The 65,184-nt window shown below is 31.8% G+C and overlaps 2 protein-coding genes across 2 annotated transcripts in view; both read left to right on the forward strand.

The window, feature by feature from the left end:
* Positions 1-252: 252 nt before the first annotated feature.
* LOC140049044 (potassium channel subfamily K member 13-like) lies at positions 253-39,259 on the forward strand. Its single transcript, XM_072093855.1, has 2 exons — positions 253-1,153; positions 33,074-39,259. The coding sequence occupies exons 1-2, from the start codon at positions 802-804 to the stop codon at positions 33,694-33,696; spliced, it is 975 nt and encodes a 324-aa protein (XP_071949956.1). The 5' UTR covers positions 253-801; the 3' UTR covers positions 33,697-39,259.
* A 9,538-nt stretch (positions 39,260-48,797) lies between these two features.
* Positions 48,798-65,184, forward strand: part of LOC140050352 (serine/threonine-protein kinase PAK 3-like) — a 22,443-nt gene continuing 6,056 nt past the window's right edge. Inside the window, exons 1-11 of the mRNA XM_072095507.1 lie at positions 48,798-48,877; positions 52,619-52,836; positions 56,830-56,918; positions 58,594-58,753; positions 59,209-59,270; positions 59,590-59,815; positions 62,109-62,221; positions 64,017-64,154; positions 64,277-64,369; positions 64,664-64,763; positions 65,055-65,184. The exon at positions 65,055-65,184 is cut by the window's right edge and continues 67 nt beyond it. Coding sequence (XP_071951608.1) covers positions 52,644-52,836; positions 56,830-56,918; positions 58,594-58,753; positions 59,209-59,270; positions 59,590-59,815; positions 62,109-62,221; positions 64,017-64,154; positions 64,277-64,369; positions 64,664-64,763; positions 65,055-65,184 — 1,304 coding nt within the window. The 5' untranslated portion in view covers positions 48,798-48,877; positions 52,619-52,643. The remainder of the gene's footprint in view (positions 48,878-52,618; positions 52,837-56,829; positions 56,919-58,593; positions 58,754-59,208; positions 59,271-59,589; positions 59,816-62,108; positions 62,222-64,016; positions 64,155-64,276; positions 64,370-64,663; positions 64,764-65,054) is intronic.

Here is a 65,184-nt window from a genome sequence, read left to right on the forward strand (position 1 = left end):
GTTGGTTAGCAGTGCGATGGATATTGGGTTTATCGTACGTTATCAGAACGAATACAATGCTTGATAATAATTCGTACAAAACGTCGTCGTTCGCTTTTACCCAGCGCTACAACATCATAATGTGGGTCATCGTTGATGACGTATTGTTGTAATTACGAAGTGAGAATTGTGTGTATTTACGAACGCAAAGCACTATGCCTTTATCTCGATCACCATCAATACATATTCAGTCTTACGCATTATCATAATTACTTCGTCTTCGTACTAAGCGTAGTCAACAACTGCAGCCTACTATGCACCAGAATTTCATTCTGCACGGCGGCCGTTGATGAATACTAACCGTCTTTTTGGAAAAGGATAACCCATTGGAGCAGATGAGTTATCACTTCGCATAAATACTATGAGTAAATTAGCTACGTAGTGATGACACTTTGTGATAATAATATTAGCTGGTCGTCTGCGATGGTTACAAGGATTCTTTTTGTTATAACATGCCGCTGCATGGGAGTGGGTCTATCACACGTGATGTGAAAGCTTAGCGACAACACTACACACCAACCAAGTACGGCTGTATGTCCTTTTTGTGTGATGAGGAAACCATATAGGAAAGATGCTCATATTTACGAACTCGAATATTATTATTGATCGAATAATTTAGCGTGACCTTGTACAAATTTTTTTTTTAATTTTTAAAAGAGTCGTCGCCACTGGTTTTGTTTTGTTTCCTTAAACTCTGCAGGAAGAGAGGGACCATAGACGTTCATACACGCATCTTACGTGTGTATCCTTCTATCTCTCTCAATGTCGGAAAATCGGCGCGCCCCTTTTATAGGCTGCCACAGTCAGCAGTCTGAAGACACAGCTAGATTTGTTCTATTAGCGTTTTGTATATTATGCTACTGGTTATTAGGAGCGACTGTCTTCCATATTTTAGAAAGCGATTGTGAAAAAAACGAGCGATTAAACTATACCGATACTATTGATAGGTTTTTGGAGAAGTACGTTGCTACGGGGTTGGTAAATGAAACGGAACTAGAAAGACTCTTACAGAAGAACGAATACGCTAGTAAAAAAGGACTTGTTGATTCTAAACGCCCAAGATGGGATTTTCCGGGATCATTTTATTTTGTAGGAACGGTCGTAACAACAATAGGTATGTTAATTTTTATTCTTTCATTGTGTGTTGTAAAGTGAAGTGTGGTGTTCCGTTTCCGTCGTGGCCGCCGCACAGGTAGTACATTGCAAATCACAATGGTAAAATATGTCTGTAGACACAATGTATCGTTTATATGAGATTAAATTTTCACTTTGTCCTGAATTTGTCTTTGTCTATTACATGAGTACTTGTACTGCCATCCACTTGATTATCTATTGAATCAGAGGCATATCGTACTTATAAAATAAGATTTAACGATAATCATCTCTATAGTGTTGAGATTGATTTTTATTTTTTGTGCCTAAAAAGTGTTTTAATTTATAAAATAAAATGAGAATATTGTCTGTACAACTAAATATTACATAAAATATCAGCACAGTACACCTTGCACTTTTAACCAATCAAATGCCTTAAGTCGTTATACCTGATACATTATTCATGAGGGTCAGTTCATTATATTGGGAGAGTGTAATCAATTTTTTTGATGTGCGAATATCCAAATCCATCTCTCTTTCTCTTTTTCCTCTGGCTCTGAAATTTCGAAGAAGAAAGTTAAAAATGTAAGATAAGATAGATAAGTAGTTTTTTTAAATAAAGTTTGTATCTTATTAGACCTTAGAAACTCAGTATTTACTTTGATAAAGTCATAAACATAGGCAGCATGGATGGATCTCACTGGGCATGGGCTTGGTGGCTAGTCTATGTATGGCCTAGGTGTGGGGTACCGCTGTAAGGCGTAGGTAGGCCTAGAGTAGTAGTAGTTATAAGCCTAGTTTAAAGATGGTAATTGTCTATCCTTGTGTTGTTTTGTAGAGGCCCAGAAAACTACTACCTGTACCACACTAACTAGCTTAACTAGTTTATAGTAAAATTTGACTGGAGGCTTTACCATGAAGCCATGCCATGTATTCTAGTACTGTAGAAGATAGATAGTAGAGGAGTATATGAATTACTAATAGGCTATCTTGTTTTAGGATGCTTAGATAATATTCACTATATTTTTTTTTATTGATAAGCTATATCTAAGGTAGCCTAATAACAATTCAATATATGTGTGATGAATATGACAATTTACAGAAGGTTGCAGATTCTTCTGAATCGCTTAATAATAGTAATACTAACATATAATTGAAAGCACAGAATCTCACGTCTCCGTGATGTATATAATATTTGAATATCAACTTAACCCATAAAAATCACTATTAATGACGCTTATTAATAACTAACAAGAAGTTATTTACCCTAAATTGAACCAGCAGTCAGCACATAGAACTGGAATAAATCCTCAAGAAATACTTATCCAACCGGAGTTATACAATTCAGAAAAGGCAACGTCTGCCGAGTCACGCACCATAAAGCGTATATTCATAATTCTAACACGTGTATTTAACATTATACAACGGCAATAAAAGAAAACGGAAATAACGAAAACGGCTATAAACAAAGTCTATAGAGAATTTCCAATCTTCGAAATGAAACTTATAATGTACAGCACACTGTGTTTGCATGCTCAGAATATCTTCGCTATCAATGTTTAATTAGATTTATAAACTCATATCTTGTTTATAATCTTTTCCAGAGATCTAGTATTTTAAAGGCCTTACTTTATTGTCCATTATAAAGCTTGGAATTGATTTCATTCAAGTTGAAAATTTAGATAAAACATGAGATATATACTTTTAACAAGACTCCTATATTGTTAGTGTTTGTATACCTTCATAAACATACAGTGTTTAATATTAGTATTTTTATAGCACACCGGATTGTATTCTTGCAATTTTATTGGTTAATTACACATCATGTGTCATTTGGAATTAATATAAAATTGATATCTGATGGTGATAATGAATGGTATAATGCACGTTTAGCTTTCTGTAAACATTTTGAGATTTTTTGACGTTGTTGACTGATCGCATTCGGAAATAAAATTTGTTGTCCGCGTCACCTAAAAGTACTGTTCTACTCTCCGCGTATAAAGCTTGTGAAATGCCTATTTTACTGGCTTAACTTCCCAGCTAGCATTCATCAATGATTTACCATGGAGAAACTGAATAAAGTAAGTGTAAATAGTTTTTTATTGGTTGAATGGAGAGAATATTTCATGAGTTGAAAAATTTACTGCTCTGTTTTTCAACTCATGAAATATTCTCACTATCCAACTCATAAACATTCATTATTTGTATCTAACCAAAACCAAAACTATCATCATTTCAATGTCATTATCACTATTTTCTTTTACCGTACACTATTTCATTTACAGATTTATCACCATCTGGTGAACAATGATGGTTACCATACGGTATATTTAAAATTGATTATTATTTCTATCGAATGGAAATTACAATCACTGTTAGAATAAAAAACAAACTAGATATTTGAATATGAAGTGTTATTATGGAATATACTCCATATGGTATGGCTGCTGTCTGCAGCTAGACTGTATGGAAATATTGTTATCCAGTATTTCATTTTAATATATTAAATTAAATTTGTATCATCGCCATCATTTCAGGTTATAGCCTCTGCTAAATCTAACCTTCCTCAAGTTCTCATATATTTCTTGATGTCATGTCTCCACCTCTATGTGTGCTCACTAGCTTAAACCTAGGCCCCAGAGCATAAACTGTGGCTTACATCACTGCTATGTCATTCACTATGATGTAACTGGATCATTTGTTCTGACACACACATATCATACAGTGCAATGAATACCTTTTATTTACATAGTTATAAGTTATAATACAGTATTGTTTTCTTTTTGTGGTACTACTAATACTGTATGGTTATCAGTATGTTAAAGAAGCCATGGGATTATTTCATATATTCAGCTAGCATCAAATTATTCTTCAACAATACTTGATACAATATATACTTAAGTCAAAAATGATTGATGTATTTCCTTAAACGTTTTTTTTATTTCTAATTTTTATAGAGAAATATTAAAAAAGAGATAATAATTAAAATGTCAAAATAATGTGTAGGTGTGCGAGTATAAAGTCTGTGAACTGTCAGTGTCAACATTGACTCGTGAAATGATGAATAGTTAGCTTGTTTGCCTTTGCGACCGATTTACCCCAGGCCCAAGACTAGCTTAGCAGTGGGAGGATTTGTAGGATGATAACCCCAGAAAAAATGACTTTAATATCGAATATGTCAAAGATAAAATTCAGTAAAAAGACAATTTTGGTAGAGAAATAATGTTTATTTTACCTCTTACAAATTGGACAATTTAGATATAATATGAATGTACATTATTTACCTGTGTAAACACACATCCTAACAATTTGGATAGAGAATTAATGTATACTTACCTGTGTAAATACATCTTAAAAATAAAGATTATTTACATTTACCTATGTAAACACACATCCTAAAAATTTAGATAGAGAATTAATGTATATTTTACCTGTGTAAACACACATCTTAACAATTTGGATAGAGAATTAATGATGTATATTTTACATGTGTGAACACACATCTTTAAGACTTAGATAGAGATACATTTTACCTGTGTGATACCTGTGTGATCACACATCTTACAATTTGGATAGAGAATTAATGTACATTTTATCTGTGTGAACACACATTTTACAATTTGGATAGAAAATGAATGTACATTTTATCTGTGTGAACACACATCTTACAATTTTGATAGAGAATTAATGTACATTTTACCTGTGTGAACACACATCCTACAAATTTTATAGAGAATTAATGTACATTTTACCTGTGTGAACACACATCTTACAATTTAAATAGAACATGAATGTACATTTTATCTGTGTGAAAACACTTCTCAATTGGATACTATTTACATGTGAACACACATCCTAAAAATTTGGTTCAGTAGTTTTAGAAAATCAGACCTAAAAAATGTTCAATGTTTAGTAAATAAGGCGTGCAGAATAACTGAACAGATCATTAGTTTGTAACGTCAAAATTTATGATAAGGTCATTGCCATAATGAAAGATGAGAGTCATCCACTCTATAGTGATTTTCAATGGTTGAGATCTGGAAGGCGTTTGAGGGCTACACGTTGTAGAACAAAACGCTTCCTTAATTCTTTTGTTCCGTACTCAATTAGACATTTTAATAATCGTTGTTAAGTCGTTGAATTTTGTTGCTATGTAATTTTATTGTATTAACCTTTTAGCTTTGAGCAATTGTATGTCACATGAATTTCCGTATGGACAAATAAAATGAACTATGAACTATGGATAGAGAATTGATATACATTTTACTGTGTGAAAACACTAATTATTGTGATTGTTAGTTTAAGGTCAGTGACAAATTAAATCTTGAGACATGCACTTGTGCACTTTAAAAACCATACTCATAACGTTGGTTGTAAATTATTTCAATTTATCTAGTGTAAACACATCATAATATGATGATTAATTACAGATCTAAAAATTCTATTTCGCTTGTGTGAATACACATTATAATTTTGACCTATAGATCAGTCCATTTGACCTTTGTGGACACTATGCTGGACAGTAAATTTAATAATTTTCTATTGTTATATTATTGATAATTACTATAGACCTGAACTGAATAAATTATTACAATTACTTGGCCTGTGTAAACACACATCATATTGATAAATATGATTTTCCATTTTAAGATTTGTCCTTTATGTGAATGCAATTATACATCAATAATAGTATTACTAGTATTATGGTTGATGTTAATTAAATGTTTTGACCTTTATGGCTCGTTGAATGACAATGCTCCTTTTTATGTACTCCGTGTGAAAACATGTTATTGAAGGCAATTTGGCAAATAAGTATGTTTATTCACCACTGTTTACATTAGGTTCAGTTACTGTTGTGAACATATGGTAATCTTGACCATGTGAACATACGTCTACTTACTGTAGTTTAATGTTGTTAATGGTCAGAAATTATTGATGTTACGGACGCATGCTGTATTTTGATTGTTTGAGCACAATTTGCAAAATAATTGAGCATAGAATGCATTGATTATACATCTAAAAAGCCAAGAAAATTATACTAAAAATTGGTGCAGAATTGGGACCGTGGTCCAGATTGCCTCCAAAATTTAACGGAGTGGTCCTTGACCACATCTATCTGTATTTTCATTTTGGTAAAGATCTTGTAATTACTTTTTGAGTAATCCTACAAACAAACAGACAAACAAACACACATGATCGACTACTGGCAGATGTAAATAAATCAACAGGTGGCACAGAACAAATTCTAAACCACCTGGTGATATGCTGAAAATTAATCAATTTAGAAAAGATGAAGAAATCTGTGAGAATAGAAAAAGTCGTCCCAACCAAGATTCAAACTCAGAACCTACTGCTCAATATGCAGATGTCTAAACCATTAGACCACTGGGGCTTTCATGATATTGTTCAAATTTGATTGGATAGCAAAGGATAAGTATTAATATTATTTTCATTGTGTGAATGTTGACTTTAATGTGAACACAACTTGAAAGGTCTAGTCACTAAATCTATCCATACTTGATAAATCTTTTGATTTGACCCAAGTTAACTCACTCAGTAAATCAATATACCTTTGCTGTGTACTGTAATAAACCTATTCATTTCAATTGTGTGAACACATATTATCGAACTGTCAACACTTAACTATAATGTGAACACACTTATAGCTATCACCAGTTTGTCCTTAGTTAATAAATCTATCGATTTGACCATTCGCACAGTAATGGCTGTTAAATTTCTGAAGCACCAAACTAGGTTGCGATAAAAGCCTATTCATTTAAATTAAAATACATAATTGAACCGATTAATTTCGATTTTGTGGACACATCAAACTGTCGAATCTTATCTACAGTATTAATGTGAACACACTTTAAGGTAATGCTGAAAACACTGTTTTTACTTAATAGATATACAGTATATAAATTTCACCAGATTCAGCTTTAGTAGTATGAAGCAAAATTTAATAGACTGTTTTTTAAATCACAAAAATAGAGGCTGAATCAAAATCTTTAGTTTATACAATATATCAAACATAAATTCAATACTCTGTATTAAATGTATTTAAATATTTTGTGAATAGACTTAAAGCCGTTTTACTCTGTTCGTACATAAATCTTTTGATACAAACTTTAGTTTATAGAATATTCAACAAATGAACTGTTTATTTTTTACTAGTATTCATATATTGTCCTTTTTGTTCCCTTGACCAAAAAAATTGGATTGAAAAAAAACTTTACTCAATAAACCATAATAATATAAACAAACTGTGGCCGTATTCACCATTCACACTTAGGGTAAGGGAAACACATTCCTATCTAAGTGAATACAATTTAAGGGAAATACTTAAATATTTATTGAGTTAAGTGAAATACTTAATATTTAAGGGAAATATCTCACCTAAGTGTGTGAGTGGTGAATACTTGTCTAGAAGTTTGTTTTTTTCTTTATAAGCAAAAACATTTCATTCAGTTTAAACAAATTAAAACTACAAAATCGCCTGGTATTGAAAGTTGAATTTGTGGTCTAATTTGCATATTTAAAAAAACATCAATTTTTTTCACATCAATTTGATAGTGTAGACAGAGCTTAACATGAATATATTTCAAGTTTATAGCTGGTATACTCTGTCCATATTTTACCATTGTGGAAGGTTCTATGGAGATAATAATCTGCCTAGTGTTATGGAAATGTATGTTAATCGAATGTAACAGAAAAGAATTGCAATTATGAACGATAATACTCATCCACTCCGTACATCCTTCGTGTTTAGTCGTACTGGGTGTAGACTAAGAGTACCATCAAGGTTACGGACAGCACGGTACCGACTGTCATTTGTCCCACAATGCATATTTAAATATATAAGACGACAAACACAAATAATTGTATTTTCGAACACCTGGGACACCTGATAGCATTTATCCTTATCTGTACATATTTTACAGTACTGTATATTTTAATTTGTGTTTTAACATTTTACTGATTGTATTCTATTTTTAAATTAAGTTGCCATGAGAAGAACCAATTTCAAATCTTTCGTTAATGAACTATTTGACAATATAGTTATCTTGTATCTTGTATGGAGAGTCAAAGGCTATTGAAGAAATTGATATTGATTTCTGTAAAGTTTATTAACTACAACGCCAATGCTTCATCACTCTCTCAGGGTAGTGGCTTTTGTTACAATTAATTAAATAATAATTAACAATAGAAATTGTGCTATCTTATATGAAGAATGCAAATTTTGATTTTATTTAGTTAAACAGGTCAAAAGTCTAGATAATTATTTCTATAATGCATGGCTGCTTCTTTTATAGAAATTATAACGATCCTCTCATGGATATCGAATAGATGTCATAGTCATTAATATTGAGTGTATACTGATTTATTTATTTATTTTATTTTTATTTTATTCATTTCGGCAATAAACATAAAATAATTATTACAAAAAAAACATAGAAATATATATATGAAATACAAGACACGAGGCCGAGGAAAGACAAAAGCATTAAACAAAACGCTGTCATTTGCATATTTAAAAAAACATCACTGATAATATAGATTATAATTATTTTCTTATTAAACGATACAATATCAAAATGGAAGTATTTCTTCTTTCTTCTTCTTTACAAAATTTAACTATCTCCCAGAAAGTTTTTTTTTAACTGTAAATAAGTGCATCAGTAATACTATTGCACACCATGTGACCCACAATCATCCAATAAAATTACAGAAAGAAATCTATTTAGGTGATAATACCAGAACATCTACATAGGCCTATGAATGTTCTACAATAAATATGATGAAAGAAATATGATGATTGAAAATTCTTCGGTATTTCATTTGGATTATCATTACTAATTATTCGCGATAGAGATTTGCTAAGCTGTAAGCCGTTGAATCAAAACCAAAATTGTCGGAGATGTATCCAGGCAACACGGAACATTGATTCTTACGAGTTGAAAGAGTCACTGATAAAAACGAGCGGAACTCGTACCAACAGTGCTCTAACTCGATGCAGGTGGCTGTCCACAAAGAAATTGTATTTCTCATGAGAGTCTTTTATTGTGTTTTCTTTCCGTAGATATTTCCTTAATGTGTCGAAATCAAAAGCACTTATGTATAATTAATTATTTCAGAGGAAACCTTTTCGGAAAGCTGTTTGTCTGAATATGACATGATAATTTTCTTTGAACCTTTTAACTGTGTAAACAAGTTTAAGATGTATGGACAGATTTGAAGTATATTCAATAAAACTGAATGATTACGAGTGTTTGGATTGTCATGTTATTTCGTTGATTATTAACACTACTCGCCGGTAGCTATTTTGTCTCTAGTTAGATTATAAATATTGATTTTGATTTGTAGAGTGGGTTTTGCCGAATACAAACCAGCTGTTTTGAATTTGAAAAGTAAATACGAGCATTATTAATTATATATACCCAGTCTCTCTGTCTAGTGATATCATATTTGCCCAATTCATTTCTGAATATGTATTTCATATAATCATTAAAGAATCCAGACATCTCTGATGTTGACACAAATTAGAAATCTGATAAAAAAAAATTTTTTTTAAAGAGAAAAATGTTTAAAACATTTAAAAAAAATATATTAATAAACATGTGGAAATGAAAGAAATATGACCAAACCATGTGCGTCTATTTATACTCATATAGAAAGATAGATAAAGAATACTATAACTTTCAAAACATATTTACTGTACTTTAATCAAAGGGCAGCATTCATAAAGTTTAAATAAACTTTCAATGAAAACAAGTTTGATTGATATACTGGCATTTTGATATGAAATGCTTCAATTTGCTGGCGGCAGCACTGCCAGCCAATTTAAGAGAGAACATCCGTAATGTTATTTTTGTATCTAATTTGTCTATTGTTAATTGAATTTATAATCGTTTAAGCTAATACACTATAGTATATATTCATATTTCCATTTTAATGAGTAAACTAAAGTAATTGATAGTGAGTACAGAAGTAATATCTGGTATTATGTGACTTTCCAAGAACCAAATGTGAAATTATATTTACCAGATGAACTAATAAAAAAAATGAATAAATTATTCCTAAAGTCTTTATACAGTATATTCAGCTAACTCGTCCTGGTGACGAGTTTTTTTTGATTTAGTTAGATAACAGTATATCAATATTTTGTGCCTACCTTACCAGGATAAATTGACAATAGCCTCTCTCTATGAGGAGAGGATATGTTTATGAAAAGAAGAAATTTAGTTCAACACTCCTATTGGATAATGGAACTGTCCATGATTTTAATGAAAAATTTATACCTTTTTAGGTTAACCTCTTTATATTTTATTGATAATGAAAGCTAATTGTGACTTTCAACAAGCTGTATTTATTATACTGTTTCGTCGTCTATATATAATTTTCCACCTATTTTTTAGTAAAGCGCAAAGTATTATTCCATGTTTGATTACATTTTGTGTTCATTTTGAGAAATGAATTTATTTAAAGTTGAAAGCTTGAGAGTTATTCTTTCAGTAAAACGTACAAAGACGAGAGATGTTGACAAGATAGCATTGTAAATGTCAAAGGCGATCTTGTTTATCGTTTTGGTCAGAGCAAGAGACCTAAGGATTATCGTCTTTTACGGTATAAATGCTAATCCGTAGTAACGTGCTCAAAAGATCACGATAAAATATCAGAAACTTCAGTATAGATTTGAATTCTTGTTGTTCAGTTGTGAGATTAAATTTTTAACCAGATTGCATTTAAAAAATGTAATTTTATTTCACTACTATAATAATATGTATCCTTGCAATAGTTCTATTTCACTTTCAAAGTTCTATTTTATAGTTTTTTTAATGGTTCTATTTAATGGTTCTATTTAATGGTTCTATTTAATGGTTCTATAATGGTTCTATTTAATTATTCTATTACATATAAGGTTTTTGTAAACATTTTTAGAATTTTGTTCAACATGAGGCTGCTGGCTATTCAAGTGCTATTGCACGGCTAAAATTGGAGTAGTCAATAAAATATTCTAACTCATAATCATTCATCATTGTATAATTACACTGACCAACACATGGAATGAATAGTATTCCTTTGAATTACGCATTTAAAAATTAATATTATACTTATATGTAATTACAATAATTATTAAGTAATAGTGGCTATTATTAGTAAGGTTAAAAAAACATGTATTTGTTGATGAATAAAGCAAAGTTTTGTATTTGGAATTGCTACTAAAATAACTGCACGTAAAAAACTAATTTCATTCTGTGACCTTTTTATTATACATTTTATTGATGTGTATAATTTATTTTACCATTTATATATAATGAAATGGTAGAAGAAAAAGGTACAACCAACCTTATATAATCTATTTCTTTTCATACATACGTATTTATACTATTAGAAATTTGCTTTACATTATAATTTATACTGTGCTTGATTACATGAAAATATTCCCATATCTACATATTTTCTTAAAAAGTATGTCTTTTTGCTTGTGTGGATGATCAATGATTTTATATTACATGTATGCTTAATATTATTAATATATGTTGAAGTCCTGCTAATAATTAGCGTACTATGTGCTATACATTAACTTGTGGTATAGCTTCGGAAGTTGTATTGAGGTTGTTTTTTTTATTCTTGAGGTTTGAAATCTCTTCATATCCTATGCATTAAGCTACTTCAAACTCGTTATTCCTGACTAATTTTCTAAATCATATTTTGACAGTTCATAATCTCCTTCTAAATTCTGTCTTATAGTGCTAATTTAAAAATTCTTTTGATTTATAAAATATTCCTAAAAGCTTTGAGTAGTGCAAGGAGGTTTAAAAAATATTATATCTCTGTAAAATATTTATTGTAGCCCATTTTCAAATTTTAAGAATTTAATCCACACTTTCAAAACAAAACTATAAAACTAAATATTTCACTTATAAAAGCCTAATTTTTCTAATAAATATGGTACTTTAAAATATTGTTATTAAAGATACATTGTCCTGAAAAAAATAGTTTTTTTGTTGAATGTGCCATTTTGATGTTCCATTAAAAATATTCACTTAGACCATAAATTGGATGGAAAAAAAGTTATTTACCGTACCTGAAAAACTGTAATTTAAAGCAAAAAATAGTCAAATTTGCTGCCAGCCAATGGGTTTTGATTGTTTTATAATTAAAACCTTTTTTTTCCCATTTTTTTCTGCGGAATTGATTAACTTTATTAAAACTACAAAATGGCCTATTTAAAATCTGATTTAGTTTTTCATGATTTGGGGGGACAATATATCTTTTTTTTTTATATTTTTCCTTTTTGGTTTTGCCACATCATATTTTTTCCATTAATAATTTCTGGCATGACATACTGTAACATCTTATGTAAAATATAAACCATAAACAACTTGTCAACATCTTCATGTTCTAGGATTCTATTAAATCATTTCTTTCTCTCTGGAATACTTTTTTAGCGGCAGCTCTAGTAATTTTCTACATTCTAGATCTATTTAACGTTTGATAACCGTCCTCATTTTATTTTTCTATCTGCATTAATTCTAAGTTGGCTTATTTTCTTCTTTGTGGTTATTATGATCAAATCTTTAGTATTTAATTTGTTTCTATTTAATCAATTTCAAATATCGAAAGGATTTTTAACTTCTTCCATATTTGGAATCAAAATGTTTGTTTGTCAAATTTTTCAATCTATTATGACATTCGTAAGACTGGAGTTCTAAAGTGGTAATCTTTTCTTCTTTTTCTTTAGATTACTAATCCATATAATATTTTCAATCTATAGTGTACTTGACTGAATCAAGATCAAACATGTAGTAAACTGCTCTGTCTACACTATCAAACTAGTTTGACAAAAAATGTGTGATGTGCCCAAATATGGTAGTGATATATCCAAATATGATGATATGACATCATCATCGTGTCCATATATGGGCACATCACATTTTTTGTCCATAGAGTTTGGATGTAATTGAACTGAATGTTCAATACATTTAGAAATTTACGAAATTGCAAGTAATTTTTTTGTGGGATTCGAACCCATGACTTTTAAAGTGCTATTGTCATGGTGTTTCCATCTATATAAGCTTGCCTTCAGAATCTTTTATCACCATCTCTCTTTACCATTTCTAAACCGGAAAGTATAAAAAATGGCTTACAGATCACAATTTTCTATAAAATGCTAGTCTTCTTTTCCAATTACTAATAATTATGAAAAATATACATACACATATACACACATATAATTATATACATACACATATATGTCTTTAGTGAAAACAGGTTTTTTTTTCAAAATTCGTACAATCTGTTTTCCACAAATTACTTAACATACCTTTCTCTTAAATCAATCAGAAGTGGCTTAACCATAACATCTATCATTAGTCTATAGTTATGATCAATGTGCTAAAATTAATCATGATCAGTGTACCGTGACGTCCCTGCGAGATTGTATATTACCAAAGTGAAAGTCACAGTGTAATAAAACCAATGGGCTTTGATGCAGAGCATTTCTACAGCATTACAACCATGTGTTAATAGCTGTACCCTTCAGTAGATACAGCTTAATTAACATAATACATACTTTGTTGCACTATTTATGTTAATGAAAAATTAATTAGTGTCGAAACGGCTAAATCTGTTCCGGAAGTGATACGTGTGGTTGTCACCATTTTAGTTGATTTATCACTGATATATTCAGACGATGTACAGTAGGATATAAATATAGAAATTTCTTTTTTATTAAACAAATGGAAAAATGCAAAATTAGATGATAAATACCTTCTTCATTCAATATTACAAACAGATACAGAATGATGTATGATGTTGTTTTCAAAAAATCTTTCCAGTATTAATCAATAAAAATAAATTCAGTATTTGTAAGACCACCTGCATTTATAATATACCATCACTTGCAATTATCTTTTATTTGTTTGCAGATAATTTACATTATCAACATCGTTATCATGACATTTTTTTTTTCATGCCATCTTCTTCCTTTCTAACTGTATCTATTTATTTGATCTTCTCTCTGTCAGGAGATAACAGAGTTTGTTCTTTACATTCACCTTTAAGACCCTAATGAATAGCACTAAAAATATTAGATTTCATAATAGTAGTGTATTTTTAGGATGCACACATTCAATCAGATAATGTTTAATTTCTCTCGATGTTCTTTCCTTTAATAGGTTTCCCTTTGCCTACAGTAATACATCACTTTATTTAGAAACATCAACATCGTTATCATCAATACTCTTTTCTCTCATGCCATCTTCTTCCTTTCTACTATATCTTTTTCTATTCCTTTGATCTTTCCCCTGTCCCTTTTCATAAAAATACATAAATTTACATTCGCCTTTGAGACCCCAATGAATAGCACTCAAAATAAGATTTCATAATAGTAGTATATTTTTAGGATACACCGTACAATCAGTTTGATAATGTTTAATTTCTCTCGATGTTCTTTTCTCTAATAGGTTTCCCTACAGTATTACATCACTATATGTAGAAACACTTATGAACATTAAAAAAGCTCTACATAAACAATTAACATACATACTGTTTTCAGAATATCTTTCAATGTTCTTTTCCGTAATAGATTTCTCCTTCAGCCATTATAATATTTAAAAGCACTTACCTATGAAAAGCACTAAAGCACTAGTAATTAACACATAATACTAATGTTTATGATGCATAAACCCTAGTTACTATGCATTATCAGAATGATTATATCCTTAAATTGGTTGTATTTTTTGCCACCTGTGTTCTGGAACACACCTAAGTGCATCTGTGTCATTTGATTGGGTGTTTAGTATGTATCCCATGCCATGCAATATTTGGATCCATCTGGAATCTTCCCACCTCCTTCCTCTTTCAGAAATTCTCTTTCCTCCCTCAGAAATCCTACCAACTCTTTGCTCCCTCAGAAATGTCCCCACCTTTTTCTTCCTCCCTCAGAAATTCTCCCACCTCGTTCTTGCCTCAGAAATATCCCAACCTCTTTGTTCCCTACAGAAATTCTCCCACCTCTTCCTCTCTTAGAAATTCCCTCCACCTCGTTCCTCCCTCATAAATTCCTCCATCAGAAACTCCCCCACCTCCTTCCTCCATCAAAAATCATGCCTGAACTGGTACGGTACACTCAAGATCGAAAAGGTATTATAGCAATTAACATAATAACGACATCTGAAAACATTGCTCAAGGCCTTTTGTCATATAAATGACTTAAGGTTAGACAGCTCAATGTAATGCAAATATAAATATGGTAATATCATTTCTTATGCATCTGAAAACCCTTGATTAATGCTGACTGTACTTTTCAAGCAATGCCAAGATCTGTTTTACATAATTCAGTATTTTATTACTTCAAGTGAGGTGAAATATTTTTACATGCAACTGTTAAATTATTTTTTCAGGTGGGCTATGAATATTTATAATATAATTTTATGATATAGTTTAATCGTTTTATATTCATATGTTTTTTTGTAGAAATAAATTCTGTATTTTATTATTCCAAGTATTTTTGTAGAATTTAAACATCTTTCATCTGTGAACCATTAAATTATTTCTTTTTTATATATTTTTGTGGTAATTACAAATTATTAAGTAGATTAGTTGATTTAAGTGGCCAAGTTTTTTAGGAAAAATATTATATTCGGATTAGAAAGTACCCTCCTTTTTATAAATCTTGGATACACCACTATTTAAATTGTATTCATATTATCATACTCTTTATATAATGTTAAAACTAATCTAGGTTTTAGACATAACAGTGATTTTAATATACATACAGTACAGTAAGACTTGGGGAACTGAGATTATACACTACTACACTAATTGTTATGCTTTCCACAAGGATGCCATGCAAGAATGTAAGCCGCATTGCAAATGAATTGACCAATCAAAAGCGATTGATTATTCTTACTGTCGTTTGTGATTGGTCAACTCTACTTGCGTTGCGGCTTACATCCTTGCATTGCATCCTAGTGGGAACCAAGCTTTAGGTACCAGTAATGTTCTTCAAAGTTTAGGTGCTTAAATTTCAGCCGCAAAACATTCTAATTTCTGTTTTATTCGCACTGTAAATATGAATGCATATAATATCTAGACAAATATGCCCACAGGGTGCTTTATCTAAGTAGGTCAATTCATCCCGTGAAAGTAGTTAATACATGATGTTATGCAAATTAACTGCGTTCTTTATGTTGCGTTTACTCGTAAACGCAACATAGCAAATGTCAACTGACGCTTTTAATTATTCATAATAATGATATTTGAGATGTAACGTGGTAATGTAGCATAAATGCGTGTGCTTTGTTGTTGTGCAATATTGAAAATTCATTATTATTATTCAAATTCACATACAATACAATATTCGATAAAAATCCTTTAGTTTGGTTCCCACTTATACCAATGCATGAACATATAACAATAATTTGACCAATGACGATGAATGTTTCAATTGAATCATCGCTTCTCATTGGTCAAATTGTTTTTGTTTTATTAATATCTGTTCTTGTTGGAACCACGCTTGAGGATTAAATGCATGTTTCTTAATGAAAAAAATCCTCGTACTATAACCCAGTAGTTTAGTTGTTAAGATTGACTTCCATTGTAAGATGAAATGAAACTGGATTTGATTTTGTGTAAACATTAACTTAAAAACTCTTTTGGGAGGAATGTGGTTTTCTTTATCTTCTCCTGACAGACTTGATCTCAGTACTTAACAGCCATCAGCAACCAACATAATATTTGATTTGATAAATTCAGGCTTCTCCTTTCTATGGATGCAGAATTTCATTTAATAAATCTAGTTTAAAGCAATATCTACACTATGAAACTTTATGTGACAACAAAATTTGATGTGCCCAGATACAGACATGATGATGTCATATCACTACCATATTTGGGCACATCACATTTTTTGTCACATAAAGTTTGATAGTGTAGACAGAGCTTAAGATTAGTTGCTTTATACGTGGATAAATCAACCATGTTCCAATTTCTAAAAGGCTGTTTATAAGCCTGCAGATAGAAATCACCTTTTAAACATTTTATTTTTTATTTAACCAAGGTGTAAAGTCTGAAATATCAAATTACATATGTAATTCTTCTTAATCAGATGATGCTGATGTTAAAGACCCCTTCCCTGCAATTTTTGACGTTTTTTGGAAAATAATACATATATATCACTTTAAAAACATTAAACCATGTCATTCCTTGTCTTAAATGTACGTTTTATGGTAAATTATGATAAAAAGTGAGAAACAATGCACTACCTAAGTAGCTCGCGGCGATCGACCTCTCGTGGACGGTCTCAGGCCTAGCCTAGCTAGGCTTAGTTTTGTAGGCCTAGCTGGTAAACATCGGTAACGTACGAACATCGTACGCTAGCTATATACCTAGTCTGACGTTGTATAGTTGCTGCATTAATTGTCTTTCTATTTTTGCCAGACTCCGTTGATACAAATTGGGGAAAACCCAGTATTTTCGCTGAAAAGTTAGGAGTCTTCCATTTGTTTTGGCTTCACGATCGATCGAAAAGTGGGCGAATTACAGGTGAAAAACAACAATATCAATCCGCGCGCAATGCATTTTGGGATTTATAGCGGGCCGCTATAATTATTAAAATCGATTTATTTTTCACATTTTTAACCGTTTAAAGACGAAAAAAGTTATCGCAATAGGACCATATAGTATTATTTTTACATTAAATATAGTTTGTGATCTTAAATTAGATCTAAAAAACGTAGGGAATGGGGCTTTAAGTCACGTGACTATAATTAAAAGCTGTGATTGGTTGTATTTTTTCCAGATTTGACAAGAAGCAATCATGCATATCTAATCACGATTTTTGTAATCATCCCCATGTGTCTACTTCCGATGAAATAAAATTCCGTAATGTTAAAAAAGAACATTTTTAGATAGTAGATTTGAAAGCAAAATAAAAAATAATGTTACTGTATGTGTGTCAGTGAGTTGAGTGTGATGACATTATCTATGTACAATAAATCATAGAAACATTACTTTACAACATTCCAAATATTTTCTATCTTTAATCATAAATATCACAAGTGCACCAAAATTGAAAAATATATTTGCCTATGGAAATTCATTTGTAGTGTATTATAATATCAGAACGTTTGTTATTGATAAGACGTACACTACAGTATTACAACACAGCTGAGTGTAATCTTACAATTTGATTGGTTAATTATGTATTATGTGCCGTTCAGTATAATTATACTGAATGGAAAAGTGATATTTAATGGCGATAATGAATGTTACTATTGAACATGCATAGCACAATAGCTGAACGTGCAATAGGACCATTAAATATAACGCTTTTCCATTTAAAAGAACTAATATTGAACGATTCGTGATACCAAATCCACCAATTAAATGGCAGGGATACACTCAGGTACTATTAAATTTGCAACTGTACATTAAGCTCTGTCTATACTATCAAACTTTATTTGACAAAAAAAGGTTTGCCCATATATGGACATGATGATGTCATATCACTACCATATTTGGGAATATCAATACCATATTCAGGCACATCACACTTTTTTGATAGTGTAGACAGTGCTTTAGTTGCATATTTTAGAATTATATTGTCACCGAGTGTAAGTTTTCATATCTTAGCATTCCAATGCCGACATGCTTTCGTTCTTAACACATCGCTGAAGTTTACGTAACGTGAGTGACATATTATTGTCAATGCTTTAATCCGTGATCCTATTAAGATGGAATATATTAAAGTTTAAACGATGCCTGTGAGGCTTATAAAGTACATTCTGTATGTCAGTCTGTGGCATTTACATATTATATGGTAATCGTGGGACACCCTTTTCTCTATATATCACTCCAAATCAATGCGAATATGTAAGCGACTTTTAACTTATCAGCTGCAAGGGTTTTTATTAGTTGTCTTAATTTTGATCTCTATGGAATAATTATTAAGTTGTATAATACCGATGTAGCATGGTGTTATTGTTCTAGGGCAATGTTGACAAAATGAAACAAATTTATACATATGTCTCGAAACAATTTATGGACTTGATAGAAATAGATGACAAGTTTTTTCATTTCACAATTGTTAGATGAGGAAAACTTGTTTCTATGCATTTAATTGTTCAGTGTGTATGTGTTTACCAAAGTTACGAAGCAACAGAGCGTAACAAACATCTGCCGATCCTTATAATCAATAATAAGCATATGATGGTATCCTTGAAAAAAGTTCACTTCACATGAATACACAGGTTGTTTTCCACTCAACAGAAATCCGTAGGCCTATATTTTCAGTTCAAATGGTAAATGTATTAAGGCAAGTTTGTTAAGTTGAAAAAATACTGAAAAATAATGTTCTGCGGAAAGGTCAAAGGCCAAATCGTAAAGTCGCTATTGTGTTTTGACAATATGGTATATGCCTCTTCTGGTTTCACTGGTAATCTTGATAAAGTTCATTTGTCCGTCCACCGATACGATGATTTACTTTACGTGCATTAATCTTCGTTTCGAATGTTTAATGTTTGTTTGAGTAGGTGCTTAACTTCACTTTCTTTGAAGGTCAACAAAACGAAGGCGTTTAAAAAAAGCACATTAAAACAATAAGAAACAGCGACCTAGATTTGAACAACAATAACGTGGAAAAAGATAGTCTCACTGATGTCACCCTCACAGCCAACACACTGTAAACATGTTAATTGAAGGGTCAACTGACTTTTTAAGGGGCAACTGACTCTTTGAGTTATAGTAATTGTTTTGCTTTATTTGCCCCTGACCATTGTGCTTTGTTTCTGTTCTGTTCTGTATCTGTTTATTGGTCGAATAAATAAATGAAATTAAATGAAATGATAATAAATCAAACCATATCTAAATTGTATTTATGTACTTAATGGCTGATGTTGAGAAAAGTTACGTTGTGGCATAATAAAATTCAAGGATAAAATGATATTGTAGGAAATCAGAAAAAATAAAATACTGATACATCACCTGTCATTTCATTTATGAAAATATACTTGCATTAATATTTTTTACCTTGGAATATTTAAGAAATACTGTATATATTTTGAAGGCTACTAATTTCTTTATGCGTTTCATGTACAATTGATATAATATCTCAAATTATCTTTCTGAAATCCAAATGAGACTAAAAAAAAAAACAGACATGTATAGATTATGTATATTTATATATAGTAAACCAAATACCGACACATGAATTCAGTAAAACTAATTTGACTTCAATAACTTAAAAGCAAGCGAACACGTTTCATTGTTTTGTACATCGAGATAAATTAATAACAACATTTATCAGATACTGTTTAGACTTCAAATGTTTTACGAAATGATCTTTAAGGTTTAAATACAAGATTTATGAATTGAAGGAGACAGTTATCCTAAGAATCTATAAATGAAAGGTAATGTTTGTAATAGAGAAAGATGTTTAACTGCACAATACAACTTTGCGTGCTCTTTACAATCAGTTTCTCAGTTTCATTCTCTTTAATTTAGAATGCAATACGTCGCATTTGGTTTGCTTTATATGAGTGTACGTCTCCTAGCATTTATTAACATTCGATATATGGTGACTGAAGGACTGTCATAACATGTCATGGCAGGATAATCGGTTACCATCCTGTATCCCGAACTTTGTTCAAAGTTTTTAAATTAATGATTTTTAATGTATACAAACTGTTGATTGATAAGTTGATTAAGTTTTTTATTTTAGGTCGATAAACAAGCTTGTTGAAGAAATGTCATAACACAACATGTGATACATATGTGATATAATTTACCTACGATACCTTTTAATTTTTCATATTGCATCTCAAACAATTCATTTGAAGACATCTTAATTTCCAACTCATAGCCAAATGATCATAGGCATAACTATCTTTTTATTTTTGCCTCATTTAGTATAATATCGTTTCTTTGTAGTTTATATTTTTTTTTTCATTTTGAAACAAGTTGCCTTCCTCCGTTTCAAGTTGCAATATTGTAATTAAAATGTTAAAAGTAATTCCTTATCTGAGAGGCTAACAGTAGGAAAGATGATTTGTTTGTTTTTACTTCTTGCTCATATAAAAATCTCAAAATACATATACAATACAATTTATAAATACAATACTAAATAAAAAAATATGAAAAGACAAGGGTCCAGAGAGAATAAAAATAAGAAGAATAGATAAACGGGAGAACAAAATTATATATGAACGTCTAAAAAATTAAAAAGTCTAAATTAGTAAATGCTGATTTTGAGTTGATCTTTTTGAAGTTTCTTTAATTTACAGTACAACTTGAAAGTAGACTTACTTTACTATTTATTTAAAAAAATCCTTAAAACCTGTCTCAATGACACACCAAACTTTCTTTCTTACCATTTCTGATCTTGAGTCCTATACTACAGTGACTTTTTAAATATTATTATTCGTTCAATTCCTTTTAGGTAGTCTGACTAATACGATATATATTTCTAAGTTTGTCATAAAACGTGAAATGATTTTGTTAGAATGTAATAACTAAAAATGTATCATCTATCCTTTTATGAAACTATTTCATTTATCTATATATAGAAATAATTTGTCCCCTGGCAAAATATAGATATAGAACATTATATATTTAGAGAGTAATATTCCTTTAGTTAATATAAGTGTATAAATATCATCAGAAATTCCTATGTTGTATGTTATATTTCTGTGATACAATTAACATACTACATACAGAAGTTTCTATTATTTCAGTAAAAACATGATATATATAGTAATTAGTTACTTAATACTACAGTAAGTACATTTTAGAATACTTGCCAACAAATTTATTATTTTTATTGTTCTATTTGGATATTTATTTTTTATTACTTTCAATGATAAATGACTTAATTATGGCAGTTGTTAAGTCTAAAGTATACTGTACACTTTATTTTTTTTGTTTTTTTACTATTTCAAGAAAAACATATTTATTGATCAGTTTACTTTAGTGACAACAAGTTTATTTTTTTACTATTTGAAGAATTGTTTGTTTCTCTGGCATTTAATGATAAATGACTTAATTATGGCAGTTGTTAAGTCTAAAGTATACTGTACACTTTATTTTTTTTGTTTTTTTACTATTTCAAGAAAAACATATTTATTGATCAGTTTACTTTAGTGGCAACAAGTTTATTTTTTTACTATTTGAAGAATTGTTTGTTTCTCTGGCATTTAATGATAAATGACTTAATTATGGCAATTGTTAAGTCTAAAGTATACTGTACACTTTATTTTATTGTTTCTACTATTTGAAGAAAAACATATTTATTGATTAGTTTATTTAGTTTTAGTGACAAGTTGTTTATTTTTCTATTTGAAGAATGGTTTGTTTCTGGCACTTAATGATAAATGACTTAATTATTGCAATTGTAGTCTAACTTTAGCATTTAGTCTCTTCTTTTTTAATATCAATGTTTTGACCACATATTTTCATTATTTTATAAGTGTAGTTTTTTGTCATTTTTTTGTTCAAAATGGCATGATGATCTATTAAAATATCGATGGGATAGTAACAGTAACATTTTCTGAATCAGGTGTTAGTATTGGTTGTACGTCACCCCTATTCAGATCTCTATTAAAAGGACACATTTCAAATGAAACCAACGACAGTTGTTCAGAAAAGAGAAACATTGTTAAGTCATGAAAGTCAAGTCAAGTAAATTTATTGTCATTTGTAAACATATAAAAAACATTTACATTAAAATGAATTTGAACGGTTTCGGCTAACAACAAATAAAAAGACTACAAGACATTAAAAAGTGATTGAAATCAATAAAAAAAAAAAATCTTTTTAATAACTAATTCTTTTTGTTATTAATTCTTTAATATGCATATTTTTCACATTAATTCTTTAATATGCATATTGTTTTCATTACTTTTACAATAAATCTGCATTAATCACCCCAAGTATTTTGCCATCAATTATCGTTGATACGAGACGGTGCTACAAATATTCAACGTGACTGTAAATGTAAAGATTCCATCAACTGAATGTTAATTGAATACATATGAAAGATTTCTGTAATAAATGTATATTGATGCAGTAAACGTCTATCCAACTGAAAAATGTTCACCTTTATGCGTCATAATATAAAGCAAGTTTGAAAAAACTTTATGTACAAAGTGTGTAATGTCGTTTTACAAGCATCATGTGAATTTAAACTGACATTTTCTATCATAATATAAAGCAAAGTTCAAAAAACTTTGTGTACAATGCATGTAATACTTTTTCTCAGTACATCACAAACATGATGTGAATTTCTACAACATTTAAGCTCGCACCTTTTAAATCATAATATAACGCAAAGTTTGAAAAAACTTTATGTATAAAAACAATTTTTTTTCAGTACATAGCAAACGTCATGTGAATTTTTTGCATCAGTTACGCTTTTATTTTTTAAATAAAAATCAATCCAATAATAATTACAAAATATTTTCAAGAATTAACCATGACAAAACTAAAATTCCTATTAATGAAATTAACTTTGTTACTAAATGTTTTAAAACATATATTTTCCCCTATTGTTTGTTACACTGGAAAGTGTTCACTGAATAGAGGTGTCGTCTGAATAGAGGTGTCGTCTGAATAGAGGTGTCGTCTGAATAGGGGTGTCGTCTGAATAGGGGTGTCCGAAAGGAGGTGTTCTACTAGATTTTACAATTTATTTTTCGTAGCACAGTTTGAATACAAGAACACCTTCAGATTCAGAATGAGGTGCTGTATATACGTTGTGATAGCTTGTTTGCACAACACCAATCTCTCAATTTGGCAGAATTTAGCTTGTATTTTATACATTGCAGCAACTAAAGTGAAATAATCTTTTCAATTCTATTCAAAAATTACCTTTGAAAACAAACCTTTTTAGTTCTTTGTAATTAAATCCGTTTTTTTTAATTTAATCTCATTTTATGCTTTGAGACAATCTCTATGTAAATATGACATTAATAGTTAATCTATTTGCGCTCATACAAACTCTGTTACTTTCCTACTGTAGTCTGCCGCCTGTATAGAAAACGCGGTGTAATGTACAACATGAAAAATTAGAAATATTCTAAGTGAGACGTTTGTTTACTACAGATTCACTAACAAAGTGAATATGCTTGCCGGAATAAAAGCCCTTTAGATACTTATTTCATATTCGCATATTGTAAAATTAATAATTCAGATTGAAAATCTACAGCTTCAAGCGGCATTTGATATGTTGTTTTGATTCTCAGTTTTCAATTTGATGTCACAGGTTCAAGTCGAATCACTTTATTGATTCGACGACTCTTAGTTTACTCGGAATTTATTATAGTGTACTGAGCATGCCTACTAAACGTGTGATTTCAATCGGTTTGAAAGATTATGTAAGGAAGAAAAATCCATTAACAGATTGTGAAACAAAGCTTAATTCAGAAATGGAATCGGGAATATAATTATTCAAACTACAATTGAAAATTACATCCATAATATATATATGGTATGATACGTTAAAATTCTATTCATAATCTAACAGTGATTTTGTTGTAGTTGAAGACCCCTCTCCTTTTTCATGATTTAGAGGGCTAGTGTATCCCTCGGTACCAGACAAATTATTGCGTTTTCATCCTTGTTCTTTCTGTATATGGTTTAAAAATAAGTTAAATTCAATTTGAAATAGCAGGTTAAAATCTCACACAATCATTTTCTTACGCGACAACAATATTGGAACTTGGATAAAAGCTATGTTGTTTATGTTACTAAAATAGCACTGTTGATATACGTTTTCTGTGTTTTGTATATGTAACCTTTACTATTACATGACGTGCAAAACACAAAAGACTCAAATACAGGTACAAAATATAGTGTGAGAAATTGCTTTATTGATGTTGCTCACTTAAGGCTCTGACTGCGAATGCTCATCCAAACCATTTGCATTAAGTTTAATTATTATCAGAACAAAGAAAATACACTTAATTACTAAAACAGGAATTAAAGCTAATTGATTAATGGCCGAAACAGATATCAATGACCAAAAGATTATATAATGGTTAACACGTTCACTGCCACGGCGTATTTATACGTCAAAAATTGCGTGTCGCTACTTGCCAAGACGTAATACTACGTCAAAATCGTAGCACTTTTGTATTGTATGTAGAATCGCTGGCAGTGGTGATTGGAACAGGAATTATCGCATGGCAGTTTATGAATGATGTACATAAACGATAATCTAAAAATAAATGTCATATGTTTGTTTGTGTTTATTCCCTCATGCATTGAATATGGTTGATACGATGGCGCCCTCACACTCAATATAATCATCTCAAACATGTCATAAATTGCGCTAATAGTAAATAAAAATAATAAAGGATGAAATGATTCAGTGTGGTTTACTGTTTTTATCTCTCGATGATAGGGTGGGTCAGAGGATGGGGGTCAGATATTGACCCCATCATGATAGTCTGTGACCAGATGTTACACTTTCAAACTGTAATTTAATATGTAAACGGGACTTGGCACTGGGACAGAAATTACGGAAAATGCCTTGGCAGTCAATGTGTTAAAGCTATAAACAAATAGTGGACCACAGGCATTTCCAGATTACCCTATGGGGAGTAAATGTGGTGTCTATTCATATTTTAGTCAAATACAAATCAACAAAATACTTAATAGCATTCCAAAATGCTGTAAATCAATTAAAAGTAAAATAATTAAAAAGCTAAAAGTAATGTATGCCACATATACATACCGTTTCTTTATAATACAGAAATTTCAGATGTTGTTTTAGTGCCCATTTAATTTTGCTAGAAATTGTAGACAGAAGTTTTTACGAGGTAAACCTCAGTAAACCGTTAACATTATTAAATTTGCTCTCCTGGGAAATTACGAGGGAAAAAAATCCAATAAGCCTTAAAATAACCTTGATCGTATAAATAAAATAAAATGATACACTGAATTTTAGAAATTGTATATTTATCTGTGAAAAAACCTGATTTTTATATTACAAACTGCATAAATTGTACATTTGTGAAGTAATAAAAACACTGTAGTTCGTAAAGAAAAATGACTTCACGTTCTGATTTTTAGATATTTGATAAATTTCGTAGGTAGTTCAATACATCTGAACAATGATAAGCTTCCTATATTATGCCAAGCTATGTTGCAGTATAAATACATACATACAAACAAATTATCATCATATTGGTGCAGTAATTGCTAATTCCTTTAGGTTTGAATTTGAATCTAACCCTAGCCATCAACACAAGCTTGGCATGAATGTTAAGACTCAGACAGCGTCTACGACGAGTTGTCTTATCGGGAGAAAATTTAACATGTTTAATGGTTAGTGATTATGTTATGGGTTCGAGTTCCAAACAAGAATTAGTTGATTTTTTTGACAATTAAGTATTCTCAAATTTACTTTGGATTATGTCAAAATGATTCTACTGCAGTAACTTTATTTCGTTCCTGTAGTAACGTTATGTCTTAATTGTAGAAGTAAGACTCCCTGCAAACAGTGTTTATGATTGCTCCAGAAAATTGCACTTCAAATTTAGACAAAATGTAGTTACTGCAGTAACTGCAGTACTGTAGAATAGTTTTGAAATGGTAAAAATTATGTCAATTTCATGGTCAATTTATACACAGGCCTATTTGACCAATATTAATAAAAATATTTCTTACATAAGGAACTACATAGTATTATTAATATTATTCAATGATCAATATTATATTATTGTTTAAATATTTGCAAGGTGAGGATATTAAATTTTATGTTTGCACAAACGCTACCCAGGAATAATTTAATAATACAATTCTAATATTTAATATTGTTATAAAACATATTATTACAATATTACAATATTTGTAGATTGAATATACTTGAATTAAACAATTTTTATGATGAATTTATATCTTTAGAGAAAATTCTCTGATTCTTTTTATTACACCAAATTGAAATATAGTATACGAATAAAAAAAATGATATTTAATTTTTTTAATTCATTAAAATGTTATTATCACTAAGCCAATATCACTGCAATTAAAGTAAACAATTCTAGGAATTGAAATGATACATATATTTAATTTAATGAAAATTGAATCTAAAAATATTAAAACTATATTTGAAATATCATATGTGTATGATATATTTATTTATTTATTTGTTCTTTCTTTAAACTGAAATACACTTTCAATACAAATGTACTGATTTCCAAAGTGGTTCAGTAAACATATTTACAACAAAAATAAAATATAAAAGAAAAACAAAAAGAAAGAAAACAGATATAAAACTATTTACAATTGTGAAGGCAAAAAGGTTAATACATATATGTTTTCTATAGTGAAGATTTAAAAGTTGCCAAAGACATATTATGGAGTTCTGATTTTATGTTATTTAGTAGAGAATTCCATATAGTGAGACAATACCTCTCCCAACTCACACAAGTATTGATAGAAAATGAGTATACAGTACAATGTATAATAATAGTGAAAAAATAATTGAGAACAATTTTGTTGAACAGGCCATGTTAATGAATGGTTAATAGTTATTTACTTGTTTATTTTGTCTATTTATAAGCAATAATCATTTTTTTTTTGCAAAAGAGAATAACTTTATTTTATTTCAGCTATTAGAGTCTAATAGATGCTACTAATTTGTCTGTCTGTTTTACTTTATCGTTTTGATTTAGCTTTTGCTTTTTTGATTATTTTGTATCACCATTGAGATTCAGACACTGATACCCACAGCATTTCCATTTTTTTCAGTGCTTATTTTATTTGTATCTCCATTGAGATCTAGCCACTGGTACCCACAGCATTGTCATTTTTTCAGTGCTTATTTTATTTGTATCTCCATTGAGATCTAGCCACTGATACCCACAGCATTGTCATTTTTTCAGTGCTTATTTTATTTGTATCTCCATTGAGATCTAGCCACTGATACACACAGCATTGTCATTTTTTCAGTGCTTATTTTATTTTGTATCTCCATTGAGATCCAGTTACTGATACCCACAGCATTGTCATTTTTTCAGTGCTTATTTTATTTTGTATCTCCATTGAGATCCAGCCACTGATACCCACAGCATTGTCATTTTTTCAGTGCTTATTTTATTTGTATCTCCATTGAGATCTAGCCACTGATACACACAGCATTGTCATTTTTTCAGTGCTTATTTTATTTTGTATCTCCATTGAGATCTAGCCACTGATACACACAGCATTGTCATTTTTTCAGTGCTTATTTTATTTTGTATCTCCATTGAGATCCAGCCACTGATACCCACAGCATTGTCATTTTTTTCAATGTTTATTTTATTTGTATCTCCATTGAGATCCAGCCACTGATACACACAGCATTGTCATTTTTTCAGTGCTTATTTTATTTGTATCTCCATTGAGATCCAGCCACTGATACCCACAGCATTGTCATTTTTTCAGTGCTTTTTTTATTTTGTATCTCCATTGAGATCCAGCCACTGATACCCACAGCATTGTCATTTTTTCAGTGCTTTTTTTATTTTGTATCTCCATTGAGATCCAGCCACTGATACACACAGCATTGTCATTTTTTCAGTGCTTATTTTATTTTGTATCTCCATTGAGATCCAGCCACTGATACACACAGCATTGTCATTTTTTCAGTGCTTATTTTATTTGTATCTCCATTGAGATCCAGCCACTGATACTCACAGCATTGTCATTTTTTCAGTGCTTATTTTATTTTGTATCTCCATTGAGATTCAGCCACTGATACCCACACCAGTGTCATTTTTCCAGTGCTTATTTATTTTGTATCTCCATTGAGATCCACTGATACAAACAGCATTGTCATTTTTTCAGTAATTTGCTTTTGGATTTGATTATTAAAAACATTGAAGTGGTTTATTGGTAGGAATGTCTCCATCTCAAGCACAAGAATCTCCCAGACTTCATCGAATGTTGCCACTTATTATTTCTTAATTAATTATAGTAAAGTTGTTGTAGTTTAATAGTAGAATGTTTACGTATTAATAAGGTTTAGTCTCAGTTAGAATGGATTCCACTTTAGAAGGCCTCTTACTTAATCAGCTTTAAGTTGACGCCATTAGATGAGATTTTCTTTATTACTTTTTCTAGAAACTGTAAAGAAGTTCCATGTTGTTTAATAACGTTTCAAAGTTCTTTAAATTAAGAGAAATATCTTGTTTCGTTGCTTACAGTAAAGTTGATTAGGTTTGTTTTATGCAATTCCAACGCATTTAATGATTTTGCAGTAATTAAACTTTTTCATTACAATTGTTAAATGAAAATATGGCAGTGAAGTGTCTGTGTTACAATTTAAATGAAGAAAAAGTTCAGTATTAAATGAATGTTCTCCTGATGTAATGTTTAACTTACATTCTAGGCCCATCCCCCTCTGCATACTCAATCGACACCCCCTCCCCCTTCCCCTTGCTGCAATGTCTATACAACAGTACAACCTTCACTCTATGAATTACAGTAGAATTTTACTTGTATTAATCTATCAATTAGCATATATCATATATTTTTGTCACACATGTCCACCAGTGTATAACTATGTGTTATTTCCCCCAATAGCCCTCCCCCCCCTCCCCCATCCCAAAGTCAATCCCCCCCCCCCCCATTTTCTGTAATGTCTACTAATGTCTTTATCAGTAGTGTATCATATATATTTATGTCACATATGTAAGCATATGTTCCACCCCATACTCGGTTCTTCACACATTATCCCGCACCCCCCCCCCCCCCAACTCTATACCACTTTAGTAACCACAAAACAATTTCTATGATTTATATAGAATTGTACCTGAACTACTCTATCATTAGAGTACCATATTCACTGTTGTCACATGTCCATCTCCCCCTCCCCTTCTTGCCCTGCTACATTGTGTAATAACCTACATTCTATGATTAACAGTAGCCGTTTAACTCGACAGTTTAATCATCAACTCTGAGTATTTTTGTCCGTGTCCATCAATCAAGTAGTTTTCACCTTTAGTGTACAACAATATACAAATCAAATGCGACCAAGACATTCAGTAAAACTTTGTACTGCAGGTTTAACAGTGGAAAAATAGTGTAAATGATGATGATATTTGGATGATGATATTGAATAAAGAAACATTTTTTATAGAACTCAGTTTTTATATTTTTGAATTGAATTGAATTGATTTATTGTACTGTACAAAAAAAGCAGCGGGGAAAATAGCAAAAGAAAAAAAATTGCAAGTCAGTGGCCATATTTACCAATCACACTTAAGTGACATTATTTCCCTTAAATATTAAGTATTTCACTTTAACTCAATGAATATTCAAGTATTTTCCTTCAATTGTATTCACTTAGATAGAAGATTTTTTTTTATTTTAAGAGTGTTTCTCTTAGCCTAAGTGTGAATGGTGAATACGGCCACTGGCGGCCCCTGTTTACAACACTGTAGTGACATTGGTGCAAAACCCAAGTTTATCTCATAGTTGTTTTTCGCATAGTGTAAATGGAAATGGCTTCAGTGTTCAACTCTGTTTCTCTCAGCGATAGGTAGTATGAATGGCGTATACAATAAAGTATAAATAATACAGCAGCATGTGATATTCACATTACATTTAAATATTCACAAAAACACTGTTTTTCCAAAAAACAACTCTCTTTCTGTTGAATTGTTTATATTATCAAAAAAATATGAAGTATTAATATTATACACAGTTAAATTATTAATATTAATAATTACAAATGGATTTCATAATCTTGTCATTGAGTCTCTCAAAATTATTTACATTAACAGAAACTAATTTTAATTTGAGTTAATTCCACTTTGTTCCTCCGCAAGACTTCACGTTATTTTCACAATCTCTTAATTCATATTTCACTGTTCGCTTGTTGTGCAATAACAAATGTGGTGTGCAATTTCTAAATGTCAAGAAATGATGGGATTGCGTTCATTAGATCATCTCGTTTTGAACAATGAATTGTGGAAGCTTTCAACTATGAGTCATTTTACATCGTTAATTCATGTTTTTTTTGCTAAGATAATTCTTAGTTTAACTGATGGATGAGCCTATTGTTTAACTTCATATATGACATTATCTCCTCAGTATCATCGGCAAATTCTGTATTACAGTGTCACATATTTATTACATGTGCCACCTGTATTATGTTAGATTTAGAATTTGGCCTATGATACTGGAATCACATGTGATACATATGTGATGCTGTATTATTTGCATAATGATACTGGATAATTAGATATAAGAATTTGCTAGAATAAGAAACATTCACATACTATCATCTTTTTATTCTGGTGACAATGAAATTGTGTATTAATCCTTTTGATCCAGGTGATGCCGAGTGTGAATATTTTTAGTATAATTTCTTTTGGAAACCTCATCCAACCAAACCCAACCATATTTCTCTTATTGGCCACCCAAATTCAGCTCACCTAACCCCTATCCAACCTATATCTAATGATACAAACTTTATCCAGATATCACTACACAATGTTGACCCCTCCCTTTCAATCCCCTCCCTTTCACCCCATCCCTTTTAACCCCATCCCTTTTAACCCCTTTCTTTCAACCCACTCCCTTTAACCCCCTCCATTTTGTTCCCTTTTACTTTCAGCTCCCTCTCTTTGAACCCCTTCCCTTTTACCCCTTCCTTTTGACCCCCTCCCTTTCAATCCCCTCCCTTTAACCCCATCCCTTTTAACCCCTCCCTTTCAACCCACTCTCTTTAACCCTCCTATTTTAATCCCCCTTTGAAACTCCTATCTTTCAACAACCCCACCAACCAACAGTTCAGTCCATCTTGTTCAATAGCAGAAATTACCATGTTTTGAATGGGATATTCTCTTTCTCAATTTTGTCTTGAAATGAAAGAGATCACAAAATTATGATTACAGCATGTATTACATCCTGCTGTCTACACACAGATCTAATTTGGCATGGATTTGTACGAATTAATCTCTAGTATGATCAAGTGAGACACTCCATGCTAATATTCTATATAAACAAAACCTTATCATGTCAACCGCATTATACTCGCTTACACAGAGACTTTTTTTGGACAGTAATCAAAGCGTACAAGTAATTACCAGTTGAGACTGCAGCATTATTAAATTTACCATGTCGTATCCAGGATAGCTTGCTATTCAGTCTGGTTTACGCTTCATATACCTTTGTCTGGAGAACGAAAAGATAATAAATGTATAACTTTAGTTATTATATCAGTTGTGTGGCTTGAATTTCTGTTAATTGGATTAACCTTTAATTTTTTTTATATTAATTCAGAAGTAAATTTGAGCTGTGTATAATATATTATGTATGGTATTGTATATACACAGGTTTAACATTTTGTTTGTTTGTTTCACAGGAAAGTCTCCTTTTCCTTATTAAGGGACATTTTGTTTGGCCTTGAAGGTGTCCCCTTAATAGAGGTTCTATTGTATGTTCTATTGCTGTTAACCGAAACCGGTTCAAATTCATTTCAATGTAAATGTTTTTTATATCACAATAAATTGACATGACTTGACTAAATTGCACAAAGTGAGTGAGTGGCCGAGCGGTTAAGACAGTGGAACCGTAATTACGTAGCCATAACATCGGCAAGGGTTCGAGGCTCACTCACTCCATGGTTCTGGTGTTAGAACGAGTCTTCTCGGATAAGGACTATAAACCGTAGGTCCAGTGTACACAACTAGCTCGTGTGCACTTTAAAGAACCTAGTACATCTTTCGAGATGAGTAGGGGGTTACCCCGGTGTATTAGTACATCACAGCCACTGATCACCAACTGGGCCTTCTGGGAGATCAGTCTGTGACTGAAGAGGTCACCCAGTATAAAAATGAACTAACAAGCAAATTTGAATGTTTATTTGACAAATCGAAAATATGTTACGACGACACAAAACGATAATATGGATTTCTAACAACTTTGTAAATATTTTTGTTTCTTTTAGGATTTGGGATGACGACACCGTCTACCGTTTTTGGTAAAGTTGCTTTAATTATTTACGGCGTTCCAGGCTGTGCTGCCATGATTCTGTTCTTCAATCTTTTTCTCGAACGACTCATAACATTTATGGCGTTTTTAATGAAGGATTGTCATCGTCGGAAAGTCGAGAAGCGGCGCAAGACCAGAGGTATTCCTGTCGGAGATGGTCACCCGGATGATTATGAACAGGTTGATAATTGGAAGCCGTCTGTGTTTTGGGTGATGTTGTATCTTTTGATTGCAGCATCAATAATTGCTGGTTGCGCGTCCGCTATGTTTTCACATGGTGAGAAATGGTCGTATTTCGATAGCATCTATTTCTGCTTTGTTACGTTCAGTACCATAGGACTAGGTGATCAGGTTACGATCCAGGGTACGGGATACGAGAACCCGGTCTTGTATTCGCTTGGAAGTTTCTTTTTTATGATCGCCGGAGCATGCTGCGTTTATTCAATGTATATGGTTGGTTCAATCGTTATCAAGATGTGTTTAACATGGATTTTACTAAAACTTAATTGTATTCAAAAGGTGCAGAGCATACCACAGACAATGTCACCCCCTGTGAACTCAGCTGGTACAAGAGTATAGTGACTTGTGTATGTCACGTTTTTTTTTATTGTGGCAGCATATATATTACTTTCATTCGGTGGTTATTCTTTCGACACAATGTATTGTTTATGCATTAGGAATTTTAGTAGAAGTTTGAATGCATCAAGGAGCCCCAAAGCTGTCGGAACAATAACTACAATTTAAACTAATTCTTCTGTTTTGCAATCCATATGTCTTTATCCAGTTAAATTTTTAATTGTTTATGCATATTGCATTGTGGGATAGTAGTCGATAACTGCAGAACCATTAAGCATTTACCTGAGTATTTTTACACCATAAATTACAACTTTGTGATGTCATTAGACTTTTTTATGTTATGTAGCACCATCAACGGCCGTTTTGATTTTTTTCTCGAAACTAGAGTCAGCTCAAGTATAAGTATGACACACCATGTATGCCAAAATGTTTTTTTAATACAAATATTTCTAGAAAATCTATGATATGGAAAAGCTGCATAATATTATACCTATTCATTCAAATATAACCAACTATCAATGAATGGTAACATTAACATTAATGCACTTCCCACGCTACACATCATGTTAATAGCAGTACATATTGCTTGTGAGAAACGAACGTTGACAGAGCGTAGATTGCGAAACAGGGAAATGACCAACAGCTTAAAGTTAAAATTTCTTCTTCCATTGCATTTTAATTCTGCAAAAACGTTTGGTGAATTTTGGTATTATGGATTTTTTAGATTTAAATTATTAATATCAAATTCCTGAATGCAAGATTAAATTATAGGAGTCTTTAATTTCAGTGAACTTTATTCATATTTTAAAATCCATAAAGGGATAATATGTCTCTTTAATAATATGTATATATAATTCACCTCAGTGGCAGATTCAGAGACTTTGATTTGTAACAATGTTATTACAGAATCCCTATTAACGGTGGGGACCCAACAAAGTGTATCCTTATTTAAAGCTGTCTACACTATCAAACTAGTGACAAAAAAAGTGTGATATGCCCAAATTTGGTAGTGATATTACCAAATATGGTAGTGATATTACCAAATATAGTAGTGATATTACAAAATATGGTAGTGATATTACCAAAAATGGTAATGATATTACCAAATATGGTAGTGATATGACATCTTCATGTCCATATGTGAGCACATCACACTTTGTCGTTTGATAATGTAGACAAAGCTTAATAATACTAATAATAATATGTCACTGAATAGGGGTGTCCTAATGAAGCGGTTCCACTGTATTCAATATTAATACTATATTGAAACAGGGTTCTTGTCAGATCACCAAAGAAGCAACGTTGGGTCCGTTTAGAAGCTTGAATGGGAGACCATCTGGAAATATCAGGTACTGTATCTAGAGCTGGGGTCCCATTAGGCATTTGAAATCAGCACTGCTGACCCCTGCATCTAGTACATGCCTCAGACATATTATATTGGCTTATGCCTCTCGTCTGGTTAAGGTGGACACTGGACGAGAAAAGCCCTTGGTCAATGTTGGGACCAGCCAAGGTGCTTTAAAAAGACCTGGCTTAGTTCCATCCATCATTCAGGTGAATGTAAGACTATATGACATTGGCAAAAATACAATTATTATTATTATTTCAAGAAGATTCAAGATTCAAGAAATTTTATTTGTCCATAAAAATGGAAATTCACTTTGCTTGGTAGATTAAAACAACAATAAAAAAACAAACATAAAAATGTTGCAACAATTTAAAACGTGCAGTATATAACAGATAAAATACAAGATAAAAAGTTGAAAATAAAAAAACTGTTAAAAATGTGAAACTATTTAAAAATTGCATTATCGTCTTACATTTATAAATATTTTCAGTTTTAAGTCTTTGGACCTGCCATTGTATCTTTTAGTTTTTAATTAATTAAATTTAATTAAATTCAGTGCTTCTCTTTCATTATTGTGTGAAAGGTACTACTCATTGTATTGTTTTATTGCAACTAGTAAAATATTATTTCTTGGCTTTTTAGATTAAAAATATCTTTTTTTTATAAACTAATTTAATAGGTATATAAATATTAAAAAAGAATGAACTTTTCCCTGATTTTACTGTGTATATGTGTAATATTTATAATTCAATTTCTAAACTTCTTATAATAGAGTTTTGGTTAATAATACTAAGCTGCTTCTAATTAAAATAGTTAAACTTTTAAACTAATTTTAAACTCTATTAAAATTCAGCAGGAATAGTGATTTTAATCATAGAGTATTTGATCTGTGATATTAATAAAGTGTTATGTTTATGTCTTATAATTATATAAGTAAATACAGTAGAGCCAAATTGTCAGCCAGGATTTTTCCACAAAATGGCACTTCTTTCCATCAAAGGGGAAAATATCGTTGTACTGTAGTTATTAAGCATATTTATCATCACTTTTGCTTCTGGTCTATAGCTGGCAAATGGGAACTTCAGAAGAAAGGAGGTTTGTTTGAACTCTCCTGGCTAATGGCTTCTTGGAACTTTATTAAGGAGTCACCTTTGGGACCCAGCAAAGAGTCCTCTTCATATTAGTGTCTCCTGAATAATAGGGGTTGGCCATAGAATTATGACATATACTGTATGGCCTCTCATTATTTTCGCTGGAAAGGGGTGTCTCGGTGTTTTATTGTATACAACTTTGTTTTATCATTTACTTAAGAATTATAAATATTTAAATGTTTTAAGAACTATTTCAGTGGATTCTTCTGTAGACAAACCTTTACATATCTTTTTGTATATAACTACTCTATATTTCAATGTGATACATACTGTATAATTAACAACTGTATTAAGCTTTAAATGTGTGTTAATTCTTTTTTAAAAAACAGTGCCGGTCTCAAGCAATCATTCAATATATATTATAAAATGTTTTTTATTCATTATGCTTGATAAAAAATAATGAAAAAAAAAATAGAAAATAAGAATTTGTTATGCAAGAGCATGCTAGATAGCAATACAGTTTGATTGAGATGGAGACATTGTATTTTTGGTGTTCCTGTTTGATTCAGATTTAGTCCCATGCTGTCTAACATTTATTCTCATGCTGTCTATCATCACCCAGGTGAATATTAGGTACGATGATGGAAGCAGTTACCTGTAACTTTAAATTTTATAGGCTGTGGTAATAATTTTCATATACAGGGACAAAATCACGAGAGCCTCCTGTGGCCAATATTCATCAATCACACTTGCGTAAGATACATTTCGCTTAAACACAACTATTTCACTTAAATAAATACATATTTAAGGATTTCACTTAATATGTGGTTTTCACTTAAATAGGAGCATTTTTTACATTTTTAAGGGTGTGTTCCCTAAAGTGTTCCCCTTAATTTTGATTTGTGAATATGGGTTAAAATTTACTGGAAATACCTGGCCGGGAGCTGACAATTCCTGACACCAGATCATCTTATTCTTAATTCTGTAGTACATACACAGGTTAGGAGCCTTAATCGATACTTGTATGGATGGATTTTATAAAATAAATGAATATCAATACCAAAGCTCTTTCTCATTACAGTAGCTGCTGCTAAAAGACCACACAATCTTTGGTCCTTAAGGCCCATTCACACTAGGACGATAACGATCGAAGATAAATTTATAAGCATGCTTTTTTTTTACATAAAACAAAAGAAATTAGAAATGTTTCGTTCTAGAACTATAGGATAATAATTTTTGCCGTCTTTGATAAAAATAATATTTTTAAATTCCAATCAAATGACGTCATGATAAATAAAAAGAATAAAATAGTTGTATTGTCACGATATTATTGCTCTTAGTAATCGTGACGTCATTTGATTGGACGTGTGAAAATATCATTTTCATCAAAGGAAGCATAGATGATTATTCTATAGTTCTAGAATGAAAAATTGTTATATTTCATTTGTTTTATGGTATGAAAAATTCATATTTGTATATTTATCGTCGATCGTTATTGTCCTAGTGTAAATGGGCCTTAAAGGACACCTTAATTAGCGATCATGTCAACATTATTCTACTGCAGTAACTACGTTTTGTTACTGCTGTAATGCATGATTTCAGTCAAGATTATAAGTCAGCAGTCTCTGATACAATAAACAATGTGATTTATACATCCAAAAAAACCTTTATAAATAATTGCATTTAAACAGATTGAAGAGTACACAAAATGTAGTTCCTGCAGTAACTGCAGTAGAATAATAATCATGATATCTTAGAGTAACCATACTTATGCAGAATCAATCATATTCGTTTATTGTTTAAAATAACAATGAATTTGAGGATGTTCTTATGTTTGAGCTTTAAAATATGTATTGTTTTATAGGAATAGTATTCAGATCTTATGCTCTGTCTACACTATCAAACTTTATGTGACAAAAATATGTAATGTGCCCATATATGGACACGATGATGTCATATCATTACCATATTTGGTCACACCACAATTTTGTTGTCAAACTAGTTTGATGGTGACGTTTTATAGATTCTTAAAGAAGAGATAATTCCAAATGATTAGGTATTGTGGTCTTATATTATGTCTGCTTTAACAAGGAGGGGGCATGGGTCCGAGTTTCTGCAGAGTCGCATTTATATCATAATATGAGATACTGAGGTTCTGTGTTGTATATTATAAAAGCGTTGGTACGAAAATGAATGCGCACTTTACTGTGTTAAACTTGGTTTTCACTAAAGCGTGGTTCCCACTAGCGACGCAATCTACGCAACGTAAGCAAATGCCCTTCTAATAATTGTGTTTGCCCCGCCTGCGTGAAATCAAACCTGCGATGTTTGCAGCACTATTGCGTCGTCGGTTTCCCACTTGCGATTACGAAATACAACGCTTTGCGTCGATACGTCGCTGCGTTGCGTTGTAGTGGGAACCATGCTTTAAACACGCAGTATTAGTTACTTGTCAGTGGTCAAATTGCATTATACTTTTACTAGGCCTAGTGGGAACCAAGCTTTATTGGCACGTGACATGCATAAACATTGTGGGTGTGGCCAAAGTTCAGTATACACTTCTTATAAAAGATTTTGATTAAAATATGATTAGAAACATATCTATTGGAATCTGTTTGATTATGTCTTTTAAAAATTATACTATAAAGTTTGTTTTCAAATATTTTAAAGGGAATAATTAAAAAGTGATCCAAACTGTTTATCCATACTTTTATCAAAATATTACAATATGTATTTTCTATTCTAAGTACGGTAAAAATGTCTTTATAAAGATATATATACTTATAAGTTATTTGCCTTTTATCCGAAACATATTTCTATGTAGAGTTATCCAAAAAGTGGTGGGTATGTGATATTTGACTTATATTTAATATATATTATGACTGTATTACACTATATGAAAAAATTAATTAATCTTTCAAGCACCAAATAGGGTTACGGAATCTCCTCCATTTCCTGGAATGCTTACTGCTTGAAAATCCTTGTATATTTATTACATAACCTTTATTTGACATTCAATCGTGTATTTGATACACTCTTAATTAAGTGTTTTCAATTTTTATTTTATAAATACATTTATGGTCTAATTTTGGATTTATGGTTTTATGTGGGTTAAAGTAATAAAATGCACAAACACAAAATAAATGTGCCTCTTATGTAATGTGCATTTTTGGTCTCGTTTCATTCATTAGCAAACGTTACTACAATACTAATTTTTTGGTTGAAAAGTGTTGCAGAGTTTACCTTTATTTTGAGGACACTTAAAAAAAACTTTACCAAATTGTTGTTAACAAGCTAGTGTAGACTTAATAAGCAAAAGCGTGTTTCTGCGGTTTGCAGACGTTTGCTGACTTGTCTACACTAACTTTTGAACATTTTGTCTTGACAACTCGGAGTTTTCTCGAGTTTGCAAACTAAAGTTTACCAGTGTAGACTGGGCCTTATGGTCTGAGTATGTAACAAATGGTATAGTATGATGCTAGTCGTGTTCAAGTATATTGCACGTGTGTCGGTTATTGTATTTACAGTAACAAACTTTACCAACTCCAAATGTTTGCAAAGTCTGGAGTTTGCCACTGTTTGGGAGAAGTTCTTTACTGTTCTAGTCTCGTTTTCGTCCACTTGCAAAATCACATTACTACAATGGACCAAGATATGCTTCTTCCTCTTTATTAGACCGATTATGGAATTTTCAGTAAAGGTTTGGTCTCCCAACTTAAAGACATCATAAAACTTGAAAAAGTGCAAAATAGAGCCACCAAGTTAGTACCAGAATTACAACAACTATCTTCTGACGAAAGGCTACATAGATTAGGACTCCCTACCATGCAACAAAGAAGAGAACGTGGTGACATGATTGAAACGTGTAAGATAGTAAATAGATTTGATGACCTTGACATTACAACCTTCTTTTCCATCCGTCACAAACCAGGAGGTCACTTCCTCAGAGGCTACTCCCAAACACTATCAAAGTCCAGGCACAACACCAAAACAAGAGACACTTCTTTGACACAAGAATCATAGACAAATGGAACGCACTACCACAACATGTTATAGACAGTATTACTATAAATAGTTTCAAACTATCATAATGACAAACACATTAACACATCCAAGAGAGGATGCAGTCAATACGAGTACTAACTCACTTGCCTCCTGAGGTTAGAATGATTTGATCGGCTGCGTTCACACTATACTTTGTCAGGAAGGGGAATAATAGCTTAACTTCTGACAAACTACTGTTTAACAAAAAAGTTAACATTTATTTTTTAAACAACCAGATGAAATTTTTTGAGAATAATGTAGGTTCTTTACTATTCTAGCCTCATCTTCGTCCACTTGGAGAATCACATGACTAGAATGATTTGATCGGCTGAGTTCACACTATAGTTTCTTCAATTGCCAAAGTCGTTCCTAAAGTTTGCCACTGCAGTCCTTCACATGCGTTGCTTTTTGAGATTTAACTCCTTACTTAGTGTTGTATAAAAAAAAACCGATAATTGAAAGTAAGATAAGAGAATACATAACAACAGTATATATTCTTGTTAATTCAATACGATATACTGTAATAAATAATGATTCATAAATCTTATCCAAAGAAAATGATTGCAAGGGTTACGATATTATATACAATACATTACGAAGCCGCACAAGTAAATTCTGTAGTTTAAACTAAGCTATTAAAACGACAATAAACATTCGCTAAATACCAATATTTATCGAAACTACAAGCACTCGGCTTTAAGGCCCAATTAAAACGACAATAAAATGTAGAGGATAATTTATACGATTTCTTGGGTAGTTGATTCAAGACAGAAGACACAAACGAATGTTCTACTTACGTAAGACATGATTTAATGAATGAATAAATGCTCTAGATTTAATGACCCAAGTAAGAAACAAACAACTATTACTTTGTTCTGCTACAAAAAAAATGGTTAATTATAAAAAAACAAAGTAACATGAAAGCTAATTCAGCTGGAAAATCGCGAACATTTCTAGTAAACACACTTTGTAAATAAATCGTAAAAAATATAAACGTTGATTTTTTTTATTGTTTCTTTTGCTTATCTGGACTCATTAAGTAGATTTTGCGATGCACGTCACAGCAATTTACGACGGTGGCTGTACGGCAAGTGCGTGCGGCGATATCCTTAATCTCGCGATTGTTCTGAAATCATATTTTATTACTGTAATTACTTTTAATGAACTGTACATAGGCCTACAATGTATTTGACTTATATCGAATTGTATTGATGTTTTTACATGGTGTTTTTATTACGAATGTAACGGGGAGCTGAGTCTCACATTTTACAATTATTATGTGAAAATAAAGTATATCTATGTCTACATCCCTATTACGTTGTAGAAATATGATCCTCAATATTAAGTTGTATCACTACCAAGTAGGGATAATGAAAAAAAAAAGATTTATTATAAAAAAACAAAAGAACATTTAAAAGCTAATATAAAGTTGTATCATTACCAACAAATAATTCATTATAAAAAAACAAAGTAACATTAAGTCAATATTAAGTAAGGATAATGAATTATCATTATAGTGAAACATGTACGATAATACGCTATCATCAGTACTTAACATGTACGATGTGCTATCGACGAACACGAAATTAAACTAATCATTTAACCGTGTTATCATTATGTAATGATGTATACAATCTACATGATACTACATGATATTCATCAAGTTTAGTTTTTGCATTTTAATTCGCAGAAATAAAGACGAAATATATAATAAAGAAAAAATCCGTCGTCCCAATAGTGATTTTTGTCCTCGTCACACCTAATGAATATTCATTAAGATAGCGAATACAACCATGGAGTCATTATATTACCCCGTGCATCGCTTGCCTGCGGAAAGTAAAGTAGGCGTTCCCGGTAATTAACTATTGACTAATCAGAATCAACTTTCTTCTATCACTGACGGTACGACACGGCAAAATAAAATTGAAAGAAATTCGCAATATCACATGATGTTTATAGTTTCCGCCAAATAATTCACAGAGAAGAAGTAAAAATCAGATACAAATCGGTTGTTTCTGTACTGAACTATTGACCAATCAGAAACAACTTAATCTATCATTACCCATCACACACACACACACACGGCGAAATAATGAGATTAAATTGTATCTTTAACTATGATCACAATTATAATAATGTTTAGTTTCCGCCAAATAATTCACAGAGAAGACGTAAGAATCAGATAAAAAACCCACCGCCCCTGTACTGAACTATTGACCAATCAGAAACAACACCATTTTCCATTACCGTACCTACACCCATCACACGGCGAAGTGATATGGAAAAGAAAATTGTATGTTTAACCACAAGTGAAATACACCTCGTTTAATGTTCTCATTCTCGTTCAATGACCTAGCCCAGAGTTATAGAAATGAATACCGTAATAAGTGTGATTACAAATAATTACAGTGAAAAACCTCGTTTAAATATTTTTCAATTACTGTGTCAGCTATAAAGATCAATCAGTCTGTTTGGAATATGATGTTTGACAGAAATCGTTAAATAAGCTTAGCAGACGACACGAAGAAACTCAAGGAGTACGCGCAACGCACATAATTTGACCAATCACAATCGACGGATTCATTCAACCGTATTATTGGCCAAATTTTTCTTCAGTCGTAAGTGGCAACTAAACTGTTTTAGGCCTAATACATAGGATCCAAGCTAACGGCTGTGGTGGTCATAATAAGCGTTATTTTGCTTCAGATAGATCGAGATATCTCGCCAAATTAACTAAGCAGGCCGTTCTTTCTTTAACCTGCTTAAGCTTCAATCGTACATTTACCGAGCAACTTGGCATACTGGAGTTTAGCTATTGATTTCTTCTCTGTTCAGATTATTTGTGCAGCTGAAATTGATTCGAAAGCTGTAAAGGTTTTAACGATCTCTTTTTGGACATCGGCGGTGCACGACGTCAATAGGAGTTCCGACAAACTTTCTTGTAATTAAGATGGAACGTTCTATGCAGATTTTCAGACATAAAGATTGTGAGACTGGAACATTCCATGCAAATTTCTGAGTGAAATATTCCATGCAAATTGTCAGAATGGAACGTTCCATACAGATTGGAAGGCTGAGAGTAACTATCGAGAAAAAAAAAAGCCAAACAAAAATAAGATGACGTCTAAGAAGGAATGTACTACAAATGCATCTAACATCACTTCTGAAATGTTTAGTTAAAATCCAACAAGATACAACTTACGGATTAATGGCCACGTTGATGAAGTTTCGTAAAGCTTAATTATTTAGATGCTTAAGAAGTGACGTATTCCATTAATTAAAAGAACGTTGTAAAACCATTACAATACTTTAGGAGTAATTATAAACACTCTGAGTATATACTACTGCATTTAGTCAAAAAGGCTATGAGCTTAGCAATTTTAAAAACATTGCGTCATTGCAAATAAGTTTTTTAGCAGCAGTCAGCGCGAAAATGTGTTTCTTTAGGCCTACTGTATTCGTATGTCGTTTTAACTAATCTTTTAGAAAAATGAATACTGACAAAGTTCATGCTCTGTATAATACCCAGGACGTTTTCTTTTTCACTTCCCCCGTAATAGTAGGAACAATTTTTATTTGTAATTTTAGCAATAATTGATATCGATCTGAATTCTCACAACATAGTTTTGTACTGCAATTGTTGACGTGTAAACATTCCGCGCTTCATCTTCCTTTATAACAAAACAAAGAAAGAACAAACTTATCTATCTTCATTCATATACCTAAATCTTCTCAATCTCCAGTTGTTTAATTCTCAGAACATATTTTTGTACTGCAATGGTTGACGTAAGTATTCAGCCCTTTTTGTTGTTGTTTTTCAGTCTTATTTTATAGATTTGATTTAGTGTTTCAGAGACTATGCTATTATTTTCCAAAATATTTAATACTAGACGGTTTTCTAAATTCTGGTTATGCTCAAATCTAGCATTTTAAAATGAATACTTTTAGTTAGACTGATATTGATCGAACAAATTTCAACCTTTTCACTACTTCGAAAAAAATAATCGACGACGAAAACTTCCGTTTAAAAGAATAATGTTGTCAGTTCTTTTGTGTGTATGGTGATGGATCACGAAACAAAACAGACGTAAGATAGATCACATTCTTCGCACTGTAACCCTTTCATATACATCATATTGAACAATACAATCGTTTCATGATTCTCCTTAATGTACGTCAATTTATTATGTAATAACCACAAGATATACAATACATTCGTTATCACGTGATTGCTATTCTTATGCACTGCATGTTGTAAAGATGCGCGTGTTTCGAGCGCGGCAATTACGCAGCAAAGACGCCAATATGTTTGATGTATGAGGTTGGAATTACATACTCGATAATGAGTCTGGTCTGAAAGTGTTGGAGCCGTTATTGATTTCTTACGGGTTACGTCACAGATATGAAAATTAGTGACACATTATGGAACGAATGAATTAATTAATTCAAGTAATCATGACAAACTAGTATTTTTCATTATAAAGCGTGGTTCCCACTAGAAATGCAAGAACGTAAAAACACAACGTAAATGATATGACAAATCACCACCGATGGAGTATTCGAACTATCGCTTGTCATTGGTCAACACGCTTGCGTTGCGTTTGAAACGTAACGCAATCTACGCAACGTAAGAAAATGCCCTTCCAATCATTTTGTTTGCCCCCGCCTGCGTGAAATCAAACCTACGATGTTTGCAGCACTAATTGTGTCGCCGGTTCCCACTCAGGTGATTACAAAATACATCACCTTGGGGGGGGGGGGGGGTCAATACGTTGCTGTGTTGCGTTCTAGTGGGAACCGTACGCTTTAAGTCCTAGTGGGAACCAAGCTTTACGGGCTGTATTGCGTCTTACGAATAGACCATCCCGCGACCTGTTCAGATACCAATTTGTCACAGAAACTTTCAGCGCAGACGGCGCTATATCTTTTAATTCGATCGTCAAGTTTTGCAAACTACTTTTTCCGTACATTTGATTAAAAGTAACTTGTGATATTCAGACGATCGACGACTTGATGATGACGAATTTTATTCTCTTTTGATGATGGTGTTTCAATTTCATTTATCATAATATTTCATTTATTCCGCTATACTTTTTTACCAATACGGTACGTTACACACTTGTTGTTTTAAACCGACACACAGATCATCAGATGTACTATACTGTATTTTTAGTCTGGGCTCCAGACTGAGTTTTGTCTTAATATTGGTAAAAAGATAAATATTTTTGCACATATGGCATTTCATACATGTATTACTTGATTTTATTTTCAGACAAAAATCAAAACGACGACGTGTGGAATGACATAAAAAAGACAATAAATACAGACTTGGAGCAAGTCTACTCAGTCGAGACGCAGAGTTGCGTGACCTCGAAATTATCACAATCTCGAAATTTGAATCGCCGCCATTGCTACCGGCGATCGAGAGAAAAAAGTTCTGAATTTCCGTGTAAAATTATGAGATTTTATTAACGATTTACAGGGTATTTTGTATTTATAAATAATATTTAAGGGATTTTACCTGTATAGAATTCAAAAATTCGATCATATTTAGCCTAGCCAAGTGAAAGTTTGTGGCGACCTTAGCGTAGGCTACCGGCGACTGGCGTAGTGATGAGTAACTTTAGTCGAAAAAAATTTAATAACTCACTGAAAATCGTATGAACAGTCACGGATTTTAGGTATATGACGTAAATATATATTCCAAACATTTCTACCAAAGGAAATCGTTAAACTCTCTTGAAGAAAAAAACGGCTGGATTCGTTTGAGTGAAGCGAATGAATTCTGAAATAGCAGCCATTTTCCGACGAGAGAAATGACGTAATGGCAATAGCCTTACAGCACCAGACGGCTTAAAATGACGTCATGGCATTAGTCGTAGGGGAACCAGACTGCTTTTAATAAAAACTGTCAAGGTCCGACTGCATTACAGTATTTATGTGATTTAATTTTAAATTCCATTTATTATTGTTATTAATTAATAAATATTAATTTACAATGCACAATCCATCACTGCAATCATCACACCACAAATTCTTCAAAAACTACATAATAAAAATAAAACACAAAGAAGAATTTTTTAAATTTATACTTTATTTTATTTCAACTCATAACTGTTGTATGATAAAAAATTATCATTAACAAACTATCCTAAAATATACAAAAATGATTCTGGTAGAGTTATAAAACATTAAAAGTGTAATTTTAACTGAATGAATCTCTTTGGTATATTTTGGAGAACTGAGAAACATGTAACCTAATACAATTATGCAGCACAAATTTAAACATAAATACGATAACATTTAAAAAGACTAGATAGAAGTTAAATGCTGATAAAATAAATAAATATATATACTGTAATTATTATGCACTATACAATATTTACACTACCATGATGAAAGCTATACGGCAATATAACTGGAACAAATACTGGTTTATAAACTTATTTATATTAGTTTGGATTAAGTAATTTCCAATAAAATGGAAATTGAATATAAAAACAAAACAGAAACCAGCCACCTGCTGAAATTTCTTAAATTTTTGTTTTTAAATAGCACCTATATTATTATTATTGAAATTAATCCTAGACAATGCAGAATGTAACGAGATGTTTTTATTTTTTTATACTGCATGTAAAAATACTATTTTTATACTATTCTAAGACAAACAAATCTAATTATTATAATATTATTAAATAAAATCATATATATCATATAGTTCTATAACTTATTTACATAGCACACATATTAAACTTGATATAAATTGGCGTAGTAAATGCACATGAAAGTTGGTTCACAACAGTAAGCAGACATTCTGGCTTGATACGGTATGCTGACTAATTGAGGTGATCAAACGCTGGCATCCAAACACCTGCAAAATAAAATAAAAAGAAAATATTACAGTATCATTGTATACTTCCTTTATAGGTTTATTTTAGTACATCTGGTGAGCTTGGTACCATCGATTTCTGGACGAGTGTTGAACACTCCAGCTGGCCTAGCATCAGCATAATAGCCTGGGCAGGAGCCGGCTGACTGGCTCTTCTCTGACTAGCTGCTAGGCCTAGATAGTATGCTCTACAGCTGGGACTAGGCCTAGGCCTAGGTGCATATAATAAAAAAAATTACAAATTTAGTTCCAATAGCATAGGGTAATTACTAATAGTTCAATCCGTACGAAATAACTATATAGGAAACTTCTAAACAGATCGGCCTAGCTAGCCCTAGTGGACAGTTGATCCGCCCTACTACTAGTTACAGTAGGCCGGCCCTATTTCTATATACAGACCGAAATCTCAATGTATTTTATTCAGTTTATAATTATAAATTTCCCCAAAATATAACTTCAAATAACATTATAATTGCGTGATAATCAATAAATAGTCGATCAAAACCTAATATGTCAAACCAAAGCCCCGTGATTGGTAAAGATTGATCTGTTAAAGCACAGGCGCTATCTACGATATAGCTAAGGAATACATACAAAGATGGCGGCGGCCCGAAAAAAGTGACTGCTCAACTTGCACTAAATTTTAATAGTTCTCATGAATGAACAGAGCCAAATCTTTCTCAGAATATGTATTATATGTGTATTGAACACATACTAGAATGTTATTAATTTTGGCTTTTGAAGAAAAAATCGGCTGGTTTGTTTCAAACCAAAACAAACCAGAATCAAAACTTACCTCACGTGAGCCCTCGACAGCTACGATTTCGAAAAATGGACGCCGATTTAAATGTCAGTCATTTTATACGAAAAAAAGTCGGCGGGAAGATTCTTTCTATATTTGGTAAGCCTTTACCATATTTGGCAAGTGAATTAGGTTCCTGATTGGTGAAATTTTACTGGATTTCTGAAGGCTCTTCCATGCAAAAATTCATCGCGGTTCGTCGCTAAGTGTAAACAATTTCTACTTCCTGGTATAAAAATGGCGCATGCGCAGGGGAAAATTAGCGATTTAACGGTCATTTGAGCACTCTGCGTCTCGACTGTACTGTGTGAAGATTATTTGTGTCTAGCGCCATCTATTTTTTGTGGAAGGAAATGAAATGATTCTTATTTACTTCCGGGACTTATGTACAAAGTTGTCTAACAATATATCACATCCACCTAAGTACGCCAGTGACGTCATTTTCCATATAAGGTTTGTAACAAAACGGGAACGAAAAGTATACTAGGCCTATATGAAAACAAAACATTTAATTGAAGACATCACAAATTTGTAACGTATTAAATTATCTGTATTACATATTCATTTGTTAGAAAGTATTTGATATTGGGTATATAGATAAAAAAAAAGGAAAGGGGAGTATAATTATTGAAAATAAATGTGAACATTTACAAATATTGTAGGCCCCCTCGTATACTGATTTAATTGTAGCCTAGTCAAATTGTATGGATGGCAAGAGAAAAATAAAGAACGAATAAGGGGAAAAGAAAGGGATCAAAGAAAAAGCTATCAATGAATAAATAACAGGTTAGTAGAATTCGTAAATAAATAAATTCAGCCGAAATTCGCAAACGAAGTACCAAACATGTGCACACACCAACCCTCTCTCTCTGGGTCATCTTCACTTTATACTGGATATGAAATAACAAAAGACCACCAGAGCGTGAAACCCTTTGGTTCAGCAGGCAAGAGGCTGACTTTAATATTTGTCGCTGTTTGTACTACAAGTACCCTGATTGTTCCGTTTCTAGGTATGTTATATTTTATTTGGAGTTATTCACTATATATATACATGTTGATAGGGTTTAATTATACTTTCAATATAGCTTAATATGACAAAATATGTCTGGAAAATCCACAAGATCTTCCCAGGCTTTGACTATGTGAATTCATGCCAGCGGATCCGCTGTGTTGTTTGGTGGTGGTGTGTTCACGAAGCCTGATGAAAATCCTTTTTCTGAGCCTACTTCCTGCTTAGGTGAAGGAAGCGATCATTAGCTGTGCCTCAAATACGGTGTTTTTAGAATAGTATTATACACATGGGAAATAACCTATAACCGATTATGATTCTGTTTCCTTACAGAATAAGTTTATATCAATTTTAATCCTATTTTGTCTGTATAATAATAAATATTCTATTTTTAGCCACCATACCAAACAAAATGATCGTTCAAGGCTTCAACAAAATGAGTCATGCAGTTGTTTTTGGCCACATGTATAAACATTAAATTTACCAACACCACAACACTTCAATCTTGTTGCTAATTTAAGATTTACCAACTTAGCTCATACTATATATACAGACTGATGCCGTACTACAACATTACGATACAATGTTTTTGCTAACTGAAGATTTCAAATAATGTATTAGAAATTTTTTTAGAATAAAATTTCTGAAGAAAAAAAACTTCTAGACAATGTAATGTTTGATTCAGAGAAGATGATGACGATGATTAGTTTAATATTATCTGTATCCGTAACGTACAAACACCATCTCTGGTTATCGCGTTAGGGTCATGTGCAAAAATATTAATTTATAGCAAAGTATACTTTTGAGAAATTACTTTCGATTTTCGATGTCAATAGTGTTCAGTTGGTCTTTAAAAGTGGCAATATTTAGTGTAGTTCTAATGTTCCGGTCTAACTGGTTCCATTCAGGAATTGTCTTTTGACAGACGATGCTCAAATATGGCATTAACAATTAATGAACAAATATCCAATATTAGTGTAAATCACATGTGTGATTTAAATATAAACCTGGTCTAAAGCACTTTTAAATTTACTGTTTGTTTGTAATATATTGTATACTGTATGTTTTTGTATTCCATAATATAATATATAAACATCAAAAACAATTTAAAAAAAAACCAATGGGTTGGCCATGGCAACCAAATGGTTGAATTGGGTACTCACTTATAATAAAATGATTGCCAGGTGACTCGCACCCAAGTGCGCCATTCACAATAGTTTATAATAATAATAATAATAATAATAAATACTTTATTTTAACACGGAAAAGCTTGTGTCACCATAAAGGTGTTCTTCTACAAGGCCGTGATCAACTAACAGTTTATCATGTGTGTGATCATAATAATAATATAATATCTCTATGGTGTGATGCAACACAATTTCACTGATAATTAAAGATTGACAGAAGTGAGACTATAAACCACTGATTTTAATATTTTTACCTTTATTAAATTATATATTAATTGCTATTTTTATTAGGCAGGAAATGCCACCATAAAATTCTAAAGTTTTATTTCGGTGAAGCTAAAAAATAATTACAATCATTTCCATTACAATACAATAATATATACAATACAATATTCTATTGACATTTATTCCAAAGCTCTTCCTTTAATGATTGTGTGATTTTTAGAATTCACTAGACCATTGAATAATACATGAATTGAATTGAAAGCAAGAAGAAATGGCAGAGTATCCTGCAACAGGAACAAAGTAAATTAAAAATAGGATATCATTATTTTGAAACTAACGGATCTAGGAGCCTCCTATTGTACTGTAGTAATTACTGTAGATCATAAATATTAGCATAAAGATCTGGAATTTTGAGAGGATACTTAAAGTTGTATGAGTACTATATCTTTATGCAAGCAAGTTTCATTTTCCTGAGAATTTATACAACCTGATGAAATATATCAATTTATGTTTAGTTAGCCTCATTCACATACGATATCATGTCTTGTATGAAAAAACTACACTTGGCTCAAAATCTATCTTTTGTGCCTGATCTTCTAAAAAGAAAACACCTATTTTTAATTAACAGTAGTTTTCTAATTTCATTATTATATTATTTATACTGTATTTTTTTATTTTTTTTAAACTAATTTTAAAAATTGACAACTTATTTACTTAGTAATATTCATTTTTCAAATTAGTTAAATTGTATGCTTTAGTAAGTCAAACTTAAATCCCTTATCTAGCAGATCTGCCCTTGCATTTAGCAAATGAGTCACTCAGTATGTCATAGAGTTGGTTGTCTGCCAGAAACGTATAACGTAGCTAAAATATTAAATTATTTACATTCCCAAAGACGACTGCAACGCAATCATACTGGATAACGTTATTGCGATTATAAATTTGGATTTACGGTAATCATGCAAAGTAACTTTTCAACGCTTTATAGGTAGGACTGCATGTTTTGATCCCATATCACAACATTTTGTAAAAGTCATTCAGATGTGCGTTTACAAATTACGTTTGGCAGGAGAGGTTAGAGTTGCAGACTGTACGCGGCAAGTTAGGAAATGGGGTAAAGGTTGTAGACCTAAAAGTCATCGGACAGGATTATTCAACTTTGTGCCAGGCCCATTATGCTCACAACTAGTTGACTGAGTTTTGACAAAAGGAGCTGTCTACACAAAAAATGTGATGTTCCCATATGGACGTGATGATGTCATAGCACTATATTTGGGCATATCACACTTTTTTGTCAAACTATGTAGTTTGATTGTGTAGACAGAGCTTAATAGTAGAATCTCTCCTTAGAGGCAACCCTATTCAGGAGACACCCTATTAAGTGGAATACATTCCACTGAAACAACAGGCTTTAACCCTACAGTACAGCCAACCCCTATTCAGTGGCAATCCCTATTAAGGGGATACATACTTTGTATGTCTTGAAGGTATCCTCTTAAGGCCAATTTACACAGACGATCGGTAACGGTAAGCAGAAAACAGCATAGCTTTTCCCACAGAATATGTATCTACTGTATTCTGATCAGACATCGCTCGTCTGCTCCGCGGTTGTGTACTGTAAATGGACATAAGAAATAACATAAATTCTATATTTTAATCAGTTACCGCTTGTCTAGTGTAAATTGGCCTTTAATTGGGTGTCTACTATAGATTACAAAATAGAGAATAATTCTGAACCTATTCTGTACTGTGTGCCATCCAGTTTGCAGACAAGTGGTTATATACAGTAGTGCTGTACTGTATTGTACTGTACAACAGTATCAAATGAGTCAAAGCATAAGTTACTCATAAATTGTATTTTTAAAATATACCAGTTGGATTACTGTATGTATTTGTATTATGGCTTGATGTGAATATTATAAGCAAAGTGTTTTATTTTCATTTCATGATAAAAATAATAAAGCAATTAAGTATAATATTTATGTAGCATTAAGCAGAAATAAACCAAACTAATCCACACTGCTTATTAGTACTGTACCATTTATGGTGTTAAAGTCACCAAAGTTTTCTCGGATAAGGACTTAAAACTGGAGGTCCAGTGTACACATCTAGCTCGTGTGCACTTTAAAGAACCTAGTACATCTTTCGGAAGAGTAGGGGGTTACCCCTACATATGTACTGGTTCATTCAGCCCCTGTCGTTGTGGACAGACGAACTGGCGCCGTTTGTTGGCAGACGATCGGGTGCCGTTTGGTGTCAGTACTCGACAAAAAGGGACTCTTACAGATTAGGTCACAGGTTATTCGTTTACGTTATTCTTTCTTTTTCAGAACCGTGGTACTTGAGGTTTCCTCCATGTTCAACGGTGGCGGTAGAATGGATAGTGATGAAACTCCTCCGGCGCCCCCTCTCAGGATAACCAGTACCCTGGGGAAGGATGCCAAGTTGGACGGCAATAATATGAAACCCCTACCAAACACACCAGCAGAGGAAAAGAAAGAAAGTAAAAAGAAATTAAAATTTTGGCACCAACGCAGCGATGATAAAAGTAAGTCATGGAATGTTTTAAATTTTCTATATTATCATGTTTTTCACGTTGATACCTCATTATTCTGTGGGGGGTTTCACATTACAATTTCGGACCCCCGCTCTGGATGTCCTTCCCAGTACATACAGTTAGAATATTGCAGTCATTTTGATACCCTTTGTGTATGAATGCGTGCAATAGCAAAAAATTGTATAATAACCAACAAACATCCAAATTGGGGGGAAATTTAACCCCCATTTTTTACTGCTACATTGGATCCAATATGGTGGATACTATAATGTTCAAATTTCGTATAAAACATTTCTCAGTACAGTTGCATTTTGATACCCTATGCAGTATAAAAATGTGTAACAAATATCCTAAGTGAAGAAAATTTGGGCATTTAAACCCCAATTTGGCCGCTAATTTGGATCCAAGATGGCAGATAATATTCAAATGTCATAAACATTTCCAGTTACAGTACAATTGCAGTCATTTTGATACCTCATGTGTATGGAGTCTTGTACAGTAGTAGGGAAAATGTGTTACGTATGACAAACAAGCATACAAAATCTCTCTGTTATAATATAGATAGGAAGCAACAAGATTAAGATATAGTTCTGTAACAGGAAGGAAGCCACCGAGTGACAGATTCAGTCTTTGTACTACATCTGTTGACGATCAAAAATGTTTTGTCAAAAGCTTTCGTTTGTAAAAGTTTTTTTTTATAGAATTGATTCATAAAAGAACCATAAAAGGCGGCAATCCTAAAATAAAATAAAAACTCTGAACTCCGTTAAAATTGCAGACTGTCACTTTACTTTTGTTTTTAGTATTCATTTGAAATTAAAATTTGTAATGATATGTGTATTTGTTTAGTATCAAGTTGCTTGAAATGAAGCCTACTTTACTTCAGGGTAGTTCCAGGAAAGGCCATGACCTCGTGAATTTTCTAAAAATATGTATTTGTTCATTTATTTTTTGTGTAAAATTATAATGAATATTTCATATTTTCATAGAGGAAAATAATGGATATTGCAATACTAGAAATTATTTTATAGTTCATGTTGAAACAAACATTTTTGTTTTCAGATTGCATGACCTTTTGACCTTTCTATGGAATTGTTTAAAACGGTATTTAGCCAACTGTGCTACTACTATAGGAGGACAATAATTTAAATTTTTCATGTATAGAATTTCCTATTTCAAAATGAAATTATGTTAAATACTGTTCAGTAATTACTGAATATTATTTGATATTTTGAAACATATTCACTGTTATGTACAACTAACCATTTTAACATGAAAATATTCCGATTCACTAATCTTCCTTGAGCTGTCGTAATGAACGAAAAATAAATGTCGTAAGAGGTGGCTTCCACTAATCTTTTTCTGGTTCAGACCTGTGGAGTTGTACGATACAGATCTTAAGCATAATAAGATACAGCTTCAGCAATGTATAGCTACAGTAGCATCAACATCAAGGTTAAAACGTAATATTCACAAAATGCATTAAACAGTAAAGTACATACATTACAGATAGTATGCAACAAATATGCAATTTCATGGAAATAGTGTTTGAATTGCCAATCTGCAATATTATGAGTTTTCTACTGATATTTTTTGCTTTTTCAACAAAGGCATTAGGCAAATACAGTCTTTTTTAATGTTATAAAAAAACTAGATTGAATAACACTGAATAAAGAAGTACATTTTTTACTAGGAAAATTGCCAAGTATAGTATTCATAAATATTATTAAATGTTTGTTTATGTTCATGATGATGTCCACGATTTTAAGTTATGGTCTGTTCAAAATTGTAATGTATGTGTGCTAGTAGTACTGTATAACTTTCACGCTTTTATTATTATTATTATATATTCCAAATAAACTACAACACAGATGAGAAACTTCAGAACCGTTCAAGTTCATAATCGTGACAGCCTATCTCAAACTTTAATACATTCAACTACAGTTTAACGCATAAATACTACATTTCCTCCCTTGTAATTTCATTGTTGTATCATCGATGTTAATGATGTCACAAACCCATACTGTAATAAAATCTAAAGCTCGGTCTATACTATCAAACTAGTTTTACAAAAAAAATTGTTATGTGGACAAACATGGTATTTTGTTGTCACATAAAGTTTGATAGTGTAGACATTAGCTTTAGTTATCTAATCCAAAATATTAATTAGCACTCTGTTAGTGTTCTGTTAATCTCTGCACTTTGGCAATTATTTTCACCCAGTTTGTGAGCGCTGGATTTAATACAGTTATTAAAAAAAAAAAGATATTCCATGAGACAATATTATTATTAAAACACTGAGTGGTGGCAGGAAATGGCCAAATTAGATGAAGATTATGTTACTCATTGCCTCGTGGAAAGCCCCTAGAATCACGACGACAGAATTTGGTTATGAATTTTGCTGATAATTTTTCTAACACAGTTCTTGTTTTTTTCAATTTTGGAGCACTTTACAATGATTAAAGCATACAAATGGTAAATTTTTAAAGTACAGTACAATGAATACAGTGACAATGCCAGGATGTTTGTTTTCGTACATAAGTTGGGGACTCCTTGTGAAAGATAGCCCAACTACTTCCTAAAAACTGTATTTAACTAAACCTAACCCTCTAAATTATCTACTATTCTCTCACTTTATAAAGTAAAAAGAAGTTGGTCATTGGATTCGAACCCCTTACATCAGCATGCAAAGTCCATAGTCTAATTGACACAATTACAGTACACAGATGGCTCAATGGAAAGCGTTGCATTAGCGAATTGTAGTTAATGTAGATCTTATGGATATGACTAATGAATATTCATGTTTATTTTGTGACGTTTCATGAGGGGTCCCCAACTTACTGTATGTACAAAAAATGATGAGTTATCAGTAGTAAAATTGCCATACTTTTAGGCTTAGAATATAATTAATTCCATCTCGAGTTTTGATTGATTTTATTTTAATGAATGTTCTGTGTTGATTGTTTTTGGTTTAAAAAAAACCAAAAGGATGATGAATGAATGTTTCAAATTATAGTTTGTAGTGTTTGAGAAAAAAAAGTTTTGTTCTGCAATCAATCAATCAAGTATAGATTGAGACACTGTTCAGCCTTGGTGAGATGTCTCTGGTGTTTGCTTATTGATTACAAATTACTGTTATATCTTGCACATCACTGAAATCTGTTTTAATGAAATAGAGTGATAGATGACAGTCCAACATTCACTACTGTATTCAATTTAGAGAAGGTACTGTATGCGACTTAAACGTGAATTCTGTCCATGTGTCACAATCGCTCCAAAAACAAAACAGGTGGAATACAGTTTTTTCATTCATTCAAGACAAGTAAACATTTATTTCTTTCAAAATGAGAATAACGATAAAAAAAAACATATCTTTCAATTTACAAATAAATTATGAGATTAAAACATTTAAAAGAAAGAAGTGTCTATAAAAAAAATGCTAATAAATTTCTTTAAGTTATGAAAGTAAATGCAGTGCCAGCAAGACAAAGCAAGAGTCCATTTTAATGGAAAATGTCCCTATTGTTTATGTTTTCCTAGAGTTTGACCACTGACTATTGTACTGCAGTATGTAATTTGCCAAATGTCAATGTGTTTCAATTTTAGTGGAAAGTTTAAAACAAAATACATACTTTTGTCATGTGCTTATATTAAAAGGCTCTGTCTACACTAACAAACTTTATGTGAAAAAAATGTTTTGCCCATATATGGACATGATGATGTCATAAAACTACCATTGGGCATATCACTACCATATTTGGGAACATCACACTTTTTTTGTCAATCTAGTTTGATAGTGTAAACTTTAAAATGTTATGGCTTTAAAAATGATTACAGATGCTCTTGTTAAAAGCTCTTGATATCCTACTGTACAAGGGAAAAAAAACAGATTAAGGGCAAAGAAATAATAAAGAAAAAAAAAAATAAGGGTCAGAATTGGTTTTAATAACTTTAACATTTCTTCTTTTTTTTGTGTTTTCACAGATAGTAAAATCAGACCACAAATTTCCCTACCCACAAGTTTTGAACACACGGTACATGTTGGATTCGACATTGTCACGGGCGAATTCACAGTAAGTATACATTTAAATAGTTTATATCCTCATGGAGCAACCACTGTTTGTCAGAAACCTTTTAAAAATGTCATTCACACATCTTACAACCACAGCATCTCACCTGTAATTTATTTATAAGAAATTTCCACCATTAAAACATTACTTAATACGTGGAAATGTTATAACTAATGTATTTATCATGTTTTGTTCAATTATTTATTATTTCTGAATGTTTTTAGTATGACTCATAATTCCATTATGTCAAAACAAATTTATTGAGGTTTTGTTAAGGTCCATAAATAAAATTCTTGTCATTTGCGGGCAAGTCCTCATCTCCCAGAAGTGTCTTATTAGAGAACGAAATGGCGCTATCTTTTTTAATTGAAATGTCGAATTTTCTAGTACAATGCCAGTCTAAAAATCCTAAAATGAATATTTTATTTATATTTACATTGGCAATTTTTGAAATAATGACTTTTTTGTAATAAAAATGGGAAAAATTGTTTTTATTGGTTTCTATACTATGAAAGCATAATATATTCATTGTTCTAAGAATTCAAAGTTCATTTTGAAAATACTTGGAATAAAAAACATTTTATAGTGCATGTGACAATATGTTAAGTACCTGTACTCAAATTATTATTAATAATATTACTTAATTTATGCTTATTCAAATGATATATTTTCCTGGAAATAAAACACAAATATGCTACCCTGGATTGCTTTAGTTAAAGAATGAGCTCTTTGCTGCAAGCCAAATCCCCAGGGGCCAGCTGCGCCGTCTGCAGGACTATTTATGTAAATTAGATGAGACATAGTCAATTACTAAAGTTGGCCTAGCCATGCTGTAATATTCCAAGGTATCGTAAGATAGGCTTAGTAATGGTACAGTAAAGCTACTGTACCAGTTTTTAATGTCAAATCTCAGTGTCAATTAGTCATTTTTTATGTTATAATTAAATTTGATTTAAAATACCAGCATTGCTCAATCAATCAATACATTTAAAAAAAAATACATAAACACAGTATGAAAACATAAAAATTCAATATTGTTTTAGAGCAACCGAAAAATAAATATAAACAGTACCATCCAATATGTAGTTTAATTTCAAAATGTTAAATTGAAAAATCACTGAGTTGATAATACGAGGACCTTTACTTAATTATAATAATAAACATAAAAGTGGTAGAAATTAATTAAAGCTCTGTTTACACTCAAAGTTTGTGACAACAAGATTTAATGTTCCCATATAGATGGACAATGACATGATGATGTCATATCACTACGATATTTGGGCATATCACTACCATATTTGGGCACATCACACTTTTTTTTTTGTCAAACTAGTTTGATAGTGTAGACAGAGCTTTATAAATATTTGTCATTTAATAATGATACTCTATAATGATTACAGGTACTATAATCAAATTCTGTTTTGTTTTCCAATTATTACTTATGCTAAAAATATACTTAATTATGCATTTAATATTACTTTTTCTTTATTCATCCTCGTTGAAATATAAAAAAAAAAACAGAAAAATGATAATGAGATAAAAAGGAAACACATAAAAACTCACAATGAGCTTGATGAAAGTGTACCTGAATATTTACGAGAAAATAGAAATACAAAATTAGTTAAAAAGTGAGTAATAATTATTACATTAAAAAAACATTGTTTTTATCACTTTTTAGGGGATGCCGGAACATTGGGCAAAACTGCTAACGATGGCAAACATCACAAAAAATGAACAACAGAAGAATCCACAAGCTGTGTTGGACGTGCTTAACTTCTACGACTCGTCTAAACAAGGCGTCAACGAAAAGTTTATGATGTCAAATGTAAAAGTTGTTAGTAAGTAACTTTTTTTGCAAATTTAAGAAATGAAGAAAATGTGAGGTCTAATACAGCCTATTATTTATTCATGTTTACAGGCATTAGGTAATTGTTTTTGTGGTGGAAGAATTGTATCCACTACAGAAAGGCATAAAAATCTATTTTGCCAAGTTAAGGCCAATTTACACATACGAGCGGTAACGGTAATAAAAATATAGAATCTATGTTATTCCTTTACAATTTTACACAAAACGCAGAGCAGATGGGCGGTTTCCGCTCAGAATAAATACAGAGATGTGTTTTCCCACTTATTATACCGCTCATCTATGTAAAGTGGCCTTTACTAAGAATAAAGTTTGTTGTTTCTGTAATAAGCTTTGTTCACCCAGTTTGACTTTAACCTATGACCCTGCATGAAGTGAACAGACTGTGTTATTTTGTATTATTGAAAAAACATTATGATTATTTTTCAGCCACAGCGAAGAAGAATGCTGGAAGCATAGAAGACACATTAAGCTCTGTCTCAATATCAGAGGTATGTTACGTTGACTTTTAAAATGAATGATGATGTAGGTCCTGTCCACACCGCAGGTTTAATGAAGGCTTAGTGCCTGGTTTGTGATCTCAAAACCAAAGGCAAATTTACCAATGTATTTATAAATGGAAATAGACATTAAAAATAAATTATTTTTTGTGTTACGATAACCAAGTTACAGAAGCCTGTTTGGGCCACTAGTTAATTACCACTTAATCATCTGGCGGTAGTGGCCTAAATGTGCTTCTGTACCAAGTTGCTTTGATATGATTAATGTTAAATATGGAGTTATACAAATACGTTTCATTTTTTTTTACAGAAACCAAGTAAAGCTTCTGTAGAGGATGATGATAATGAATCCGAAGCACCCCCTCCAGTGGCACCAAGGCCTGAGCACACACGTTCAAAATATTACTCGCGCATCGAACCACCTCCACAGCCGGCTGAACCAAAAACGCCGCCAGCAGCACAAACGCCGATGGAGAGAACTCGAGAAAAACAAAAAAAGAAGAAGATGAGTGATGAAGAAATTCTTGAAAGATTAAGTAAGTCCATTATTCACTGCTCGTGGGATTTCAGGGCTCTAGTAAAAATTTTTGAAGTTAAGCTCCTTATTCATTGAGAAGAAGGGTTCTATTTTTAGAAACCCATTTGACATGATGGCAAACCATGCTGGCGGGGTTTCGGGGTTCTAGTAAAAACCTCTAGGTCATAGGACATCACGAATCGCAAACTCCTTAATGTATTCATTGAAAAGAAGTGTTCTATTTTTAGAAACCCATTGACATGATGGCAAACCGTGCTGGTGCATTGTTAAGTCTTGTTAATATTCTCAGAAATATATTTCATTATAAAAGGGTTTACATGATAATTACGTTTGGTTATGAGATATGCTGATTAACATTTAATGAGATAAACATATTATACATCAAATTAACCTCATTTTAATGTCACTATATCACTATGTTTTAGGAGGTTCCAATGCAACTAAAGGGGTGTTATATTTCTTTATAAATTTCTAAAAACTTGCCCACGAAAAGAATGAGGGGCAATATACATTTTAACACTATGGCCAACCCCTATTCATGGACACTACGCTCGCGCTAAGGTCAAATTTTCGTTCGCCAAAATGGCGAAAGGTTTTGAAAAACATTAGCCAAATTGAAAATCCTTTAGCCAAATTTAAAAAACCATAAAAATTCACAAAAATGTTTATTAAATAAATAATGCATGTATTTGTTTGTTATTTTACTTCTTTTACATTTATATTATTATTATTTATCCCAATGAAGCTGATTTTCGTTCGATACTCTTTATTTTGATATGTAAATCGGTTATTATTATTATGTACATCCGCCTCATATGTCAATTTTAACGATAACAATTTTTTAGCCTTTCTCATTATCAAAATCTGGCTAATTTAGTAATGAATTAAAGCTAATTTATATTTCTGTTTGATAAGCCACATCGTTTTATTTGACTTGACTTTGCGTGGACCTGGTGCGAAGAAGCCAACAAGACCAACCACTGAAAAAAATAATCCCTACCATAAATATCAGTGTTTACCATTTTCCTTACGGGGGATTCAGTTCTCCGCTTATTACTAAATTACCGTCGCCTAGGTATTAGCGCGTTAATTAATGATTGGATAACCCCCGCACAGTGGACTGTTCCATTTTCTGAACTAGTATTCGCCGCACACGAGGCATGTCGAAAAATGTCGCCTCTAATCATGGAATACTTGCTTCGAAACGTCAATTTTACCGATTTATTAAATTATTTAATAAGTGGAATATTTATCAATCTATTATATAAAACAAGTACGTTAGGAAGAAATGTACCACAGAAATTTAAGAAGCTTTGAATTTGCTATGCAGCGGCCGTAACCCATTCTATGTAGGCGGCCGAAAGGCGCTTTGGCCAGGGTTGCCGTTGTAGTATACGTTGTTTCTTAGCTATTCAATTTAAAGCGCAACTTTCGGTTAGAATAATCGAAAGGGAAATAAAATTAAACATGTTAACATTATACTATTGAGGTAATTACTTTGTTAAATTTAAAATTCCCCTTTTTAAATAACAGAACAGCCTCGTTTACGGAAGTATTTGTCCACATGTTTCTGTTTACATTTTCTTCTCGAAGTTCATTTTCTACGTCGAAGAATAGGGACTTCCCCTTTTATTCGCTCATCATCACGTCGACGACGACCGGCCACGAACCAATCACATTAACTGTGTGTCATTAAAACGTCATCGAGGCACGCTCTGCGCATGTTTAAACAGAACTAAAAAAATGAACACGGCGATCGTGACGTCGTCACATAAAATGCCGTTGTGATAAAAAGTGTACCCGAGTCAGAAAGTACCGAAGTGTGGCGAATTCTCGCTCCCATAAGAAGTCACGCCGACCAGGCTAGGCCTAGGCTTGGAAATGTATTTTCGCCAATTTGACGAACGAGGCAATAATTATTTTCGCCAAATGGAGACTCCAGTCGCCATTGGCGAATTGGCGAGCGGTTAGCGCGAGCCTAGGGACAATGGTTGGGTTCCGAAAATGTCTTAATTGGAGTTTTACTGTATTTGGCATGGTCCATTATTAAAAGTGTGAGGATTCCAAAACCCCTTGATAAAGAATTTTAGTACAATAACTATAATATAGCCAAGGCCAATTCATGGACAACTGGTTGGGTTCTGAAGATGTATTATACTAAATAGGGGTTTTACTGTAAGCAAGTTCTATTATTAAATGGGTGAGGATTCCTAAATCACTAAAGAATTTTAAAATAATAACTATAATACAATTATGATTTTCGTTATATTAGCTTTTTTCTATTTTGGCAGGGTCCATTGTGAGTGTAGGTGATCCTAAAAAGAAGTACACAAAATTTGAGAAGATAGGACAAGGTGCATCTGGGGTGGTGTACACAGCAATTGAAATTGCTACTGGAAACGAAGTAAGTAGGCCTACAATCATCCTAATCTCTTTGTGCCCCTTTGATATGAATACACTTCTCATCATCCTTGACGTCCTTAAACTTAAAATTCAATTTAGAGATAATGTACTTGACATATTAAAACTATATAAACTGACTGATACCATTATATTAACATTACTTTAGAACCCCTCGTTTGGACACCCCTATTAAGGGACACTTTCCCATGTAATGAATAAGGAGCAATGTATGTTTTAACACTATAGCCAAGGAAAACGCCTAATAAGGGACACTTTGTGGCATCCCAACGGTGTCCTCTTAGATGATAAATGTCAATATATATATATAAACGCCATTGGTCTAATGGTTAGGACATATGATATCAAGAAGAAGGTTCCGGGTTTGAATCTCGGTTGGTGTGACTTTGTCATTCTCACAGTTTCCTCATCTTTATCGTTTCAAATTAATTAATTAACTTTCAGTTAGCACCAGGCGGTTTAGAATTTATTCTGTGCCTGTGATTTTTATATAATTAATTTATATTTATAATAATGTATCGTCCTTTTATTATTCTTTCTTTAATGTAGAACTTTTGGTTTAGTAGCAGATAGAAATAAAACATGCATTTTAACAGTTTATTATTGATTGATTTATACGCACAGAAATGTCCAAGACACTTACGACTGGTCACTATCATTCAATACATTATTTACTTCCATTAACTTCTAACAATTCGCACAAATTAGAATAACTATTCAGGCCCTTGGCGCCGTCGGCATTCATACATCTTACAATCTCTCCCTGGGGTGTCTTATCAATCTTGTGCTGGAGGAACAGTATCTATGCAAGCCGAATATCAATCAAAGTCGGCCTAGCTTTACAGCACACAGAATATGTTAAGCAGTTTGGAAAATAACTTTATTTTTATGTCTTATATTCTCAAACATCCTGTAAATTTATAGATAATGACATTCATAATTTGTTTTTTATTAAAAGTCAATTTGAAGATTGTATCAATGAATAAATTAAATAAAACAAGCTTTATTAAGTTCTGTCTACACTATCAAACTAGTTTGACAAAAAAGTGTGATGTGCCCAAATATGATAGTGATGTACCCAAATATGGTAGTGATATGACATCATCATGTCCATACATGCATACATATACATTTATGGGTACATCACTTTTTGTCACATGAAGTTTGATAGTGTAGACAGAGGTTAAGATGGTATGTTAATGTCTTTTTGTTAAATCTTTTAATGACGTCTCTGCTGGGCATTGTATTAAGTATCAAATTAAATAAGAATTGGCTGATTCTTATTATTATTAAATTATTATATTAAAATCTAAAATTATAATCTAATATTATAGCATAATTAACTGCACTATTGCACTGGACTATTATCATATTGTCAATATGCTAGAGGTATCGCATGGAGATTTAAAATTAATTTAAAACCAAAGATTCAGCATACATTTGTAAAGTACCATTTCAATCCTGTGTGGGGTGTTAACGCCTTAGGCCGTGTTTCAGCAGCCATTACAAACTTATCGGTTAATTTTATAACCAATGCATGATCAGAAATTACCGAACAACCCAAGTGCCCAGTCATAGCGCAAAAATTTGTCCTTGAGGTCAAAGGTTAAAAATTATCACATTTATTTGAGTGAGATATCTATCGATTTTTATCGGAATCGTTTCCACAGGCAGTTTATTGATTAATTATCGGCTGCAGAAACACGGCCTTAAAAGATAAACAAATAATCATGATAGAAATGATGTAATATATCCTTTATTCCATTTGTTATTTCTAGGTCGCTATCAAACAGATGAACTTACAACAGCAGCCCAAGAAAGAATTGATTATTAATGAAATTCTTGTGATGCGAGAGAATAAGAATCCAAATATAGTCAACTATGTAGACAGCTACCTCGTAGCTGAGGAATTATGGGTAAGTCCATGCATACAGACTTGTTTTGTTTTTTTTTGTTTTGGTCTGAATGTAATGTTTAGATTGAACATGTTTAAAGATAGATCTTCAGAATCCTGATGGGAAATTTTCTGTTTTTTAAGGTTGTAATGGAATTTCTTGCTGGTGGCTCCCTCACAGATGTCGTCACAGAAACCTGTATGGATGAAGGTCAAATCGCAAGTGTGTGTAGAGAAGTAAGCAGTAATTAATTAATTTATTTATTTGTTATGACTAGCCCAACGGGCTGCTTAGTTGGTAAATAAGAAGGGCCTTATTTAACTTAGCCCACTAAAGTCTTAGTCCCACTCTATACACTACTTTGACAACAAAAGTGTGATGTCCCCAAATATGGTCATGATATATCATATATGGCACATCATATTTTTTTGTTACATTAATTTTTGATAGTGTAGACAGAGCTTAAGGAAGCTGCAGGAGACTTGTATCTGTAAACTATTCTAATATTTCGTTTTTGTTGCTCTTTACAGTGTTTGCAGGCTTTACAGTTCTTACATGAGAATGGTGTGATCCACAGAGATATTAAGAGTGATAATATACTGTTAGGAATGGATGGAAACGTCAAATTAAGTATGTATCGCATTTTTATTGTCTGGTTATAGATTAATCCCAGTATCGAATTTCTGAATCAATAAATTATTACAATTATCATCATCATTTTCTTTATTATTATCTATTCACCTCTGTCCTATAATGATCATTAAAATCATATCCACAATAGCCTTATAGTCATAATCATTGTTGTTATCATGTATATGTATCACTACCATACTTAAGCATATCACTACCATATATCACATCACACACTAGTTTGTAGTACAGACAGAGCTTTAATTGTGTGATTATTTTATACTTTTGCAGCTGATTTTGGTTTTTGCGCTCAAATAACTCCAGAAAACAGCAAGAGAACCACAATGGTAGGCACACCCTACTGGATGGCCCCAGAGGTGGTTACAAGGAAGCAATATGGGCCTAAGGTTGACATATGGAG

Source organism: Antedon mediterranea, chromosome 5, assembly GCF_964355755.1.
Source record: "Antedon mediterranea chromosome 5, ecAntMedi1.1, whole genome shotgun sequence".
Lineage (NCBI taxonomy): Eukaryota > Metazoa > Echinodermata > Crinoidea > Comatulida > Antedonidae > Antedon > Antedon mediterranea.

What these genes read in the sequence shown, in the direction of transcription:
- LOC140049044 (XM_072093855.1), top strand. Translation starts at nt 802, where the DNA reads ATGTCGGAAAATCGGCGCGCCCCTTTTATAGGCTGCCACAGTCAGCAG. An exon ending in AACGGTCGTAACAACAATAG is followed by an intron (nt 1,154 to 33,073) that starts GTATGTTAATTT and finishes TGTTTCTTTTAG; the next exon opens with GATTTGGGATGACGACACCG.